General features: G+C 35.1%; 3 protein-coding genes, 1 long non-coding RNA gene and 1 pseudogene across 4 annotated transcripts; 4 read left to right on the forward strand and 1 right to left on the reverse strand.

Moving 5' to 3' along the window:
• LOC126699235 (putative receptor protein kinase ZmPK1) overlaps window positions 1–2,271 on the forward strand; it is a 2,506-nt pseudogene extending 235 nt beyond the window's left edge.
• Window positions 2,272–5,719: 3,448 nt separating this feature from the next.
• Window positions 5,720–44,503, forward strand: LOC126710026 (putative receptor protein kinase ZmPK1). The gene is made up of 2 exons (XM_050410412.1): window positions 5,720–8,037; window positions 44,283–44,503. Exons 1-2 carry the CDS (start codon window positions 5,814–5,816, stop codon window positions 44,462–44,464), a joined length of 2,406 nt encoding a protein of 801 aa, XP_050266369.1. The 5' UTR covers window positions 5,720–5,813; the 3' UTR covers window positions 44,465–44,503.
• Window positions 44,504–49,734: 5,231 nt separating this feature from the next.
• On the forward strand, window positions 49,735–50,393 carry LOC126710056 (uncharacterized). The gene is made up of 2 exons (XR_007649561.1): window positions 49,735–49,872; window positions 50,115–50,393. It is a non-coding gene; the product is annotated as an uncharacterized LOC126710056 (long non-coding RNA).
• Window positions 50,394–51,035: 642 nt separating this feature from the next.
• On the forward strand, window positions 51,036–53,851 carry LOC126710036 (putative receptor protein kinase ZmPK1). The gene has a single exon (XM_050410419.1). The coding sequence runs from the start codon at window positions 51,205–51,207 to the stop codon at window positions 53,605–53,607; it is 2,403 nt and encodes an 800-aa protein (XP_050266376.1). The 5' UTR covers window positions 51,036–51,204; the 3' UTR covers window positions 53,608–53,851.
• Window positions 53,852–56,468: 2,617 nt separating this feature from the next.
• On the reverse strand, window positions 56,469–57,728 carry LOC126710048 (transcription factor MYB73-like). The gene has a single exon (XM_050410428.1). The coding sequence runs from the start codon at window positions 57,622–57,624 to the stop codon at window positions 56,737–56,739; it is 888 nt and encodes a 295-aa protein (XP_050266385.1). The 5' UTR covers window positions 57,625–57,728; the 3' UTR covers window positions 56,469–56,736.
• Window positions 57,729–69,315: the final 11,587 nt, after the last annotated feature.

Genomic DNA, 69,315 nt, shown 5'->3' on the forward strand with positions numbered 1-69,315 from the left:
TATGGTTTAGCAACTCACGCACCGTAGTTTGGATGGCAAATCGTGACCAGCCAATTAATGGTAAGCACTCAAAGCTCTCTCTCCTCAAAAATGGCAATCTGATCTTAACTGATGCCAATAAATTAAATGTTTGGACCACAAACACTGTCTCACTCTCCTTTGTCCAATTATTTCTCCACAACACTGGTAACCTTGTTCTATGTAACAATGAAGGTCTTATTTTGTGGGAAAGCTTTCACTTCCCTACAGATACCCTTCTCCCTCAACAACTACTCACTAGAAACACAAAGCTTGTCTCTTCAAGAAGCCAGACCAACTTTTCCTCCGGTTTCTATGAGTTTTTATTCGGAAACGATTACCTTCTTCACATTGTTTATAATAGTCCTGATGTTTCCAGTATTTACTGGTCTTCTACATGGCCTGTGTATAACATTAGTAGAATTGGTGTCCTTAATTCCTTAGGGAACTTTAGTTCATCTGATGGTTTTACTTTTATGTCATTTGACTATGGAGCAGTGCTTCATAGAAGATTGACACTTGATTATGATGGTAATATTCGATTGTATAGTTGGGAAGAGGAGGGAAAGACTTGGGTTGTTTCATGGCAAGCCATTCAAACACCTTGTAACATTCCTGGTGCTTGCGGGGCCAACAGTTTGTGCAGTTATGTTATTGGTTCTGGCCGGAAATGTTCCTGCCTTCCAGGATACAAGATGAAAAATCATAGTGATTGGGCTTATGGTTGTGAACCCCAATTTCATCTCTCTTGCAACAAAAATGAGTCGAAAATTCAGCTATTGTCCCATGCAGACTTTTACGGGAATGATTTTGGGGTCTTCCTCAATTACACCCTCGACCATTGTAAGGATATATGCTTGAAATCATGTGATTGCAAAGCATTCCAATACACCCTTCGCCATGGTTATACAATTTGTTATCCTAAGATGCTATTGCTGAATGGATCTCGTTATCCAAATTTAAATGGAAACATCTATTTGAAATTGCCAAAAAACAAATTCTTGTCCAACAACAATCCTCTAGAAGAATTCAGTTTAAATTGCTCAAGTAAAAGTACACTACAAAGTAGTAAATACAATGAAAACGGGACAGTGAAATTCATGCTTTGGTTTGCCTGTGGAGTAGGAGGACTTGAAATCATCTGTATCTTTGTGGTGTGGTTTCTCTTGATCAAAACCCGAAAAAAATCAAGTGCAGACAAGGAAGGTTATGTTCTTGCTACCACTGGATTCAGATATTTTACCTATGCTGAGCTAAAAAAGGCCACAAAGGGTTTTACTGAAGAGATTGGAAGAGGTGCAGGGGGAATTGTATACAAAGGGGTGTTGCCTGACAATCGAGTTGCAGCAATCAAGCGTCTCAATGAAGCCAACCAAGGAGAAGGTGAATTTCTAGCAGAAGTAAGCATCATTGGGAGGATTAACCACATGAACTTAATAGAGATGTGGGGTTATTGCGCAGAGGGAAAGCACAGGCTTTTGGTGTACAAGTACATGGAGCACGGTTCTTTAGCAAAAAACCTCTCAACTAATTAAGACACTTAATTGGGAGAAAAGGTTCAAAATTGCTATGGGCACTGCGAAAGGCCTAGCCTATTTGCATGAGGATTGCTTGGAATGGATTTTACATTGCGATGTAAAACCTCATAATATACTTTTGGACTCTACTTATCAACCAAAGGTGGCAGATTTTGGCCTGTCAAAGCTACAAAATAGAGGTGTTCTTAAGAATTCAAGCTTCTCAAAAATAAGAGGAACCCGTGGTTATATGGCTCCAGAGTGGGTTTTCAATCTACCTATTACCTCCAAAGTGGATGTTTATAGCTATGGGATTGTTGTGCTAGAAATGGTGACCGGAAAGGGGCCATCAAGTAGTGTCCATGCTATAGATGATGGTGGGGAGGTAGAGCACAAAAGGCTGGTTACGTGGGTGAGAGAAAATATGAAGAAAGCGGCTGCAAATATTTCCTCACTTGAAAACATCATTGATCCAATGTTGGAAGGTAAATATGATATGGGGGAGATGGAAGCTTTGGTTCAAGTTGCTCTACAATGCGTAGAAGAAGATAAAGATGCAAGACCTACCATGAGCCAAGTAGTTGAGATGCTCTCATACCAAGAAAAAGATTCAGTCCCATGAACTACTAAATATGATATGTCTAGTGACTACCAAATTCCATTCATAAAGCAAGCATAGTTGTGAACCCGTTACCCAATAAATTGGAGTATCTCCTATAGTCCTATACGTTGGGTTGGCATTTTGGTTTAGCATCCACTTTGATGTGAAATAGGTGAGTGTGTGAGTTTTTAAATTTATTTAACCTTTTCATTAGCTTGCATCTTCCCTTTAAACTAGTTATGTACCTACAACAACATGAGTCAATAAAATCTGTGACTTAATTCTCAAAAAATAAAAATAGAATTCCTCGTTTGTTAGATAATTCTTCTCCATCCTTTTCCAAAGATTAAAAATTCAATAATTTGATAAAAATTTTGGCTAAAACATATTGTTGATCTCTAAAGTTTAGCAATTTTAGTTCCTGAAATTTAAAGTTATCACTTTTAATTCTTAACAAACTTAAAATAATTGCTTTTAGTCCCTAAATAATTTAAAGTGATCAATCTTAGTCCCTAACAAACTCTAAGTAATAGCTTGTGCAATCACTTTAAACTTTTTTAATTAAGAGAGAGAGAGAGAGGGAGAGAGAGAGAGAGAATAATTTATTAATATTTTTGTATCAAGAATTGTGTAGGGGACTACCTTTTTATATAAGCATATATGTGTGTAGCTCAAGTAAAAGGAGCGTGGGGCAAGTAATTTATAGCACAAGTAATAAAACATTAGGACTAAGTCCATTGGGCTAGACCATAATATATACTAACAAACTTTAGGGACTAAATTCGCTAGTATTTTAAATTTTGAAGACCAACAATTTTTTTAAGCCTAAATGTTATTAATTAATTATGTAAGTTTTTTTTTTTTTAAGGAAAATATTATTAAGGAGGATAGCTAACCCCTATCAAAAGGAACCAAACGTTCATACACTGTACCAACATGGTCCAAATTTAAAGTAACAAATACACATTAGAATGAGGGTCATAAAACAAAACAAAATCCTGAGCTCAGTGGACAATCCGCTAGGCAAGCGGATCAACACACTTGTTAGCCTTTGTATAGTAGTGGGATATACTAACTTGAGGAATTCTCCTTAGAATTTCCCTGCAATCAATCACAATAATAGCATTAGAATTGTTAGCAAGATTAGGGTCTTTAAGAAAATCAACAATAATCTTAACATCTAGCTCAATTTTTACTGAATGCAAATTAAGGGAAATGGAAAGACTAATTTCAATAGTAGCATTAGAATTATTAGCAAGATTATGGTCTTTAAGAAGATCAACAATAATCTTAGCATCTAGCTCAATTTCTACTGCCCGCAAATTAAGGGAAATGGAAGTCCGATTCCATTCCTCAGCCCACAACTCAGCAACCAAACTAGATTTTTTTTTTTTTTTTTCATCTTGCTTCATTAAGTTTGAGATTTTTTATATTGGTCCATCAAAATTTGAATCTGTTCTCAAAAAATGGCAAAATGCTCCTTTTGTCCATCAAGGTGCCGAAGGGGAGGTTTTATTTATCATCATCTGAACTCACTGGAGTGAATATGAATTTTCTAAGATTTTAAATTTTTCTCTCCTTTGCAAGCCCAGAGGAGGCAGGCTTTACCTTAGATTTTCTAACCATGTCTAGCCAGATGAATAATTTGTTCAAGCAGCCCAGTCCATTAAAAAGGTTATTCCAGTCTAGACTCTAGACACTATTCTCTGGACCTTCATTTGTTAAATTATAAAAGCTAAACATCGACAAGGTAAATTGCGAGTGCCATAAACAACGCCAAGGCCATACCCAACCAACAAAATAGAAGTACCTGTAAAGCGCAGACGGTTATGGCATCTCGAGAAATCTAGAGATGTTGTATAAAATTACGTAGAATCATGTTATTATTTTCTCAGGTTTTTTTTTTTTTTTTTTTTGGATGAAACAGAATAATATTACTTATAATTAAAAGCATAATACAGAACAAAGAGCCTAAGAAGACTCAAGACTCAAAAAAAAAAAAAAAAGTCTGCAAAGACACATGAAAACCCATTAAAAAAGAGCTAACACCAACTCTAGCTAAAGACAACGCTAGACAAGACAAACCAGCGTTAAAGTGTTAAACAGAGCTATATATTAGCCCATCATTGTGCAAGATATAGAATAATGTCCCAATTAACAATAAAAATTAAATAATCACCACTGCCCAACCTTAGTATGGTAATCACTTCACAAGTACAAAAATTTTATAAAATAAGAGATAAGGATTAGAATTCAAGTTTTTAAGAATGAGTTTCACATACATTTATACTTAAATTAGATTAGAATAAAATTTATATTTTGTATAAAAAAAAAATCCTCAACTTTTTATTTTTTATTTTCTGAAATGATAACAATCCTCAACTTTAATAATTATGAATAACTACTTTAGTAGTAGAATTTTTTTACATTAAAAAGAGGAAGGAGATGGGGAGAGAGACTAAGGATGCGTTTGGATACTACTTATTTTGCTGAAAACTGAAAACAATAAAAATAATAATAATTTTTTTATTACTATTCACACAAAAAATACTATTTGCCTGTTTGCAGTGCAAGAGGTGCTAGTCCTGGATGTGGACGCGCTGGACGTGATCCAAACGGGTACGCGTCCACGTCTAGCGTTTTTGGCTTCTTTTTTTTTTTTTACCAGCGCCTATTGCACTATTTATGGACATGAACAATGCAAATAGGCAAATGAACAGTTTTTTTGGTGTGAACAGTAATCCGAAAATAATTTTTTTAATATTTTTAGTTTTTAATTTTCAGCAAAATAAATAGTATTTAAACAGACCCTAAATGAAAGACCATCTGTCTAATTTATCTGTCAAAAAATCCTCATTAGGACTTTGAAACGTAAAATACGTTCAGTACTATTGGTTGAATAACAGTGCAAAGTCACAGCAGCAAAAAAATAGGAGTGCAAAGTCACAGCAGCAAAAAAATAGGAGTGCAAAGTCACATCAGCAATAACTTAGAACTTTCAACAGAAATGATTAAATTAAAAAAATTAAAAAAATTAAAAAATAAAGATCTTATCTTTGATCGTATTTTTTCCACACTACAATCAAGCAGATGTAATGAATCTTGGGAGGCATCTCTCAACTTATTTTGTTCCCCACTACCAGATCAAGACAAGTTGACTCTGGTCTATTTGAACTAATTAGTACGTAAGCCATTTTCCAGGTCCAAGTTTAATTCAATTAGGAGAATTTTTAATTTAGCAGCCCACCCTTGAAAAAAAAAAAAAAACACCCACACATCACATTTCTTACACGTCCCCTAAAATTTGTAATGTTTTTTTAGCATTTTTCATATTTAAATAAAATAGAGAATTATATTTTAGAGAGTGATTAGCTAACCTAATATAGACAAGACAATGTGAGTGCTCTTGCCTCTAAAACGCGTTCTAATTCTGCTGACTATGAATTTAGATTCAAAATTGAAACAGTACATCTCATCGACCCAAAAAAGCAATCATGGTTTAATGTCCAATAATGTCGTACCATTGTGCTTCAAGTCTACCCTCTACATCATAATTTTTGAAGAGAATTTTTCGGTAGGAATAGACTTTATTGGTTTTAAATAGAAATTAATTACGTTCCTGCTTAAACTAAAAAAAATAAAATTACGTTCTTGCTTTGCCTTGCCCAATACCTCTCATGGGTTCGCCACCCTTCTTCCTTCTACTCTCTTTCGTATTTTCTTTCCCACTTTCAGCTTCAACAATAGTCGTTATCAGCAGATTCAGTACAGGTACATCCCTGTTTGTAGAGAAACCAGATATTCTAATATCACCAAATCGCGACTTCTCTGCTGGCTTTTATTCCGTGGGTGATAATGCCTATTGCTTTGCCATTTGGTTTAGCAACTCACGCACCGTAGTTTGGATGGCAAACCGTGACAACCCAGTTAATGGAAAGCACTCAAAGCTCTCTCTCTTCGATACTGGCAATCTCATCTTAACTGATGCCACTAAGTTAAATGTCACCGTTTGGGCCACAAACACTGTCTCACTCTCCTCAGTCCAACTATTTCTCAACGACACCGGTAATCTTGTTCTATGGGACAAGGAAGGTATTGTTTTGTGGCAAAGCTTTGACTTCCCTACAGATACCCTTCTTCCTCAACAACTACTCACTAGAAAAACAAAGCTTGTCTCTTCAAGAAGCCAGACCAACTTTTCCTCTGGTTTCTATGAGCTTTCCTTCAACAACGATAACCTTCTTCGCTTTGTTTATAATGGCTTAGATGTTTCTGATATTTATTGGTTTTATTCAGGGCTTGAAGATTACAATAATAGCATACTTGTCTTTAATTCCTTAGGGAATTTAAGTCCATCCGATGATTTTACCATTATGTCTGCCGACTATGGAGCAATGCTTCATAGAAGATTGACACTTGATTATGATGGTAATATTCGATTGTACGGTTGGGAAGAGGAGAGGCAGAGTTGGGTTGTTTCATGGCAAGCCATTCAGAGACCTTGCATCATTGCTGGTGCTTGTGGGGCTAACAGTTTTTGCAGTTACGTTACTGGTTATGGCAGGAAATGTTCCTGCCCATCAGGATACAAGATGAAAAATCGTAGCGATTGGGCTGATGGCTGTGAACTCGAAGTTGAACTCTCTTGCAAGGAAAATGAGTCGGGGTTTCTGATGTTATCCCATGTTGACTTTTACTCGTATTATGGGAATGATTTTGGGAACTTCCTCAATTACACATTTGATCAATGTAGGGATCTATGTTTGGCAGCATGTGATTGCATAGCGTTCGAATACAACTTCAACAAGGAGGCTGGTTATTCAAAATGTTATCCTAAGACACGATTGCTAAATGGGTATCGTTCGCCAGAATTAAATGGAGACGTCTATCTGAAACTACCAAAAAGCTATCTCTTGTCCCACCACAATCCTCTAGAAGAATTCAATTTAAATTGCTCAGGTGATGGTACACTACAAAGCGGTAAAAACAGCACAGAGAAATTCATGCTCTGGTTTGCTTGCGGAGTGGGTGGACTTGAAATCATCTCTTTCTTTCTGGCGTGGTTTCTTCTCATTAAAACACAGAAAAGTTTGGGTGTTGCCAAGCAAGCCTATGATCGTGCTGCCATTGGATTCAGAAAATTTACATATACAGAACTAAAAAAGGCCACAAAGAGTTTTAGTGAGGAGATTGGAAGAGGTGCAGGAGGGATTGTCTACAAAGGGGTGTTGTCTGACAATCGAGTTGCCGCAATCAAACATCTCAATGAAGCCAGCCAAGGAGAAGGTGAATTTCTAGCTGAAGTAACCATCATTGGAAGGATTAACCACATGAACTTAATAGAGATGTGGGGGTATTGCGCAGAGGGAAAGCATAGGCTTTTGGTGTATGAGTACATGGAGCATGGTTCTTTAGCAGATAACCTCTCAATCAATGTACTTGATTGGGAAAAAAGGTTCAAAATTATCATGGGCACTGCGAAAGGCCTAGCCTATTTGCATGAGGATTGCTTGGACTGGATTTTACATTGCGATGTAAAACCTCAAAATATACTTTTGAACTCAACTTATCAACCAAAGGTGGCAGATTTTGGCTTGTCCAAACTACAAAATAGAGATGTCCTTAAGAATTCAAGCTTCTCAAAGATAAGAGGAACCCGAGGTTATATGGCTCCAGAGTGGGTTTTCAATCTACCTATCACCTCCAAAGTGGATGTTTATAGCTATGGGATTGTTGTTCTAGAAATGGTGACTAGAAAGGATCCATCAAGGAGTGTCCATGCTATAAATGATGGTGGGGTGGCAGAGCACAAAAGGCTATTTACATTGGTGAGGGAAAAAATGAATAAAGTAGCTGCAAATACTTCTTTACTTGAAGAGATCATTGATCCAATGTTGGAAGGTCAATATGACATATTTGAGATGCAAGCTTTGGTTAAGGTTGCTCTACAATGCGTGGAAGAAGACAAAGATGTAAGACCTACCATGAGCCAAGTAGTTGAGATGCTCTTACTCCAAGAAAAAGTTAGTGATGGTGTTACATATAACGAGTGCAATCTCATGGCCTACCAAATATAATATGTCAAGTGACTTCAAAATTTATTTCATAAATCAAGCATAGTTGTATTATAATAATAATGATAATAATAATAATAATAATAATAATAATAAAAAAGTAAGCATAGTTGTGAACCTTGTTCTCTCCTATAGTTCAACATATTGGGCTGTTAAGATACAACTGATGATGAGGAAATATTGCAGGCACGTGTGGGTAGGAATGTTGATGGCATCGATTTAAATCTCTATCATCAGTCTCTACAGCCGTTAAGACAGTTTCAAGCTGATCACTTGAGTACAACTTAACCCAGTTTTAGTTCTGTAAAGATACAACTGGAGATTTCACCAAGAAAGGTATCATAGCAAACTATCTAGAACCCAAAAAAAAAAAAAAATTAGCTCAACATATTGGGCTGGCATTTAGCGTGCACTTCCATGCGAAATAAGTGTGAGTGTGTGTTTGTGTGTTTTTTTTTTTTTATATGTATATAATTTATTTAACCTTTTCATCAGCTTGCATCTTCCCTTTGAACTAGTCATGTACCTGCAACAACATGATTCAGTAAAGTCTCTGCTGACTGAATTCGATCTGTTAGAAAAAAACTTCAATAATATGATAAAAATTTAGGTTAAAATATATGATTTGTCTCTAAAGTTTAAATATTGGCAGTTTTAGTCACTAAAATTTAAATTGATCACTTTTACTCCTTAACAAACTTAAAATAGTCGCTTTTAATCCCTAAAAAATTTACAAAGGTCAATCTTGGACCCTAACAAACTCTAAGTGATTGCTTGTTGTCTTGTGGAATGATAATGTTTCAACTTCTAATTTGACCATGTCATATAAGGGATTAAATATGATCACTTTAAACTTTATTAATAAATTAAATTAATGTATAGAGAGACAGAGAGACAGAGAGAGAAAATCATCTATTAATATTTTTGTGTTAAGAATTGTGCAGGGAAACTACCTTTTTATTTAAGTATTTATGATATATGTGTAGCACAAGTAATCAGAGTGTAGGACAAGTAATTTATACCACAAGTAATAAAATATTGAGCCAGTAATATATACTAACAAACTTTAGGGACTAAATTCACTAATATGTTAAATTTTGAAGGCCAACAATATATTGAAGTGTAAATAGTATTTACTTAATTATGTAATTTTTTTTTCCTTTTTTTGGATAAAAAGGATAATATTATTAAGGAGGGCAGCTAGCTCCCATCAATAAGGAAACCAACATTCATACAATGTACCAACATAGTCCAAATTAAGTAACAAAATACACGTCAGTCTTCAAAAGGAGGCTCATAAAACAAAACAAAATCCTGAGCGTAGTGGACATCTCGCCAGGCAAGTGCATCAATTCACTTGTTAGCCTTCCTATAGCAGTGAGAGATCCTAACTTGAGGAATTTTCCTTAAGACTTTCCCTGCAATCAGCCAAAATAGTAACATCAGAATTGTTAGCAAGATCTGGCCCATCAAGGTCTTTAAGAAAATCAACAACAATCTAAGCATCTAGCTCAATTTCCACTGCCTCCAAATTAAGGAAAATGCAAAGACTAATTCTATATATCCTTCACAGCCCACAACTCAACAGCCACACTTGAAGTAAATGTAAGTTTGTAACTTCTTCTTTTTTTTTTTTTTTGGTAACTTTTTTTTTTTTTTGGATAAGAAGTTTGTAACTTTAATATGAAAGAATGTTTTAAAGTTTGTACGCATGTGATAGAAAATAAATTATTTGGTACCAATACCACCAAACATAAATAAGAGAGTTTTTACGCGAATTTGCACTGAGCAACTGAATCAGCTGATGCAAATTTTTTTCCATTTTGCACATCTAAAACCTACTTTTTCTATTTTACACTCTCATCTTTTCAAAACACCCACATCAGTTAGTCTATTACGCACATTTATTCAAATAAAATATTCATTTCTTTAACACTGTCATATCTCTCTCACAAACCTAACACAACCCATACAAACACCATCATCAACCACCATCTCTCTTAAGATCAACGCCTTTGGCCTCCCACTGTGCAACAAGATCGACACCAGAATCAAAAAAAAAAAAAAAAAACACCACCGACCTACACCCACAATCCACACTGGAATCCACACAACCCATCAACCCACACCCATAATCACTATCACGGCATCCTCAAGCTCAACCAAAAAACCAGAAAAACAAACCCAGCAGAATAAAAAATGGATCAAAACCCACTTATCAAGATCGACGCCTCGCCCTAAGCAACAAGATTGACGCCTCCGACCGCCCACTGTGCAACAACAAGAAACAAAGGCAAGCGGTGGCGATGGCAAGAGACATTCAACCCGAAACCCACTAATCAACCCCATTTAACCCGAAAACAACGAGAAACAAAGGAAGAAAGAGAGAGCGGTGGCAGTGGCAATCGGCAGAAGCTAGAGGAAGAAAGATTGATGAGATGAGAGAAAGAGAGAGTTGTGCGCCTGAGAGAGTCTCTGATGAAATGCAAAAAAGAGAGTGAGATGAGAGTCAAGTACAGAGAGGAGAGAGAAAAAATTATTAAGATATTAATTGCACATGCTACAGTAACCGTGCATATTTGCACTGTTACTACAACAATTGTACATTTATGCACAAGTTTACACTTATTGATGTGGGTGTTTTTTTGCTCAAAATGTGTAAAATTAGTCTCTTTTTCATTTTGCACAACTTTGCATCAACTGATGCAGTTGCTCCAATATGAATTTTCTAAGCAACCCAGGCCTGTATAAGATTTTAAATTTCTCTCTTTCTATTGCAAGCCCAGAGGAGGTAGGCTTTAGCCTAGATTTTCAAATGAATGATTTGTTCAAGCAGCCCCGTTAATTAAAAAGGTTATTTTAGTCTAGTACCTTTTGTTAAGGACAAAACTTAAGTATAGTACTTAGATGATATTTCTTGCGTTCTTCTTTAAAAATTCAGCCATATTGTAGTATTTAATTAAAAATACACTTCCATCCCATGAAAAAATAGCCACATTGTTGAATCTTGGGGTGTGTTTGTTTAGAAGTGAAATAGGGTGGATGGAAAACTTTGGAGAGAAAATGGGAATGAAAACTTTTTTGAGTATGTTTGGTTGGATAGGGAGAAAGGAAAATAAATGGTGGGACCCACCAAAAAGTTTTCTCCCCAAAATGGAGAAAAAACTGAAGAGAGAAAATAAGGCTGCTTAATGGACAAAAATGCCCGTGTCCAATTCTTTTTTTTTTTTGTGATGGGCAAGTTGCCTCTTTCCCTTCTTTTTTTCATCTCTTTTTTTTTTTTTACTAGACGTTGCTTTTTTCTTTTCTTTTTTTTCATTTTTTGATTTCCTGGGCTGTGGCACGTTGCCTTTTTTTTTTCTTTTCTTTCTTGGATGTGGCCTTTTTCTTCTTCTTTTTTTTTGGTTATTTGTCACTTTTTTGTATTAATTGGCCATCATTTTTTAACAAGAGTGTATAAGTAATTTTATACAAACTCACTTTTTTCATCTCTCCACTTTTCCACTCCCAACCAAAAAAAAAATTAGAGATATTAAAATCTTTTCTATCCTCCAACTTTTTCATCCTCCCACTTTTCCACCCCTACAACCAAACGGACCCTTAAATTGGAAACTTAAGGAACAGCACCTAAGTATTGTACCTAAATTTTGCCCTTTTGTTAAATACTTAAATTATAAAAGCTAAAGCCATACCCATTTACAAGCTATGTGTTAAGTGTTAACCAACAAAATAGAAAGTACTTGTAAATCTACAGTTTCTAAAGTACACTACAGGTTTGATAGATTGTAATATGGATTTAAATAAAGAATTTTTAGTAATTAAAAGTTTCCCTCATTTCTATTTGATTGGGAATGGAAAAGTTGAGGGATGAAAAACTTATTTGTTTGGTTAAAAAGAAAAATAGGATGATTAAAAATGTGGTTTGTCTAAATTTATTATTATATCCTTATTTCATTATATAGAAGAAATACTTTTTATTTGTAATAAATTATTTATTTATAAATTAAAATTAAAAAAATAACATCTTATAAAATTAAAAAAATATTTTTTTCTTTGTTAATATATTTTTACATTTATAAAAAAAAATAATAGGGAAAAATAGCACAAAGATGGATACTGAACATGTAAAAAAAAAAAAAAAAAAAGGCCCCGAGGGGGGGGGGGGGGGGGGAAGGGTATATGGCATCAACAAAAACAACCAAAAAGAAAAACAATAAAACAGCATTAGAAAAAGAAAAGAAGAGAGAGAACTGGAAAAGAACAAGCAGAAAATGAGGAAAAGTATTGACTCGGCTGTAACAAAGTCAATTGAGTTTCTTTCCAATTAGAGAGAAAACATTTTAGTGGGTTTGAGGAGAAAATACATGAGCCCCACTAAAATCCCTCCAACTTTCCACCCCAATCAAACAACCCAAAAATCCCTTTTCTATCCCCCATTTCTATCCTCCCTTTTTAAAGGGCTCGATTGGATAGGGGATGGAAAAGTGGGAGGCAATGAAAAAGTGAGAATATAAAAGAGATTTTAGTTTCCCTTATTTGAGTTTGGTTGGGAGTAGAATATTGGAGGACAAAAAATGTGGTTTATCTAAATTTACTCTTATGTCCTTATTTCATATATATATATATATATATATATATATATACTTTTCTTTGTAATAAAATATTACTTATTTATCAATTAAAATTAAAAAAAATTATACATTTTTCTCTTTGTTTTTATATAGATTATATTTTTTTATAAAACAATGGGGGGGGGGGAGATGTATACTAAAAAAGGAAAAAGAAAAGAAGAGGGAGAACATGGAAAATAGCAAGCAAAAAAGGGGAGAAAATAACAAATAATGAGGAAAAAAAAAACAAGAGAGAGAGAGAGAGAGAGATGGCTTTTGTTGTCCGGTTCAACACTAGAAAAGAGGGGCAAAAATGTAACTGAACTAACTGTAACAAAATCGCCCTAGTTTTCCCTCCAAAACATTTTGGTGGGTCTAGGGAGAAAATATCTTGCCCCATCAAAATCCTTCCAACTTTCCACACCAACCAAACAACCCCAACACCCATTTTCCCTCCAATTTTCTCTCTTCCTTTTTCTATCTTTCTCTGTCGTGACCATATGAACTCTGACCATTGTGCTCCCATCTACACTCTATATCAGAATTTTTTAACATGATTTTTTGGTAAGTATAGTGTTGGTCAGCTTCCATTAATAAACAACAGTCTTGACCAATTTGAAAGATCATTGAATGCAATTGAAATAACTAAACCTTTTTGGGGGCTGCTGGATAAGGGAAACTGTTTATTACAAATAAGTTGCTTTCAAGAGAGTGTAAAACAATTTGTATACAACACAAGTTTAACCCAATAAATAATTATGGTCTTGCATGCCTTGCCCAAGAGCTCTCTAGTTTGAGCTTTCAACTCATGGGTTCGCCAGCTTTGTTCCTTCTAAATTTTCTAGTCCCTTTGGCATTTTCTTTCCCACTATCATCTTCAGCATTAAATGTTATTAGTAAAGGCACATCCATATCAGTAGAGAAACCAGATATTCTGATATCACCAAATGGTGACTTCTCTGCTGGCTTTTATTCCGTGGGTGATAATGCCTAATTGCCTATTGCTTTGCCATATGGTTTAGCAACTCACGCACCGTAGTTTGGATGGCAAACCGTGACCAGCCAGTTAATGGTAAGCATTCAAAGCTCTCTCTCCTCAAAAATGGAAATCTGATCTTAACTGATGCCAATAAATTAAATGTTTGGACCACAAACACTGTCTCACTCTCCTTTGTCCAATTATTTCTCTACAACACCGATAACCTTGTTCTATACAATGTGGACGGCGTTATTTTGTGGCAAAGTTTTGATTTCCCTACAGATACCCTTCTTCCTCAACAACTACTCACTAGAAACACCAAGCTTGTCTCCTCAAGAAGCCAGAGCAATTATTCCTCTTGTTTCTTTGAGTTTTTTTTCGACAACAAAAACATTCTCCGCCTTTTTTATAGTGATTCTGAGATTTCCAGTACTTATTGGCCTGACCCATGGTTTACAAACTCGGAGGCTGGAAGGATCTCACACAACAATAGCGAAACTACTATCCTTAATTCCTTGGGAACTTTAGTTCATCCTATGATTTAACTTTTGTGTCAGCTGACTATGGAGCAGTACTTCATAGAAGATTGACACTTGGTTACGATGGTAACATTCGATTGTACAGTTGAAAAGAGGAGGGGCAGAGTTGGGTTGTTTCATGGCAAGCCATTCAGAAAGTTTGTGAGATTCATGGTGCTTGTGGGCCCAATAGTTTGTGCAATTATGTCATTGGCTTTGGTAGGAAATGTTCCTGCCTTCCAGGAAACAAGATGAAAAATCGTAGCGATTGGGCTTATGGTTGTGAACCTGAAGTGATCTCTCTTGCAACAAAAATGAGTTGAGCTTTCAGCTATTATCCCATTTTGACTTTTACGAGAATGATTTTGGATTATTCTTCAATTACACCTTTGATCAATGTTGGGATCTATGCTTGAAATCATGTGATTGCAAAGCATTCCAATACAACTTTCGCAACAATGATGGTTATTCACTTCTTCTTTTTTTGAAAGGGAACAAAGATTTCATTGCTTCAAGAAATTGGAATACAACAGGAAAGACAAAAGGGAAACAGACCCATAGGATCTAACCTGCTGGCGCAGGATCAACAAACCTAAGCAACATAAAACACAACTTAAATACACCAGCCAGCAAAGAACTTGACAAGAAAACTATCTTGTTGAACTCCCTTTTCAAGAAGACAAGAACAAACAAAGAAAGAAAAGCCCAAGGTCCCAACAAGCACCAAAGTGCAGACAAGATCAAATATCATTAGCAGGACCCAAATTGACCGGTTCACATAGGCGCTTAGTAGCCCGGATGTTCTCTTCCTCTGAAGCTTCAGACACTCTCCAACGCTTTGCTCCAGACTTCAGCATTTGCGCAAGAGTTTGATCTTCACTGACTTTTCCTTTTGCACGGGCTACTTTTTTCAGATTGCCTTTGCCCAAAATTTGTTTTCCTTTTCCTTGAGCTTTGGCCTGAAAAATAACACCAACATGGACAGCCTTGGCCGCATTCATCAACTCAGATTTATCTTTCTCATTTGTTTCTGATGGAGCTTTTGAACTCGGGCTTCCTTGCAAGAAAGAGCCTTTTGGGCTTTGTGAAGCAAGGCGTTTTGGCCCATGGGAGAAAGAGTCATCGGTTGAGAACACCTGCCTTAGCAGATCACGTGATGTCTCAAGGGAACCCAAAGCACCCAAATCCTGTCCTGATTCCGCACGCGTCGTCTGTCCTGTCACAACAGTCTTTAGCAACTCAGTTGGTCCCCTGATGGCTTGTACATCTCCAACAAGATTTCCATCCGCACATGTGGAGTTATCTTTTCCCCAGGAATCACACCTCTCCAAATTACTTTTCCCGCCCACAAGACCAGAAGCATGAAGGTGTGTTGAGGCAGAACCAGTCACCTGTCCGGTCAACTGCTATGCAGCAACCTCACTGGAGATCACTCGGACCATCTCTTTGCTCAGATTCTTTTCCTTGGCTGCCGTTTTTGTATTCCACCCCGCCCTTAGCCAGTCCCCATATTGATGGCAAGCAGTTTGCCAGTCCCTTGCTGCTGGGCAATGTTTTTTATCATGCCCAAGCTTCCCACAGATGAAGCAAACAGTAGGAAGCCTTTCGTACTTGAACGTGAGCCATAGTCGTTCCTCTTCAGAGCTTACAATATAAGCTCCTCTTCTTAGTGGCTTATCAATCTCCAGCTCCACACGGACTCTCATGAACTTTGCCTAGTCAAATTGCCATGAACGCCTATCGACTTCCATAAAAGTACCTAACTTGCTACCGATTTCTTTCCCAACGTCTAGTGACATATGTTCAAAGGGGAGACCCCAAATTTGGACCCAAAAAGGAGAATGGGTGAAGGAAATGTTTGTGGAAGTCAATCCTTTTTTCCATCTGCAGAGCAATAGGAGGTTGTTGTCAAAGCACCAAGGCGCACACCTCTCAACCCACTCCATTTGAAATTTTGAGCTAAACTTGAATTGGAGTATATTGTTTCCAACTTCCACAATCCTCATGTCTGAACCCATTTTCCATGCTGATCTGAGGGTGTTCTTCAAAGCACGTTGGTTCTGTTGCCGATCAAAGAGGAGCCGCCTAAAGAGACTGAGGGAACATTCTTCCAAAAGGCCAGGGCAGTTTGAGACTGAGATAGGAATAGCCTCTTCTTCTTCTTTTGTGAGTTGCAGGTTCTGTAAGCTAGAGAGAATGCTTTGGTCCATGACTAAATATTATTTACTCTTGCCTAAAGAGAACACACTCAGATACAATACACTGATCTTCTATTTGATGGTTATTCACATTGTTATCCAAAGATACTATTGCTAAATGGATTTCGTTCACCAAATTCAAAAGGAAACATCTATTTGAAATTGCCAAAAAGCAAAATCTTGTCCCATGCCAATCCTCTAGAATTCCGTTTAAATTGCTCTAATGAACGTACGCTACAAACGGTAAAAACGTTGAAAATGGGAAAGTGAAATTCATGCTCTGGGTGGGTGGACTTGAAATCATCTGTATATTTGGGGTGTGGTATCTCTTGATCAGAACCCAAAAAAGTTCAAGATTTGACAAGCAAGACTATGATAGTGTTGCCATTGGATTCAAAAAATTTACCTATGCTGAACTTAAAAAGGCCACAAAGAGTTTTACTAAGGCGATCGGAAGAGGTGCATGGGGAATTGTATACAAGGGAGTGTTGTATAACAATCGAGTTGCCGCAATCAAACGCCTCAATGAAGCCAACCAAGTAGAAGGTGAATTTTTAACAGATGTAAGCATCATTGGAAGGATTAACCACATGAACTTAATTGAGATGTTGGGGTATTGTGCAGAGGGAAAGCACAGGCTTTTGGTGTATAAGTACATGGAGCATGGCTCTTTAGCAAATAACCTCTCAGCCAATGCACTATATTGGGAGAAAATGTTCAAAATTGCCATGGGCGCTGCAAAAGGACTAGCTTATTTGCATGAAAATTGCTTGGACTGGATATTACATTGTGATGTAAAGTCTCAAAATATACTTTTGGACTCAACTTATCAACCAAAGGTGGCAGATTTTGGCTTGTCAAAGCAACAAAACAGAAGCGTCCTTAAGAATTCAGGCTTCTCAAGGATGAGAGGGACCCAAGGTTACAAGACTCCAAAGTGGGTTTTCAATATGCCTATCACTTCCAAAGTAGATGTTTATAGTCATGGGATTATGGTGTTGGAAATGGTGATTGGAAAGGGTCCATCAATGAGTGTCCATGCTATAGATGATGGAGGGGACGTAGAGCACAAAAAGCTAGTTACGTTGGTGAGGGAGAAGATGAATCCAATGTTGGCTGCAAATACTTCCTCAATTGAAGAAATTGTTGATCCAATTTTGGAAGGCAAATATGACATTGGCAAGATGGAAACTTTGGTTGGGATTGCTCTACAATGTGTAGAAGAAGACAAAGATGCAAGACCTACCATGAGCCAAGTAGTTGAGATGCTATTAGGCCAGAAAAGAGATTCATAAAAGCTACAGCAAGCATAGCTGGGAATAGTTATCCAATAAATTGGGGTATATCCTATACGATGGGCTGCCATTTGGCATGCATTCTGAAGTGAAATAAGTGTGTTTGTGTGTGTGTGTGTGTTTTTTTTTTTAACTTTTTCATTAAACTAGTCGTATACCTGCATAATAATGCCTAAGTGTTGCCTATCAATGATTTACTAAATGTACCATGATAAATAGTAGCTAATTTGAAACTTCACTGGTCAAAATAAAGGAAGACAATTATTACTTTGCATTCGTTTAATACACGACGAGAGCAAATTCAATTCCTCAATAGTTAGATAATTCTACTTCACCCTTTCCAAATATTAAAACTTCAATAATATGATATAAAAAAATATATATATAAAAAATAAAAAAAAAAGTTAAAATATACTCTTTTTTTTGTTTAGAGAACCTTTAGCGTCCGTTCTTAATGATAAACTCTTTACCATCAAACTAAGCCAATCAGTTTTTGGTGTAGGTGGAAATTGAACTCCGGATCTCTTATATAACTATCAGAGACTATATCAGTTAAGCTAACTGGAACCCACAGTTAAATTATACTGTTGATTTCTAAAGTTTAGCATTTTGGCAATTTTAGTCCTTAAATTTTAAAATAATCACCTTTGATCCTTAAAGACTTTAAATAGGCACTTTCAATCCCCAAAAAATTTTAAGAGGTCAATCTTGGTCCCTAACTAGCTCTAAGTGATTGCTTGTTGTCCAGGAATGGCAATGGGTCGGGTTCGGGCCGGGTTTCTTTATGCCCGAACCCGACCCGCGGGCCTGAACCCATTACCCGAACCCACCCCAATTAATAAACGGGTTTTTTTTCCAACTCCAAACCCGCCCTACCGAGCCCCGCGGGCTCCATAGGCCCTGTCTGTCATGCCCAGCCCCAAATCACAACACAAACGCAGATATCAAAAACACAAGTTTCAAATTTATGGATTCCCCTTTCAAAATCACAAACACAGATTTCATAAACACAAAAATTTCAGATTTTCCCTTTCAAAATCACAAACACAAATACAAATCCTAACACAAACATAAATACAGATTTCAGAAACACAAAATTTTCAGATTTTCCCTTTCAAAATCACAATTACAAACACAAATCCTAACACAAACACAAACACAGATTTCACAAACACAAACACAAAAATTTCAAATTTATGATTTTCCTTTTCAAAATCAAAAACACAAACACAAACAAAAAAATTACAAACACAAACAAAGAAAAAACAATGAAAGACGAAATGAACAAAAAAGAAAAAAGAAAAATCATGGCCATGAGGTTGAGCGAGGTCGTGAGGCTGTGAGAGAATAGTTGAGCGAGGCTGTGAGGGGGGGCCGGTGGCAATGCATAAGAGCTTAAGAGAGAGAGGTGCTGTTGAGAGAGAGAGAGAGAGAGAGAGAGAGAGAGAGAGAGCGAGCGAGAGAGGGGTGAAAGTAGTGTATATGGGTAGGGTTTAATATAAGTGGCATATATATAGTCAAGTATTTTAGTAATTTTACTTAAAGTTTAAACGGGTCAGGTCGGGTCTAGGTTGGGTCCGGGTTTTGTTAAAAATTCGGCCCGAACCCGGCCATATTCTTTATCGGGCCAGGTAAAACCCTACCCTAAGGGTGTTCGCGGTGCAATTTTTGGTCATTTTTAGCACCATACTTTGCAGTGTAGTTTAGCTAAAACCATAATTGCACTGCACCTTATTTTTGCGATCACATGTGCAGTGCGGTGTGGTTTAAAGTTTAGCCAAAACTATAACCGCACCACACCTCATTTTGCAATCACATATGCGGTACGGTGTATAAGATGCAGTTTGAATGATTTGAAATTGGTATATATTTCAAATTTTGGACTTTTTCTACCCAGCCCAAAACTAATTTTTCCCTTTATTTTGGTCCAAGTTTTAAACTATTGAGCTAGTTTTTCTTTATTTTGGGTTGACTTTCTTAATCAACACTTGCTAGGGTTATCAAACTTTTTTTTTTTTTTTGAAAACTAGGGTTATTAAACTATTAATAATATATTTAATATTAAAAATAATTAAATATATTAATATATAGAGAGGGTGCGGTGCGGTGCGATGCAGTGCGGTTTGTGCGGTTTTCTTATTATAAAACTGCACTGCATCATGCGATGTGGTGCAATGCGGTGCACTATTACTTGCGATGCGGTGCGGTGCAGTTATGCTATTTTACGAGCGGATTTAGTACGGTTTTTGCGGTTTGTATGGTTTATGCGGTTTGGTGAACACCCTTACAATACCCATTAGGGTCGGGCTGGACCGGGTATCTACAGGTCGAGCAGAAATTGCCATCCCTATTGTTGTCTATGTGGAATGATAATGTGTCAGCTTCTAATTTGACAATATCACATAAGGGATTAATTGTGATTAGTACAAACTTTGTTGATAATTTTCCTATATTAAGAATTGTATAAGAATTGTCATTTTATACTGGCATATATGTGTGTAGTGCAAGTAAAAGAAGTGTAGAATAAGTAATTTATAGTACAAATAATAGGACATTAACTCATTAAACCTAAGTCCATTGGACTCGACTGTAATATATATTACAAACTTTACAGACTAAATTCACTAATATGCTATATTTATTATACCAACAATATATTTAAGCCTAAATAATATTACTTTTTTATAGAAAATAAATAATATTACTTAATTATATAAGTTTGTAACTTTTAGTAATATGAAAGTATGTTTTACAGTTTGTATGTGTGTGATAGAAAATAAATTATTTGGTACCACCAAATGTAAATAAGAGAGTTTTTACGCTAAATTGCAGCGTTAATCATTAAGGTTTAGGGTTTTTTTCATCTTAGTCCATTAAGTTTGAGATTTTTTAAATTTATCCATCAAATTTGTATCCGTTCTCCAAAATGTTCCTTTTGTACATCAAGGTGCGGAAAGGGGGTTTTCTCACCTCTGAACTCACTAGTGTGACCATATAAATAGTAAAGCTTGTTACAATATGAATTGTCTAAGCAGCCCAGGCCTGTATAAGATTTGTAAATTTATCTCTTTCCTTTGCAAGCCCAGAGGAGGCAGGCTTTACCTTAGATTTTCAAACCATGTCTAGCCCAATGAATCATTTGTTCTAGCAGCCCAGTCCATTAAAAAGGTTATTCTAGTCTAGAGTCTAGATTCTGGAGCTTTTGCTAAATTATAAAAGCTAAGGCCAAACCCATCAACAAGCTGTGTGTTTAGTGTTAACCAACAAAATAGAAGTACTTACAAATCTACATTTTTTTTAAAGTACACGACCTGTTCAATAGATTAAAATATGGATTTAAATTAAGAATTTTAGTAAAGAAAAGATCTATTAGCAAAGATTGTTTCATGGTGAGTGGTGACTAGTCGTAGTCTATATCCTGAAGTCCCAATGCTTCCCTTGCTTTCTCAACTATGTTGCCGTGTGGAACTACAATTCCCAAAGGATTTTGAAGCTCCTCTACCCATATTTATAGCCAAATAAACACAAGCTAATTTGAACCCAAGCCAAACACAAGTATCAATTATTGGGAGCATCATCCATATAAGTCTATAGTGTCGTTTATAAACGCTATTATATGTCCTTTTAAAAAAATAAAAATAAAAGGACCTATAGTAGTGTTTCATAAACCCCACTATAAGTCCTAGTCTTACAAGGCCTTATAGTATGTCACTATAGTTACTTTAAAACAAAAAACAAAACAAAACAAAACCAAAGAAAAAAGCCAACCCAAAAATAAATAAATAAATAAAATTTTAAAACGACCTATAGCAACATTTCATAAACGCCACTATAAGTCTTTACAAAAATAAATATAAATATTAAAAAAAAAAAAAAAAGCCAACCAAAAAAATAAACAAAAATTTTTCAAAAATGACCTATTGCAATGTTTCATAAGCGCCACTATAAGTCCTAGTTTTACAAGGGCTTATAGTAGTGTGGGGACCCGAGGACCGAGGAAGGATACAACAAGCAGTGACTATCATTATAAAAGCATTCCAAGCCTAAGGAGGGGATTCATCTGAGGATAGGAGGAGAAGAGACAAAATACTTCCTAGAAATCCGAATGGAGAGGGTGGTGTTCAGAGAGAGAGAGTCAAGGTAGCTGAAGGAAGTTTCCAATGAAAGCTCACCTACTGCCTCCACATTAAATGACTGGCACTAACTTTATCAGCTGCATTGATAAGAAAGTGATCTGAACAGTAAAATTCACAGCTAAGCAGCTCCTTCTACCACATTTAACAGAAGTTTAAAGGGACAAGTGTCCTAAGGAGAGTTGGGAGGATTGTAGATGGAGGGCTAGGATGCAATAAGCTTAGAAGTATATAAAGAAAGAGGACTTCCAAATGAAAGGGACCCAGAAAAAATCAGGGAAAAAATATTAGAACAAGAAAAGTGAGAGAGAGAGAGAGAGAGAGAGAGAGAGAGAACAGTGTACATCCTTGCATAAGAACATCGTCGTCGGGCGACATTGTAAATAACCATTTATATACTTAATCTTTAATTTTCATTCATTCCCTCTCTATCTGAATCCTCGAGCTAAGCCCAACTTGTTTTACCCCACTCTCTTTACAAATATCAATTGGTTTTGGGCCCAGCTGGATAGCACCAATTTCACTATTCTTAGTGAGTTTGGGAACTAGATTTTCGTGTCCTTACAAGTAGCGTTCAATGCCGCTACAGGTTCTTATAAAAAAAAAATTAACAATCCAACCAAAAAAATAAAATAAAAAAGGAGCTATAGGTCCTAATCATACAAGGCTTGGTCTACTGCACACTCCCACCTACACCATTACTTCTCCCACTTTCCCACACTTTCCACCTACCGCCATTCAATGTTTTGATTAATCTCTATATGTTAAGAGAATTTATAAAATTAGTTATTGTATTTTTGACTTACAAAAATACCCTAATTTAATTAACTTATCTTTATTCCTAAAAAATAAAAAATAGGGTTAAAACTGTAAATCAACAAAAATTAATAACAAAAAGTGAAAAAATAAAAACTCTCTACAATTCCCATCTTCTCCTTAAAAAAAACCATCCCATTCCCACCTCCTAAAAAAAGAAAAAACCACCGTACGATTTTCTATTAAAAAAAAATACCTATCCCAAGTTCTGTAAAATAAAAATAAAAATAAAAAACTACCCCACCTTCTAAAAAAAAAAACCTGCCCACAATTTCCTTTAAAATAAAATGCCCCATATCACATCCAAAAAATAATAATAAATAAACATATTTCAATGCTATTTTGGTCTTCATTTTTTAAAGTTAACCTTATGATACTTTTGACTATATTACTAGTTCTAAACACGCGATTTTTGTGAGAAAACAAGTGTAAATCCAAATTGAAATAAATGAAAAATTTAACACTAATCCAAAAAAAAAAAGCCCCATCGCACGCGCGGATATTTATTTCCTTCTTTACTTTCCTAATTACATTGCTTGTTTCTTCTGACTTCTAAGCCTTTTAGCCTTTCAGTTCAAGCTCTCAAGTAAGCTTCATCTTCTCCAGTTCATCTCTCAATTTGTTCCCTCACAGTGTAGATATTCTCTTCCTCTCTTCATCATTTTCTCATTTTCTTCATCATTTTTTTTTCTCACTTCAAATTCACAAATCCACACAGCTTCAGACCAAGTTGCTCTGTATGGGTGTGTTCCTATGAGATTTAGGTGGTGGTTGTCCGGATGTCGCTTGTAGCTGGTGGTGATGTTTCTATTTTTTTTTTTTTTTTTTAAGAAAAGGTAGGAGCTTTTTTGTGGCGATTTTGGTGTCTCAAGTGGTGGTTTCCGACAAAAGTGGTGGAGGGTTGTGGGGGTGATCGACGATGGTGGTGAGATATGAGGGTGATGGACGATGGTACTTGGAATGATTTGGATTTTGTTTTTATTAATTTTTTAATATAGTTCAGTGATTGATTTTTTTGGGTTGTTCATCATTTATGTTTGATGTTTTTGGGTTATTTATCGTGTTCATCGTGTTTGTATTTGATTTTTCTAGTTCTTCAAATTTTTGTCTATTTAGATCTGTTATTATTGTTTTATTTTTATTCTTTTTTGTTTATGGAATTTTTTAAATTTTAGAGCATTTAATTTTATGTTTCATAAATTTTAAAATCTATTTAATTTATATGAAAATTATGAAAAAGGGTAATCAAAATTTTATGTTTCATAATTTTATGCTTTCAAATTTTAAAAATTAATTTTTGGTAATCAAAAAAAAAATTTTGGGTAGTTTTTTTCTATAATGGCATTTTGAAACGCTGTTATAGCCAATTTTTTTTTTTTTTTTAAATAAGAGTATATAGTGGCATTTAAAAAAAAAAAAAAAAAACCACTATAAGGTATGGACCTATAGTGGCATTTTAAAATGCTGTTATAGCCTATTTAAAAAAAAAAAATTCGACAGTGGCGTCACTATAGGTTTATAATTTCGATACAATAGTGACATTCATAAACGTCACTATAGAAAACACCACTATAGCCCAAAGGACCTACAGTGGCGTTTTTAGGACTTCTATTGGCATTTCACGAACACCACCATAGACTCAATTTTTTGTAGTGGCCTAATGATAAAAAATAATCATTTTGAAACGTAACTCTTAGATTGAATTTCTATCATATCTATTAAAATATTCCTAAACTAGTCCTAATTGATACTCTATTTTGACTAGGAAAATCTTAAAAACACCTAAAATTAAGGAAATAAAATCCTAAAAGCTAAAAGAATGAAAATTATGTAAAAATTCAAAAATTAACAAATGATAAAATTTAACCTCACATCTTGTCCTATATCATACCCCTCCACTTGAATGAAACTTGATCTCAAGTTTTCCTAAAGAAATTAAAATATTCCACTCCAAATAAAAAGATACTTCAATAACTTGATCCAGTTCTAAAACTTGTACTCTTGAAATAATTTTCATTCGCTTTCATTTTGTTAATTTGCAACATCTATTAACAAAGGATTAAAGACAAAAACATAATTTTCTAATTCAAGAAAATCAATATATTGTGTAGTCATCTTTAGCAAAACAACCAGGTAACAATTTCCATCTCATGATTTCCACCATTCTCCTCTATCAACTCAATCTTCTTTTCTCTGGTCTCTTCATCAACTTCTTGAAGAGTATTATCTTCAAGTTTTAATTCAACTACTAATTGCAAGTCTTGATCTTTTTCAACCATTTCAAGATTTTCTTCAATTGATGGTTGAAGGTAGAGTTTGTTATTATAATTCCTTAGTCTAAACTTTTTTACTAATAATCTGACTTTATATATGACAAAATTACACCATAATGCAAGGAGAAATATTTGATCATAAGCATCATTTTCATCATTGGCCTTGAACAAATTTTTCATAAATTTATATTTGTTCCCACCAATATAAGGCATACTAACTAAGCTGTTAGGTTCTAAGAAATTAGGAACTAATGTATTAGAACTTCATTTTGTAATGTCGGCAAACCACGATCAAAACGTTTTAGTCTTGTTTAGACTTGATCAAAGTATATGTTTTTTATGTAAAGTTGGAATTGAGTTGCTACAGGATTTATTGTGTAAATCTACCTGGCTTGATCGATCGAGAATTAGACTCGATCAATCGAAAGTCATGCAGATTGTTTTTTCTACAAAATTTCCAACTCAGCCCAAGCCCGTTTGACGTGTAGGGTTTTATGTTTTGTCTTAAGTATAAAAAAGAAAACCCTAGCCATGTTTTTATGTTGCTCTTTGTTAGGTTCTAAGGAATTAGGAACTAATGTATGAGAACTTCATTTTGTAATGTTGGCAAACCATGATCAAAACATTTTAGTCTTGTTTAGACTTGCTCAAAGAATGTGTTTATGTGTAAAGTTGGAATCGAGTTACTGCAGGAATTTACTGTGTAAATTTGCCTAGCTCGATCGATTCAGAATTAGACTCGATCGATCAAAAGTAGTGCAGATTGTTTTTTCTGCAAAATTTCCAACTCAGCCCAAGCCTGTTTGATGTGTAGGGTTTTATGTTTTGTCTTAAGTATAAAAGGGAAAACCCTAGCCACGCTTTAAGGTTGCTCTTTATGCTGTGTATGTGAATCTTCTGTGAGATCTAGAGGTGGTTGCCTTCACACATACTTAGGATTTCCAAGATTCAAGATTATGTCAAGAACTTGATGATCAATTCAGTTGCAAATTCAAGAGCTTAAAGATACACAAACGGGAGGGCTTGTACTTGCTGGGAATCCAAGAAATAAGTAGTCTGTGGACTCGGAGCTATCATAGGGTCGTGATAGTAAGTTTACTACTTGAGATAGCAATAGGATGTTAGTGGTCTAAGTCGCTATTGTGTAAACTTCAATTCTTTCATAGTGGGTTCAATTTTACCTTGAAGATAGTTAGGTTAAATCCTCCCCAAGTTTTTTACCAGTTTAGTTTTCCTGAGTTATCATATCGTTGTATTCTTTATTTTCCGCACTTTACAATGATATGATATATTTGTATTAATCTAAATCTGTTTAATTTGACTAAGTAATCACTTTGCTAATTAACTAAGTTAATCCGGTTGCGTTTAAAAGGTCTAAAAACGTTCAAGTGGTATCAAAGCAGGTTGCTCTCTTGTTGTAGATCTTTTAATCTAAGAACTAATCCTTGACCCCTATTATCATGGAACACGAACACTCTCTTGTTATTCCATCTCGCTTTGATGGGAATAACTATGCTTATTGGAAAGTAAGGATGAAAGCATTCTTGAAATCTATTGATGAGAGAGTCTGGAACTCCGTTGAATACGGATGGGAGAAGCCCGCTACTCCTGTGAGTTGGTAAAGGCTTTAAACCTTTATTCCAATCCTATAGTTACTCATAATTCTAATTTAAAGAATAACTCCAATGCTCGAGTTGCATCTAAAAAGTTTTGGATGCAAAAGGCTCAATCAAATTGAGTCTTTCTTACATGGTCCCTATACTTCATCGCTCTACACTTTGTGACCATTCTTCTTTGTCGCTTTTTGTTTTCTTTTTTCTTTTTTTCTAGGATTTGCATTTCATTTTTGGATTGTTTTTGTTTTTTTTTTTTTCAAAATAAAAAAAATAATAAATAAAAAATAAAAAGGGAAAGGAAGAAAAATGTGTTTTGCATTATTTTCTTGGACTTGAAATCTAGGTTGGCCAATTTATTTTTACATAACATGTTTATGTACTTTATTTAGCTTGGATGAACTTATTTATTGCACTTTACTAGTTGAAGCATTGTAGTGCATGTTGTGTGGGAAAGATGTTTATAGTTTTTGATCACATTGTCTTGATCTTGAAGTCACATGCCTTTGATTGTCAAACTTCATCTTATTGAGAAAAGTATAAATAACCATCTCACCACTGTTTACTAACTAATCATAAACACCTTAGTGTATATCGTAAGATTTTGTACTCGAGAAAGTGTAGCACATGCACAAAAAGATCATAAGGTGTAACCTCAGTTTAAATGCTAAAATTGGTGTGTACATTATTGGGCTTTAATAAATTCACAATTTAATAAAATTGGTGTGTACATTATCCCGACTAATTTAATAAGTTTCTAATCAAATAAAATTGTTGTGTACAATATAAGGCAAATCAAGAAACTTACATGAATGCAAGCTTTTTCTCTAGGAGATATGGGAGTTATATGATGTAACTCTTTAGGTGATAGTCTCTTTCAAATTCTATGTGATGAATTTTGTAGACATTGTGCTTTATTTCTATTTGCATATCACCTCACATATATCTTAAGCTTTTGCTAGTTGCACACACTACACAAGTTACTCTTTACTAAACTTTGTACATGTTATTGTGTGTGATTTTGGTTTGGCCAACCAAGTTTGAAAATTCCTTAAGTTTTATGCAAAACATGTTTGATGCTTGAGAATATATGATGAATTGATTAAAAATCTTAATTTTGGGAAAACTAGGTTTAAAACAAGTGTTTTTGAAAAGCATTTCATTTCATACTCAAGCATTTTATTCATAATATTCAATGCTTTGAGGATTTTCTGCATAAATTTGCTTTGATTTTCAAAAATTTGTTTTTTCCAGAATTTCGATCGATCGAACCTGTTTTTCGACTGATCAAAATTGCGATTAAAATTTTGGTTTAAACCTGACCTACTCGATTGCTGTTGGATCAATCAAAAGTGATTTTCGATCGATCGAATCTCATTTTCAATCAATCGAAAATTGTATAGAGAGTTTTTTAAAACCTTGAGTTTTTCACGTGATCTGTCACTTTCAAACTTTTCCAAAAACTTTTTTCTCTCTCTCTTCGATCGGTCAAGGCTTCCAATCAATTTTTTGTCATTTTCCTTTGATTCTTTTGCAAGGTTTTTGTCTTCATACACCGGTAAGACCTTTATACCCCTCCTTTTTCATTTAATTTCATTTCTCATGCATTTTTTCATGCATTTAAGGGTGATTTTCGAACCTAAGAAAATTTGGGGTTTTTGATTCTTTCTTTCACAATTAATCACTGGGTTTTTGTTATTGGATGATATAAACATGATCCTTGTGGTTTAATTTGATCAATTTGGTGATTTGTGAAAAATAGAAATTTCTAGGCCTTGAAACTACCCAAATTGGGGATTTTGTTCAATTGTGCTAAATTTTGCGAAATTGGCTTATTAGATTGATTCATTTGATCATTATATTGTGTTATCTCTCTTGTGTAATGGTCAATTGATCAATTTGTTGGGTTTTGTGAAAATGGGTTTTTTGAAGTTTGGGGTTTTTGATGTAAACTCTATGCTCAAGCCAATTTTGTGATCTTGAAGTAAAATTGAACTTATTCTCACTGCATTAGAGCATGCACCATGTATTGATATTGTTCATGCATCATATAGAACTAATACTTCTATATTTTTTTTTTTTTTTTTTTTTTGTGCTAACTTGCAGTCTGCCCTTGGTTTTTCTTTTTGATCTTTTTCTCTCTCTTGTGTTTGTCCTTTGATCCTTAGCATCATGGTTAGGAAGACTAGAGCCCATAGGGCCTCCACCTCTACTTCTTCCCCCACCTTTGAGAGTGAGAGGTTCCTGAGTGAGAAAAACCAAGAAGCTTATGAGAAGCTTAACCATAAGAGGAACATTTGGGTTGAAAGAAAGGTTCTGTTAGATGAACTTGATCCTGAGATTAGGAGAAACTTTGACCGTAGGGGCTGGTTACCTCTGTTGGATGTTGATCATCCTCCTCCGGCTACCTTGATCAAAGAGTTCTACTCAAACCTCTCTGTCCATTCCTATGATTCCAACACTCTTGTGAGAAGTTGGATACAGGGTGATGAGTACATCATTACTCCTTCAATAGTGGTTGTTGCTCTTAGGGTGCTAATGGTCCAGCATCCTGTTTATCCATACAATGAGTCTCCGCCCCTTGATGACATTATGTCATTTATTACTGGTACTACTATCCAGTGGGGTTCTGACCCTCGGATGACCTCTCATGAGTTGATCGAGAATCACTATCTTTTCTTTTGGATTTTTTGTAATTCTATCTGGACTATCTCTCATCTGCACACCATTCCTTTGGAGCGATGTGCGTTTCTGTATGCCCTTGTTTCTAATGCTCTTATGAGTTTTTTTCATCTTTTTATTCGTTCCTTGATTGAGGTTCATAGGAGTAGTTCTATTGTTCATGCTCTTTTCTTTCTGGTTTTCATTCATCGAATTCTTTTGCATTTAGGATTAGAGCTGTTTCCCGCATCTGAGCCTGTTCATATTATTGCTCTTATAGGTGCCACCTTTCTTAAGCAAAGGGCTGCTTAAATGAGAGTGAGTTCTAATCGCCCTAGGGTAGAGACTTCTGGTGCCGCACCTCCTCCTCCCTCTTCTACAGGTGATACTACGATTGAGAAGTCTATGGATCTTGCTGCTACTGCTGTTCCTCCACCTTCTACCTCGGATGATTTAGACATGTGGCGTATGTTGGAGACTGTCATAACCGTTCAGGCGGTTCATGGTCAAATTTTGGTGGACATGCTTGATGAGCTTTGTACTTTGCTAGTAGATCTAAAGCATTTAAGACAGTCGCCTCCGCCACCTCCTTTTGATGATGGACTCTGATTGCCCTTTAGCATTCCGTCACAAAAAGGGAAGTACATTTGTAGAGGGTTTTTGTAGTTAAAGGGAGATTTTTGTATTTGTGGAGCTTGTGGAGCTATTCGATTGTATCTAGGTGCTTCATTATGTATTTACATTTTTGGCTCATGATGTATTTTTGTTTTTTGATTGGGTTGTCCATGATAAGGGGAGATACATTGATTTGTATATGTTCCTTGTTTCACATTGCTTATTGATTTATATTTATAAGGTTATTTATGATATATGTCTTTATTTTTGTGTTATGTGAAATCAAGAAATTACTTTGTTTTGCTTATATTTTCCACACATGCGTTTATGCGTTTGTTGAGTGTTTTAGGAAATATACGGGTTGATTCAGTCGTGCTACTATCTACACTTGCAATTGATAGATGATAGTTAGGTTGAATTTGTTGTGCTAGGCAATATTTTTGTAATGGGCTGTTTTTATGTAACTTTGAGCATTTTGTTTAGTTTGTATTTTGTCACGAATTGTCAAAGATGGAGTTTATTAGGTTCTAAGGAATTAGGAACTAATGTATTAAAACTTCATTTTGTAATGTTGACAAACCATGATCAAAACGTTTTAGTCTTGTTTAGACTTGCTCAAAGTATATGTTTTTTATGTAAAGTTGGAATCAAGTTGTTGCAGGATTTACTGTGTAAATCTGTCTAGCTCAATCAATCGAGAATTAGACTCGATCAATCGAAAGTCGTGCAGATTATTTTTTCTGCAGAATTTCCAACTCAGCCCAAGCCCGTTTGACGTGTAGGGTTTTATGTTTTGTCTTAAGTATAAAAAGGAAAACCCTAGCCACATTTTTATGTTGTTCATTATGCTGTGTGTGTGAATCTTCTGTGAGATCAAGAGGTTGTTGCCTTCACACATAATTAGGGTTTCCAAGATTCAAGATTATGTCAAGAACTTAATAATCAAATCAGTTGCAGATTCAAGAGGTTAAAGATACACAAATGGGAGTGCTTGTACTTGCTAGGAATCCAAGGAAGAAGTAGTCCATGGACTCAAAGTTATCATAGGGTCGTGGTAGTAAGTTTTCTACTCGAGGTAGTAATAAGATGTTAGTGATCTAAGTCGCTATTGTGTAAACTTTAATTCTTTCATAATGGATTCAGTTTTACCTTGAGGATAGCTAGGTTAAATCCTCCCTAGGTTTTTTACCGATTTGGATTTCTTGGGTTATTATATTGTTGTGTTCTTTATTTTCTGCACTTGTCAATGATATGATTTATATATGTTAACCTAGATCTGCATAATTTACCTAAGTTAATCTGATTGTGTTTAAGGGGTCTAAAAACGAACAAGGCTTTAACCTTTCTTTCCTCAAGAATATTCATATAGTCAAAGAAATCCTCAGGAATATTCTTATTAGTCCCCTCATTGCCTACATAACTAACGGAGGTATGATGTGGCAAATTTTGAATGACATAGTATCAAATTTAATATTAAAAAATTAAAACACAAAATCATACCCATTTTGCACTAAGCCATTAACAAATAACAAGGAACTATTTGACACACAAATAAAAGGTTGACTAAAATGAAATATTTGAACGGTTGTGGACCATTTTGAAATATAAGGTAAAGATTGAGGACCTAAAGAGTAATTAAACCTAAAAATAAAACACCACTAACTCATCTAACTAACATATATGTTTTTTTTTTTATATATAATCAAACAGAAACACGACACGCATGTAATAGAAACAAAGAGAAAATTAATTACAGGTATTTATATAAAATAAATAATTTTATACTCCTTTATAAGAACAAAAAATGGTTATGAAATTCAAATGTGGCAATCCAAGTGAGGCTTGTTTTTAACATATGATAAGATCCTCAGCTTTTTTTTTTTCTTTTTCTTTTTCTTTTTTTTGGCAATAATAACAATCCTCAACTTTAATGATTTAAAATATATATATATATACTTTAGTAGTAGAATTTTCTTCAGCACGTGCGGTACTCTTGGTTGAATGACAGTGCAAAGTCACAGCAGCAATAGCTTAGAACTTTCAGCAGAAATTATTAAATTTTAAATTTAAAAAAAAAAATAGAAAAGATATTATCTTTGATCGTATCTTTTCCACCCTTGAATCTTGGGAGGCATCTCTCAACTGCCAGATCAAGACAAGTTGACTGTGGTCTAAGTTTAATTGCATTAGGAGAATCGTTATCATATTCTTAATATTTTTTGCATTTTTTATATTTAAAATTTTAAATAAAATAGAATTTAAAATAGAGAATCGTTTTAACATTTTTAAAAACTTTACAAGCCCAGGCCTGTATAAGATTTTTAAATTTATCTCTTTCCTTTGCAAGCCCAAAGGAGGCAGGCTTTACCTTAGATTTTCAAATCATGTCTACCCCAATGAATGATTTGTTCAAGCAGCCCATAACAATCTAGAGTCTAGATTCTGGACCTTTTGTTAAATTATAGTAGAAGCTAAGCCCATACCCATCAACAAGCTGTGTATTAAGTGTTAACCAACAAAATAGAAGTACATGTAAATCTACATTTTTTTTAAGTACTAGTTAGGGCAGCACGTGCAATCCACGTGCTTGCCATGGAAAAAAAGTATTGTAGTAATTAAGATCAATTCTAGATTTTATTTGTATTACAAAACAAAGATATGAATCATTGTATTTTTAAAGTATATAGAGATTTACATTAATCAAAAGAGACATTAATTTTAAGAATTTTGAAAATTATGTCAAAAAAAGTTAATTTCATTCGTTTAAGAATTTTGATCAACCACAAATGTAGGATAGCTATTTAATATATAAATATTTATTTAACTATAATAGTTTTTAGTACCTACTAGCTAAAGACAATATATCTATTCTTTAAAAACTTCTAAGAATGATAACGAATATCATCATCTTCCAACAATAAACAACTAAGTTTTGCTATAAAAATAAATAAATAACAAGAGGCTTGTGTAATCGAATATCATCATTCTAATTTTCTACAAATTTTTATCATTTAAAACTCAAAATACGTAAAGAAAATTTTTAGGATGTTCAAATTTAGCAGGAGTAATTTAAACATTACACAATAAAATATTTTAAGAATCATAAACTTTTATTAGGGTTTAACTGAGAGTATAATAATATGACATGTGGGGGCTAGAAAATCCATATTCATATATACATGTTGGGCCAGGGGCCCAATCCGAGGACGCTAAGCACTTCTAAAGGGGTCTATGCCAATGGAGAAGAAATAGAATTCGATAAGAATCACCCAAGGGGAAAAACGAGGAAGAATCCCACTGAGGTTGGGTAAGGCTGAGGACAGAGGACATAGTCTGCGAACAAGAGCGACAATCTGGACCATTCCAGGGGAGAGGATAAGTATTAAGGAGGGACAAGACAAAGGAAAGATATAAAATATCTAAGATAAGGCTGCTGCCACGGCATTGAATGCTCTGCAGTTGACTGAACCATGTTTTTCAGCCTTACAGTTACCCCCAAAGACTTTAGGGAGGGGCTGATGGGATAAGTATCAGAGTTACCAATCTAAATCTACACGTGGAATGTGGAAAGAGGAGGAAGAGGATAGTATAAAATAGAGGAGAGACCCTGATAGTGGAGGACGGGAAAAATTATAAACAAATTTGTATTAGAGCTTTAAAGCAAAAAGTATTTAAGAATCAACGTCCTCGGCCCAATCCGAGAGCATTATTCCTTAACAAGTTTCTGTTATCTTTCCCATTTTTGCACTAAAATATGTTCTTCTGTTACCTGATTCTCGCTAGCCCAATTTCCAAACCCATTCTCTACAAATTTATTGTTTTGGGCTGTTTTGGGCTTAAGTCCATACATCCGTTGGGCTAACACCCAAAAGTTGGTCCTTACATGACATATTTGCTCTTTTCCAAAATATTAAGGGAAAAATTACATAATTTTAAAATTTAAGGAAGAATTGTAAACTACCCCAAACATAAAGGATGAAAAATGTTTTTTTCCTAAGTTTTTGTTTTTGTTTTTGTTTGCAAAACTATGTGTTTTTACTTAAAATAGTGTGTAAAGAAAAAAAATATATACAAAAAGTCAACCCAAAAAAATTGTACGTGGAATAGTGAATTTTGGCTCAACAAAGTTGATTAAACCAACAAAAATTTCTAAAAACATAATAGAATGACGCAACATTTTCATAATACCTTTATAATTTTGTTATATTTTATTTTAGGAAAAAATGCAAAACTAACCCTCTAACTTTCACTTTTTGTCATTTCAGTCCTCTAACTTTCAATTTTATCAATTCAGTCCTCTAACTTTCAATTTTTGTCAATGTAGGATTCTGTTAGAACTCAGTTAGGGGCTGTCGTTAATTGAGCCAAAACGACGTCATTTTAGCTCCTTTTTTATAATAAATTTCGGAATTAAAAATTTATTAAAAAAAAAAAAAAAAGACAGATGAAGATTTCTTTTAAACAAAAGCACTTATACCAGAAGTAATGTGGATTCCCCCATACCAAACGCCACATAAACGTTTTTAATTTTCCAACCCACAATATAAATCCTTAAATACTCCAACAGAAACCCATCTAAATTAAAGAAGATGTAGAAAACCAAAAACAATATTCAACAGAAGACTGAAAGACAAAGATAAATTACAAAAACAAATGTTATTTTTCAGAATCTACAATCATAAAGAAATGAATGTACGAAGCGTACTATTCATTTGAATCTTGCTCCGAAGCTCTCTTACACAGATAAGCCCTTCTCTCTTGCAAAGATTAGCCTCCCTCTATTGCATGGAGACAGTGGTGGGCGATGGTTTGGGTTTTTGACGTTGCTCTCTCTATCGTGCAAAGATCGGTGGATATGGCCACAGTTGCAAGATATCGTTCATTTGGGTTTGCCAACATTTGACCGAGTTCCTTCTCCTCCCACCATAAATTCATATGGGTTTGCCTTAGTTTCTTGGTTTTAATGTTTTTCGTATTTTGGTTTTGATTTCTTTCTGGGTTTTGTGCTAGATTTTTCTCTGATCTATTTTGATTTCAGGAGAAGTTTCTTTTTTCTTTTTTTTTTTCTTTTTCAGATTTTTTTTTTAATTTCGAATTAAAAAAAAATGCAAAACGGCGTTGTTTTAGGAGTTCTAACGGCAGCCACTAACTGAGTTGTAACGGAATCCTATATTGACAAAAATTGAAAGTTAGAGGACTAAATTGACAAAACTAAAAGTTAGAGGATCAGTTTTGCATTTTTGCCTTTATTTTAACTTATGAAGAATTGACTGCTCAGCAGTTTTGAAGATATTGTGACAACGTCAAGATGTCTTAACATTTTTCACACAAAAAAATGTTATGTCCATGACATTTTCACAACAAATCATAAGTAGTAGGTTACTACAAGTTGTTATTGGTTAGCAAAAAAGTGGTTTCATTGGTAAGTTTAAATTAGAACCAATAACAATTTACCATATTTGATTTGTTATGAAAGTGTTATGAAAATTATTGTGGACAAACAGAGCAAATATACTACAACTTTATTCATTCACCCAAAAAAAAAAAGGGACAGAAAGTTAAACAAACCATAACTACTGTAATGAAATTACTGTAATTTTTCCCATTCACTCTTTTTATAATATATATATATATATATACACATACATACATTGAACTTACAATGTAAATTTATATTGTAAACACATAAAAATTGGTAAATGTTGTACACATTTGCAAAATTTGTACAATTTTTTTTTTGCAAATGTATATAATATTTGCTACTTTTTGTGTGTATACAATGTAAACTTACATTACAAGTAGAAAGTAAACATATAAAGATCCTTTAAAAAAAAAAAAAACTCAAATCAAGTTGGTGAAGTTGAAGGAAAAAAAAAGGAAGAAAAAGGCAAGTCACTAAACCAAAAATACTGTTAATAACACTATTCATGAGCTTATTCGTTCTTTTTATATATATAAAAATAAATAAATAAAAAAAGAGCACAAATCGATGACTAGGAAAAAAAACAATGAACAGTACATATTGAACAAACCAAAAGTACTATAACTTTTACACATTCACCCAACAAGTGTCACGACATTTTCAAAAAACATTTATTTTCAGTTGTAGTCGGTCACAGTTTTATATTTTATTATTTTATTTTGACTTATAAGAAATTAACACCTCAATAATTGTGAAAATATTGTGAAATTTGTTATGTCAGTATAAAAATATATATGCAAGTTCTTATAAATATTTAAAAGAAAAAAAAGTACAAACAGAAGACTAAAAAAAAAAAAGTTGTAGCTATTGTAGCTACAGTGCCACTTGAACAAACCAAAGTGGCATTGTAGCAACTGTTCAAAACTTGGGGGAAAAAAATTGCTCACCACACCAAAAGGGGCACTGTAGAGGCATTGCCTCTTCTTATATAGTTAGTAGAAAAAAGAGTACAAATCGATGATTGAAAAAAAAAATACATATTGAACAAACCAAAAATACTTAGCTTTTACACATTCACCTAACAAATGTCACAACATTTTCACAAAACATTCATTTTCAGTTGTGGTTGATTACAGTTTCATATTTTATTATTTTATTTTGATTTATAAGAAATTGACACCTCAATAATTGTAAAATTATTATAAAATTTGTTTTGTCAGTATAACAATATATATAAAAGGAAAAAAAAAAAAAAAAAAAAAAAAAAAAGAGAAGAGGAAGGCTGCCTCACGAAACCAAAATGCACAGTGCAGAGCACTGTAGCAGCATAGCCGCTTTTTATATAGTTAATAGACACGACCTGTTCAATAGATTAAAATATGGATTTAAATAAAGAATTTTAGTAAAGAAAAGATTTATTAGCAAAGATTGTTTCATGGTGACTATTCTATATCCTGAAGTCCCAATCCTTCCCTTGCTTTCTCAACTAGGTTGCCATGTGGAACTACAATTCCCAAAGGATTTTTTTTTTTTTTAGAGAATTTTAACCTGCTTGCTTCTAATGATAGCCATTTATCATCAAATCAAGACATCAATCAATTTTTGGTGTAAGCGAGAATTAAACCTCAGATCTCTTATACAATCATAAAAAATTTTACCAATTGAGCTAAATGGAACTCACTAATTCCCAAACGATTTTGAAGCTCCTCTAGCCATATTTATAGCCAAAACACAAGCCAAGCACAAGTATCAATTATTTATGGGAGCGTCACCTACATAAATCTATTACACCTATTCTTCTTGAGAAGGGTTCAAGTTACACCTAGTGTAACTCTTAGAGTTACACATTTTCTAAACCATTGGATTTAAGTAGATCCAACGGTCAAAAATATATACTCATTAATACTGATATTCTGATAAAGATCTCATTTATTAACCTTATTTATAACATTCTATACTTATCTCTCTACTCTCTCTTTCTCATCAACTACACGTTTCTCTCTCCTCCATTGCTCTTCCACATCCACAATCACATAGAATCTGATGAATCAAAAACTTGAACTAATTAAACATAAGGCTGAAGTAAATAACTTAAAAATTGAAACTAACATTTTGCAAAGAACAAATGAAGCGCATGCGTGCACTGGAAAATTTATATTCCTTGTTGAAATTCTTTAGAAGCTTTAGGCAAAATCTGCTTGAATTGACCAATAATCACAAATATCAACGACGCCTGTGACTTTGTTGACCCAGGTGTACTAATCTTTAAAGCCCAAATTGTTTCACACGAATCTTCCATTCAATTCTATATAACTATAAGTCCATAATATTGGAATATTCAAACCCATCTTCACCCTCCACGTTATTTGAGTTTAATTTTTGTTAATTTGTTTCACGGAAATCAAAGATTTTGGTTTAATAGTTCTAATAAACTACAAAATCCAAACAAATTTTGCCCAAAGCTTCTGAAGAATTTCAACAGGGAATATACATTTTCTAGTGCATGCATGCGCTTCATTTGTTCTCTGCAAAAGGTTAGTTTCAATTTTTAAGTTATTTACTTTAGCCTTATGTTTAATTAGTTCGAGTTTTTGATTCATCAGATTCTATGAGATTCTATGTGGCTGGGGAGGTGGAACCTTATGAAAATGGAGGTGGAAGAGCAATGGAGGAGAGAGAAATGTGTAGTGGATGAGAAAAAGAGAGCAGAGAGAAAAATATACATATTTTTGGGATTAGAAATAGGTATGGAAGTTTATAAATAAGGATAATAAATGAGACCTTATAAGAATATTAGCATTAATTAGTGCATTTTTTTACCGTTGGATCTACTTAAATCCAATGGTTTAGAAAATGTGTAACTCTAAAAAATTACACCAGGTGTAACTTGAACCCATCTCATTCTTCTTATGAATTTTTCACTTTATATTTTCCTAAATGCTCGCTCTGCATAATCTTAAAAGTCTTAAAACCAATCAGATACCAAAACGATCAGTGGACCCAATAATCATGAAAGCAATTCTTGTTTTTTTTTTTTTTTGTAGACACACTTCATCATAGCCCACAGCCGTACCCTTGATAAACCAGATAGCTATCAAAATAATAGACCGGGATTTATGGAACACAAGTGGGATTTGAATATTCCAAATTTAAATTCCAAAGCAGTTGTGGATTTTTAGCTCCATTCTCTTAACCCAAAATTTTCACATGCCTCAAAAAAAAATTTTCCAAATGTATCATCAGTTCACTCAGAGGTAATGTATTTTAAACAATAATTTTTAGTGTTTAAATAATATTATATATATTTTTACACATTTTTTCGTCCATACATATTTTCAAAAAATACAAACAACATCAGGCTCTCAATATCACACAATCACATCCCCAAGTAACTACCAAACAAAATTATTTCGAACCTTTTGTCTCACTCCCAAACAAAACCTCATTGTTTGATTTTTGGTGAAACTACACTATTGGTCCCTGAAGTTTACCCTGTGTGCGCAATTAGTCTCTTAAGTTTGAAACGAGCACAATTAGTCCCTTAAGTTTTAAAACTGAGTTGTATTGGTCCTTTTACTAACTACTATTAAAGGTGTTACTTACGTGGTTAACGGAACAATGACTTGGCATTTTTTTTAATAATGTGGCATTTTTTTAATTAAAAATTAAAAAAAATCCAAGACAAATGAAATTGAAAAATCATATCAAGTGGAAATCTAATATTTGTTTAACAAAGGCATGACGGAGAGAGAGAGAAGGGGAAGCGAGAGATTGACAGTCACAAGAACTCAAATGGAATTTCCATCACAATCAGATAAGTTCCATACTTTTGGGTCCGCTATCCTGGTCATAATTTTCCTACCCCAAAGGTAAAAGCCCTTCCCTTTTTGGCCGGTTGTGGGCAAGGAGTGATTTGAACCCTCGTTTGGGGTGAAATCCCTAGAGGATTGGGTACTATTGTTATAACTTTCAAACCTTCTGGTGAAACTTGTCAAATAGGTGGTGAATGCATCAATCATCTTCATCACATCCCTCACTTCGGGATCACCTTCTTGACCTTTGATAGCTCAGCAATCCAATTCCCTTTGCCATGTCTTGGTCCTCTCAACCTTTGAGCACTTGAATTCTTCAATGCTTGAAGCTTACGACAATTGGGTCTGGTGTGTCCTTGAATTCCACAATGATGGTAAAAAAAAAAACCTTAACTTTAATGATAAAAAAATAAAAATTAAAAATTAAAAATTAAAAAAAACTACTTTAGAGCACCCACAACAAATGTGCCATATGTGCCAAATGCTAAATATTTGGCACATTTGGCACACCAAACACCATTTGACCCCATTTATCAGATGTGTCATATCTCATATTTTTTGCAACATGCTACAGTAGAATCACAAATTTGCCACGATATGGACGGGTGTGGCATATGGATTTATTTATTTTTATTCCTCTTTCTCTCTCATCTCTCCGTCAGTCTCACCCTCAAACCCCAATCCTCTCCTCTCTCTCACCCTAATCCTCTCCTCTCAAACCCCAATCCTCACTGCTCTTCCACACTGATGCCGACACCGACGCTGACGATTAAGTATGGGATCGAACTTGACAACAAGTTGGATGCTAAAGACATGTTCTTCAGCGAAATCAAGTCCCCAAACGAAGTGGGTATTTCACCATCAAGTGCATTCGATGAAAGATTTAAAGACTCAAGGGATGCATTTAGTGTAACCGAAGTGAGTATCTTTCCTTTGAGCTTATTAGTTGGGTTCGATTCCAACGGAGGTGGGGGTGGGTTCGGTTAGGAGTAATGTCAGTGTGGGTCGACGATGTTGGTGTGGGAGTAATGTCAGTGTGGGTCTATTGTGTGGGTCGGCAATGACGATGATGGCGATGAAGATGGTGGGTTTGGAGTCTGGGTTGACTTGGATTATGAAGGTTTTGGGTTTGGAAGTGGGTGTGGGTAAAGGTGTGGAGGCGGTGGGTTTGTCGAGGTTTGTGGTTGAGGAGGTGGTGGTGGTGGTGGTGGTGGGGCTTCCGATTTGGCGTTGGTGGGCTATGGATTTGTTTTGAATTGTGTTTTGGGTTGTGGAGGATGTGGTGGTTGTGTGGTGGTGGCTGTTGGTTGTTGGCAGCAGTGTGGTGTCTGTTGATTGTAATTGATTAGTTGTAAATATTATTTTAATGTGTAGTAAATATTATTTTAATGTATAGAATTGAACGATAAAATATCTGATAAATGGGATATTGTAAAATAATGTGGTAAAATAATAAAGTAAGCCTTTATTATGGCAAAATAGCATAAATTATGCCACAGCTGCTGTGGATACTCTTAGTAATAGAATTTTTTACATTAAAAGAGAAAAAAGATGGCGAGAGACTAAGTATCTGTTTGGATCCGGCATTTGTTGTGTTTGCGTTTTGTTTTGTTTTTTTTTTTTTTTTTTTTTTTTTGCTGCAGCACGCGTTTCAAGGGGACAAATTTCACCGTTCATGCTACTGTTCATGAATAGTAATCGTATATATTTGACTTTTCAGCCCCTTTTCATCACACTCGTGGGTCCCGTCACTGTTCACAGGACCCACAAACTTTACTTTTCAGCAACTTTTTCATTAAAAATGGGTCCCACGGCACTATTAACGCATTTAAAAATTATTTTGCTACAGTATTTTCAAGTTTTCAATTTTCAGCAAAAATAAGTTGTATTCAAACGGACCTTAAGTGAATGTCTGGATAACGTTTGCGCGTCCAGTGTTTTACGCGTGGATCTCATGCACTATTCATGGGTCCCACAAACCTCTTTTTTCAGCAAGACTTTCATTAAAAATAGGTCTCACGGTACTATTTATACATTTAAAATTTATTTTGCTAAAGTGTTTTTAGTTTTCAATTTTCAGAAATAAACAGTATCCAAACAGACCCTGAATGAGAGAGAGAGAGAGAGAGAGAGAGAGAGAGAGTTACATGGGGAGAGAGAGAACTCAAAATCTCACTCTTCAATATCCATAACCATCTTTATGTCTAATTAACCTGTCAAATAATTAATCCTCATTAGGACGTTGAAATGTAAAACACGTTCAGTACTCTTGGTTGAATAACAATGCAAAGTCACAGCAGCAATAGTTTAGAACTTTCAGCAGAAATGATTAAATTAGACGAAAAAAAAGATTTTATCTTTGATCGTATCTTTTCCACCCTTCAATCAAGCAGATATAATGAATCTTGGGAGGCATCCCTCAACTTATTTTGCTCCCCACTACCAGATCAAGACAAGTTGACTCTGGTATATTTAGAATTAGAAGAATTTTTAGTTGTACAGCCCACCCTTAGAAGAAAAAAAAAACACCCACATGTCATATTTCTTGCACATCTTCTAAAATTTGTAATACTTTTAACATTTTTCATATTTAAATAAAATAGAGATCCGTGTTTTAGAGAGTGATTAGCTAGCCTAACATAGACAAGACAATGTGAGTGCTCTTGCCCCTAAAACGCGTTCTAATTCTGCGGACTATGAATTTAGATTCAAAATTGAAACAGTACATCTCATTGACCCAAAAAAGCAATAATGGTTTGAAGTCCGATAATGTTGTACCATTGTGCTCCAAGTCTACCCTCTACATCATAATTTTTGAAAGAAATTTTGTCGGTAGGAATAGTCTTTGTCAGTTTTAAATATAAATTAATTACGTTCTTGCTTTGCCTTGCCCAATACCTCTCATGGGTTCGCCACCCTTCTTCCTTCTACTCTCTTTCGTATTTTCTTTCCCACTTTCAGCTTCACCAATAATCGTTATCAGCAGATTTAGTACAGGTACATCCCTATTTGTAGAGAAACCAGATATTCTAATATCACCAAATGGCGACTTCTCTGCTGGCTTTTATTCCGTGGGTGATAATGCCTATTGCTTTGCCATTTGGTTTAGCAACTCACGCACCGTAGTTTGGATGGCAAACCGTGACAACCCAGTTAATGGAAAGCACTCAAACCTCTCTCTCTTCGATACTGGCAATCTCATCTTATCTGATGCCACTAAGGTAAATGTCACCGTTTGGGCCACAAACACTGTCTCACTCTCCTCAGTCCAATTATTTCTCAACGACACCGGTAATCTTGTTCTATGTGACAAGGAAGGTATTGTTTTGTGGCAAAGCTTTGACTTCCCTACAGATACCCTTCTTCCTCAACAACTACTCACTAGAAAAACAAAGCTTGTCTCTTCAAGAAGCCAGACCAAGTTTTCCTCTGGTTTCTATGAGCTTTCCTTCAACAACGACAACCTTCTTCACTTTGTTTATAATGGCTTAGATGTTTCTGATAGTTATTGGTTTTATTCAGGGCATGAAGATTACAATATTAGCACACTTGTCTTTAATTCCTTAGGGAATTTAAGTCCATCCGATGATTTTACCATTTTGTCAGCCGACTATGGAGCAATGCTTCATAGAAGATTGACACTTGATTACGATGGTAATATTCGATTGTACAGTTGGGAAGAGGAGAGGCAGAGTTGGGTTGTTTCATGGCAAGCCATTCAGAGACCTTGCATCATTGCTGGTGCTTGTGGGGCCAACAGTTTTTGCAGTTACGTTATTGGTTATGGCAGGAAATGTTCCTGCCCATCAGGATACAAGATGAAAAATCGTAGCGATTGGGCTGATGGCTGTGAACTCGAAGTTGAACTCTCTTGCAAGGAAAATGAGTCGGGGTTTCTGATGTTATCCCATGTTGACTTTTACTCGTATTATGGGAATGATTTTGGGAACTTCCTCAATTACACATTTGATCAATGTAGGGATCTATGTTTGGCAGCATGTGATTGCATAGCGTTCGAATACAACTTCAACAAGGAGGCTGGTTATTCAAAATGTTATCCTAAGACACGATTGCTAAATGGGTATCGTTCGCCAGAATTAAATGGAGACGTCTATCTGAAACTACCAAAAAGCTATATCTTGTCCCACCACAATCCTCTAGAAGAATTCAATTTAAATTGCTCAGATGATGGTACACTACAAAGCGGTAAAAACAGCACAGAGAAATTCATGCTCTGGTTTGCTTGTGGAGTGGGTGGACTTGAAATCATCTCTTTCTTTCTGGTGTGGCGTCTTTTCATCAAAATCGAGAAAAGTTTAGGTGTTGACAAGCAAGCCTATGATCGTGCTGCCATCGGATTCAGAAAATTTACATATACAGAACTAAAAAAGGCCACAAAGAATTTTAGTGAAGAGATTGGAAGAGGTGCGGGAGGAATTGTCTACAAAGGGGTGTTGTCTGACAAACGAGTTGCCGCAATCAAACTTCTCAAAGAAGCCAGCCAAGGAGAAGGTGAATTTCTAGCTGAAGTAACCATCATTGGAAGGATTAACCACATGAACTTAATAGAGATGTGGGGTTATTGTGCAGAGGGAAAGTATCGGCTTTTAGTGTATGAGTATATGGAGCATGGTTCTTTAGCAGATAACCTTTCAGCCAATGTACTTGATTGGGAAAAAAGGTTCAAAATTGTTGTGGGCACTGCGAAAGGCCTAGCCTATTTGCATGCGGATTGCTTGGATTGGATTTTGCATTGTGATATAAAGCCTCAAAATATACTTTTGGACTCAACTTATCAACCAAAAGTGGCAGATTTTGGCCTGTCAAAGTTACAAAATAGAGATGTCCTTAAGAATTCAAGCTTCTCAAATATAAGAGGAACACGAGGTTATCTGGCTCCAGAGTGGATTTTCAATCTACCTATCACCTCCAAAGTGGATGTTTATAGCTATGGGATTGTTGTGCTGGAAATGGTAACCGGAAAAGGTCCATCAAGGAGTGTCCATGCAATAGATGATGGTGGGGAGGCAGAGCACAAAAGGCTGGTTACATGGGTGAGGGAAAAAATGAAGAAAGTGGCTACAAATACTTCCTTACTTGAAGAAATCATTGATCCAATGTTGGTAGGTAAATATGACATATTTGAGATGGAAGCTTTGGTTCAGGTTGCTCTACAATGCGTAGAAGAAGACAAAGATGAAAGACCTACCATGAGCCAAGTAGTAGAAATGCTCTTACGCCAAGAAAAAGTCAATGATGTTGTTATATTTGACGAGTGTAGTGATGAGTGTAGTCTCATGGCCTACTAAATATGATATGTCAAGTGACTACCAAATTTCATTCATAAAGCAATCATAGTTGTGAACTTGTTCTCTCCTATAGATTAGCATGCACTTTCATGTGAAACAAGTGTGTGTGTGTGTGTTTTTTTTTTTTTGAACTTATTTAACCTTTCCATTAGCTTGCATCTTCCCTTTAAACTAATCATGTACCTACAACAACGTGATTCAATAAAATCTATGACTTAATTCTCTTAGATTAAAATTTCAATAATAAGATAAAAATTTTGGTTAAAATATACTATTGATCTCTAAATTTTATTATATTGACAGTTTTAGTCCTTAAAAATTAAAATGATCACTTTTAATCCTTAACAAACTTAAAATAGTCGCTTTTAGTCCTTAAAAAGTTTAAAGAGGTCAATCTTGATCTCTAACAAATTCTAAGTAATTGCTTGTTGTATTGTGGAATAATAATGTGTCAACTTCTAATTTGACTACGTCATATTAGGGATTAAATGTGATCATTTTAAATTTTGTTAATAAAATAAAGTAGAGAGAGAATAATATTTTTGTGTCACGAATTGTGCAAGAAACTACCTTTTTATAGAAGCATATATGTGTAGCACAAGTAAAAGGAGTGGAGGCAAGTAACTTATAGTACAAATAATAAGACATTTAGCCTAAACCTGTTGGGCTAGACAGTAATATATGCTAACAAACTTTAGGGGCTAGATTCACTAATATGTTAAATTTTGAAGAACAACAATATATTTAATCCTAAATAGTATTACTTTGTTATGTAATTTTTTTTCTTTATTTTGCGTAAAAAGGATAATATTATTAAGGATGGCAACTAGCCCTCATTAAAAAGGAACCCAACATTCATACACTATACCAACATGGTTCAAATTAAGTAATAAATACACATCAATCATCAAAAGGAGGCTCATAAAGCAAAACAAAATCCTGAGCTTAGTGGACATCCTGCCAAGCAAGTGCATCAACACACTTGTTAGCCTTCCTATAGTAGTGGAAGATCCAAACTTGAGGAATTTTCCTTAAAACTTTCCCTGTAATCAGCCACAATAATAGCATTAGAATTGTTAGCAAGTTCAGGGTCTTTAAGAAGACCAACAATAATCTTAGCATCTAGCTCAATTTCCTCTACCAGCAAATTAAGTAATGCAAAGACTAATTCCATCCCTAACAGCTCACAACTCAGTAGCCACACTTGAAGTAAATGTAAGTTTGTAACTTCAATATGGAAGAATGTGATGCAGCGTAAGCGTGTAGAAGCAGAATCTATAACACACAAATACTACAACTCTTTCACTAAACCTAAGTTCTACAACAACACTAGGCTAATAGGCAAAGTAATAGAGAAAACCTCTTTAGCAAACTTTTATTCAAAAACACACATAACAATAACCTCTCTATAAAGAGTATTTATAAGAATAGAATTTCTCCTACTCCTTTTAGGAAAAGAAATAATAAACCTACTTCTACTTGAGAAAGGAAAAACAATTTAACTAGGAAAAGAAAAACCATTAAAATCCTAATTCAACTAGAAAAAAGAAAACAACATAAAATATTAAAATATTTTATTCTTCCTTAACCAATTTGCATCAGAATGTTTTAAAGTTTGTATGTATGTGATAGAAAATAAATTATTTGGTACCACCAAACATAAATAAGAGGGTTTTTGATGCTAAATTGTACCGTTAATCATTAGAGTTTAGGTTTTTTTTTTTTTTTTTCTCAAAAAAAAAATTTAAGATTTTTTTTATTTTGGACCATCAAATTTGAATCCGTTCTCCAAAATGTTCCTTTTGTCCATCAAGGTGCGGAAAGGGGGTTTTCTCACATCTGAACTCACTAGAGTGACCATGTAAGCAGTGAGCTATATAAATTTTCTAAGCAGCCCAGGCCTGTATAAGATTATTAAATTTATCTCTTTCCATTGCAAGCCCAGAGGAGGCAGGCTTTACCTTAGATTTTCAAACCATGTCTAGCCGAGTGAATAATTTGTTCAAGCAGCCCAGTCCATTAAAAAGATTATTCTAGTCTAGAGTCTAGATTCTGGACCTTTTGTTAAATTATAAAAGCTAAGGCCATACCCATCAACCAGCTCTGTGTTAAGTGTTAACCAACAAAATAGAAGTACATGCAAATCTACAGTTTTTTAAAGTACACGACCTGTTTAACAGATTAAAATATGGATTTAAATAAATAATTTTAGTAAAGAAAAGATTTATTAGCAAAGATTGTTTCATGGTGACTAGTCTATATCCTGAAGTCCCAATCCTTCCCTGCTTTCTCAACTATGTTGCCGTGTGGAACTACAATTCCCAAAGGCTTTTGAAGCTCCTCTAGCCATATTTATAGACAAATAAACACAAGCTAATTTGAACCCAAGCCAAGCACAAGTATCAATTATGGGGAGCATCACCTCTATGAGTATCCAGCAAGACTTCAATATAGTACTTAGAGCATCCACAACAGTGGAGCTAAAAATTTAGCTATTTGACACCACAAAAAATTACTTTATCTATTTTACCTACTCACTTTACAAAACATCCAATAGCAGTAGATCTATTTTAGCTTTCAACATAATAAAATAATATAAACATTACAATAAAATAATATATCCCCTACAATAAACAACAATCACAACCACTGCAACCACTACTGCTGTCACTATCGCCACCGCTAACTCTTCCACCGCCACTGCTGCTACTACGGGTGTCCATGGGTCGGGTTTCTCATATTATAATATTTAATTAATAAAATTGTATTTAACTTTTTTATGTCATTTTTTATTTAAATATATCTTTCCTACTTTTTAAGATACAAAGTTATTGAAAAAAAAATTGTATTCAAGTTTCCTTATATGTTTTCTTCAATATAACTAATCTTCTTATTTTTTTGTGGCATAATTGATTATTTATACATTTTTTTTATGCGCAGAATTAATTTTTTTAGTTAACAATTAGAATATTATAATAAGAAACCGAAAAAATATATATAAATATATACATAGAAACAAAGAAGAAATTGAACAAAAAATTTTATTTAAAAAATAAAAACAAATTTGTCTAAAATAATAATATAATATAATAACCTAAGAGATAAGTACGTAGTGTTGAGTTGTTGGAGATTACTATGCTACCACACGTCCCTAGGACCCTAGCCCAACCCAATTTGTAAATCGTGAAATTTGACACGCCTATGCTTTGTCAGAAGGTTAAAGCTTCACAGTGAAGCAAGTATCAAACAACCAAGTAAACACTCTGAGAAAGTAAAACAAAGTAGCAAGAACCAAACAATGAGATAAGTAAGCAAGAATAAGACATTTTAGAGTAGTGCAAAACCTGAAGGAGGGCAACGCTGAACAGAAAGGAGGGTCCAATACACTGCTAAGAAATGTATGAAAAAGTCACTTTTCAACAATTCATTAAAAATATTTGAGGTTTGAGGTTTGAGATTGATTGATTTTTTTTTTTTTTTTTTTTTTGAGAGAGAAAGGGAGAGAATGATTTTTCAGATTCTAGGCGTGGGAGAATAATGACTCACATAGAGAATCGAACACTTTAGTTGCACATTCAATGTTTTTTTTCTAATTTTTATAAAAAAAATTAATAATACTTTCGATATATTGGTTAATATTTGAGGCTTAATTAATACTCTCAATGGTAAAGAAATATCTCTATTACTTAAATTTGAGGACTTTTTTTTTTTTTTTTTGTTGCTTAAATTTGGGGGCCTTAGGAACTTGTCTCAATTGTATCATGCATTGAGCCAATCTTATAAAGAGAAAAATCTAAAAAATAACACCTAAATTACTGTACGTAAATTATTGTACCTGACTTTCGTAAACTCTATACCACCGATTCTTCTTATGAATTTGTCACTTTATATTTTCATAAACGCTCTCTCTGCATAATCTTAAAACCAAGCAGATAACAAAACGATCAGTGGACCCAACAATCATGAAAGCAATTCTTGTTTTTTTTTCTAATCACACTTCATCACAGCCCACAGCCGTACCGTCATAAACAAGATCTCTATCAAAATAATGGACCAGGATTTATGGAACACAAGTGGGATTTGAATATTCCAAATTTAAATTCCAAAGCAGCTGTGGATTTTTAGTTCCATTCTCTTAACCCAAAATTTTCACATGCCTCAAAATTTTTTTTTTCCCAATGGCTAATCACTCAATATCACACAATCACATCCCCAGGACCCCAAGTAACTACCAAACAAAATTAATTCGAATCTTTTGTCTCGCTCCCAAACGAAACCTCATTGTTTGATTTTTCATCTTACAATTTTCTTTCATTGAAGCAAACAAAAAACGGTTGTCCTCTCTGTCCAGCAGTATTAATCAACTTGCCCATGAATTAAGTCCATCTCATTAAATACATTATGACGTTACCTTTTCCTCATTTTTTTCTTTTTTAATTTGTTCCATAAAAAAAATAAACAAATAAAAAGCCCAAAAAAAAAAAAAAATAGTTACAATGCTAAAGGGATGGACTTATTTATGTGAAAGGTCTGAGATGGATAGTGAAGAATGGTGAATTAGTAAATCTGTGGATGGACTTTTGGCCACCTAAAGGGAGGTTAAGAGAGCTCATTGAAGGACCCCTTAACCGAGAGCAAGCTGAATTAACAATTAAACAATGCTTGGATCCCAACTAGCATCTCTTTTGTTCTTCTTGAAAGTGTTCTGAATTCTATTTTGGCTACTCCCTTCTCCTATGACCCCCACTCAGTTGATGAACTTATGTGAGCATTCTCAAAGAATGGTTTTTTCTCCCTCAAATCAGCTTATCTCATTGCTAGGGGATTAAACCCCCTGAACTTGAACACTATGTCTTTCAAATGGGTTTGGAAAACTGAAACTCCCACTAAGGTTCAGTTCTTTATGTGGCTTTGTCTACATGATAGCTTACCCATAGCTGAAGTGTTGGGTTCAAGGGGTTTAATACTTGATCCGGTGTGTAAAATATGCAGCAGGGAGATTGAGTCTATTGAACACCTATTCAAGGGCTGTGAATTTGCTCACAACTTCTGGCAGCAATTACAATTACCTATCTGCACTAGTAGCTCATTTGCCCTTCCATTTAAAGAATGGATGGAAACTAACTGCAAGGACCCAACAAATGTCACAGTGAAAGGAATACCTTGGAAGATCATTTTTCCTTTGGGGCTTTGGCGGTTGTGGCTGCATGGGAATAATTATGTTTTTAGGACAGAAACTGTTGACAATCAGAGCTGGAAAAAGTGTATGAGGTACAGCACTGAACTCTACGCTATTGGGCTTGAAGCAAAGATCAAGCCGTCCAAAACTATCGTTCCTGTGGGCTAGGAGAAGCCACCAAGGGGCTGGTTGAAGCTTAATTCAGATGGTTCAACCCTGAAGAACCCAGGTAAGGCAAGTGGGGGAGGTTTATTTCGTGATCACGAAGGTAAATGGGTGAAGGGATATGCTAGAGGGATCGGCCACACCAATAGTTTCAAGGCTGAACTGTGGGCTTTGAGAGAGTTTAATCCTAGCTAGGGAGATGGGATTGAACAACCTAATCATTGAGCTTGATGCATTGAGTATTGTTATGCTTATGAATAATGAGACTGAAAATATCATGATGGAACCATTACTATCTGATTGTAGGAATCTCATGAAGCAAATCCCAAACAAGCGCGTGATTCATTCCTACCGTAAAGCCAATCAATGTGTAGATACTTTAGCCAAGCTAGGAGCACAATCCTTCATTCATTTTGTTGTTTTTTGTAACCTACCGCCTGTGGTGGAGACTTTGTTAATTTTTGATAAGGCTAGTATGTATTATAATAGACATGTAAATTCCTAGTTTAATGTTAAATCTTGGTTTACCCCCAAAAAAAAATAATAATAAAAATAAAGAGACAACTTTTTTTTTTCAGATTTTAACCCCGATTTTGTCCCACTGTGCACTACCAAATTGTTTTCATTGGTATTCTAATGCAACCGAACTTAAAAAATTTATAAAAATAAAAACCAAAAAAAAAAACTAGGATTGGCAATCCAAGTGAGGCTTGTTTTTAACAGATGATAAGATCCTCAGCTTTTTTTTTTTTTTTTGAAATAATAACAATCCTCAACTTTAATGATTTAAAAAAAAAAAATAGATATTATCTTTTTTCCGCCCTTGAATCTTGGGAGGCATCTCTCAACTACCAGATCAAGACAAGTTGACTCTGGTCTACGTTTAATTGCATTAGGAGAATTTTTAATTCTGCTGCCCACCCTTTTAGGAAAAAAAAAAAACACCCACATATTATATTCTTAATATATTAAGCATTTTTTATATTTAAAATTTTAAATAAAATAGAATTTAAAATAGAGAATCGTGTTTTAGAGAGTGATTAGCTAGCCTAATATAGACAAGACAATGTGAGAGAGTGATTAGATACCACCTGCATCATAAATTTTGAAGAAATGTTGTCGGTAGGAATAGTCTTTGTCAGTTTTAATTAAATAGAAATAAATTATGGTATTGCCTAGCCTTGCCCAATAGCTCTCATTATATAGACAAGACAACGTGAGAGAGTGCTCTTGCCTGTAAAACGCGTTCTAATCTAGACAAGACAATGTGAGAGAGTGAATAGATACCACCTGCATCATAAATTTTGAAGAAATGTTGTCGGTAGGAATAGTCTTTGTCAGTTTTAATTAAATAGAAATAAATTATGGTATTGCCTAGCCTTGCCCAATAGCTCTCATGGGTTCGCCAATCTTCTTCCTTCTACTCTCTTTGGCATTTTCATTCCCACTATCATCTTCAGCATTGATTGCTATTAGCAACGGCACATCCATATCAGTAGAGAAACCAGATAGTCTGATATCACCAAATGGCGACTTCTCTGCTGGCTTTTATTCTGTGGGTGATAATGCCTATTGCTTTGCCATTTGGTTTTGCAACTCACGCACCGTAGTTTGTATGGCAAACCGTGACCGGCCAGTTAATGGTAAGCACTCAAAGCTCTCTCTCCTCAAAAATGGCAATCTGATCTTAACTGATGCCAATAAATTAAATGTTTGGACCACAAACACTGTCTCACTCTCCTTTGTCCAATTATCTCTCTACAACACCGGTAACCTTGTTCTATGCAATGTGGACGGTGTTATTTTGTGGCAAAGCTTTGATTTCCCTACAGATACCCTTCTTCCTCAACAACTACTCACTAGAACCATCAAGCTTGTCTCCTCAAGAAGCCAGAGCAATTATTCCACTGGTTTCTATGAGTTTTTCTTCAACAACAAAAACATTCTCCGCCTTTTTTATAATGATTCTGGGATTTCCAGTACTGATTATTGGCCTAACCCATGGCTTACACTCTGGGATACTGGAAGGATCTCCTACAACAATAGCAAAACAGCTGTCCTTAATTCCTTGGGGAACTTTAGTTCATCCGATAATTTAACTTTTGTGTCAGCTGACTATGGAGCAGTACTTCATAGAAGATTGACACTTGATTACGATGGTAACATTCGATTGTACAGTTGGGAAGAGGAGGGGCAGAGTTGGGTTGTTTCATGGCAAGCCATTCAGAAACCTTGCGAGATGATTCCTGGTGCTTGTGGGGCAAACGGTTTGTGCAGTTATGTTATTGGTTCCGGCAGAAAATGTTCCTGCCCACCAGGATACAAGATGAAAAATCGTATTGATTGGGCTGATGGCTGTGAACTCGAAGTTGATCTCTCTTGCGAGCAAAATGAGTCGGGGTTTCTGCAGTTATCCCAGGTTGACTTTTACTCGTATTACGGGAATGATTTTGGGATGTTCAACAATTACAGCTTTGATCAATGTAGGGATCTATGTTTGGCCTCTTGTGATTGCAAAGCGTTCGAATACAGCTTTAACAAGTATTACGGTTCTTCAAAATGTTCTCCTAAGACACGATTGCTAAATGGGTATCGTACACCGAATTCAAATGGAGACCTCTTTTTGAAACTTCCGAAAAGCAAAATCTTGTCCCTCCTCAATCCTCTAGAAGAATTCAATTTAACTTGCCCAGGCGATGGTACAATACAAAGTGGTAGAAACAGGACACAAAAATTCATGCTCTGGTTTGCTTGTGGAATGGGTGGACTTGAAATCATCTCTTTCTTTCTGGTGTGGTGTCTTTTCATCAAAATCGAGAAAAGTTTAGGTGTTGACAAGCAAGCCTATGATCGTGCTGCCATCGGATTCAGAAAATTTACATATACAGAACTAAAAAAGGCCACAAAGAATTTTAGTGAAGAGATTGGAAGAGGTGCAGGAGGAATTGTTTACAAAGGGGTGTTGTCTGACAAACGAGTTGCCGCAATCAAACTTCTCAAAGAAGCCAGCCAAGGAGAAGGTGAATTTCTAGCTGAAGTAACCATCATTGGAAGGATTAACCACATGAACTTAATAGAGATGTGGGGTTATTGTGCAGAGGGAAAGTATCGGCTTTTAGTGTATGAGTATATGGAGCATGGTTCTTTAGCAGATAACCTTTCAGCCAATGTACTTGATTGGGAAAAAAGGTTCAAAATTGTTGTGGGCACTGCGAAAGGCCTAGCCTATTTGCATGAGGATTGCTTGGATTGGATTTTGCATTGTGATATAAAGCCTCAAAATATACTTTTGGACTCAACTTATCAACCAAAAGTGGCAGATTTTGGCCTGTCAAAGCTACAAAATAGAGATGTCCTTAAGAATTCAAGCTTCTCAAATATAAGAGGAACACGAGGTTATATGGCTCCAGAGTGGATTTTCAATCTACCTATCACCTCCAAAGTGGATGTTTATAGCTATGGGATTGTTGTGCTGGAAATGGTAACCGGAAAAGGTCCATCAAGGAGTGTCCATGCAATAGATGATGGTGGGGAGGCAGAGCACAAAAGGCTGGTTACATGGGTGAGGGAAAAAATGAAGAAAGTGGCTACAGATACTTCCTTACTTGAAGAAATCATTGATCCAATGTTGGTAGGTAAATATGACATATTTGAGATGGAAGCTTTGGTTCAGGTTGCTCTACAATGCGTAGAAGAAGACAAAGATGAAAGACCTACCATGAGCCAAGTAGTAGAGATGCTCTCACGCCAAGAAAAAGTCAGTGATGTTGTTATATTTGACGAGTGTAGTGATGAGTGAAGTCTCAAGGCCTACTAAATATGAAATCTCAAGTGACTACCAAATTTCATTCATAAAGCAATCATAGTTGTGAACCTGTTCTCTCCTATAGTTTAGCATGCACTTTCATGTAAAACAAGTGTGTGTGTGTGTTTTTTTAACTTATTTATCCTTTTCATTAGCTTGCATCTGATCTTTAAACTAATCATGTACCTGCAACAACGTGATTCAATAAAATCTATGACTTAATTCTCTTAGATTAAAATTTCAATAATAAGATAGAAATTTTGATTAAAATATACTATTGATCTCTAAATTTTATTATATTGGCAGTTTTAGTCCTTAAAAATTAAAGTGATCACTTTTAATCCTTAACAAACTTAAAATAGTCGCTTTTAGTCCTTAAAAATTTAAAGAGGTCAATCTTGGTCTCTAACAAATTCTAAGTAATTGCTTGTTGTATTGTGGAATGCTAATGTGTCAACTTCTAATTTGACTACGTCATATTAGGGATTAAATGTGATCATTTTAAAATTTGTTAATAAAATAAAGTAGAGAGAGAATAATATTTTTGTGTCAAGAATTGTGCAAGAAACTACCTTTTTATAGAAGCATATATGTGTAGCACAAGTAAAAGAGTGTAGGCAAGTAATTTATATTACAAGTAATAAGACATTTAGCCTAAGCCCATTGGGCTAGACAGTAATATATGCTAGGCTAGATTCACTAATTTTTTAAATTTTGAAGACCAACGATATATTTAATCCTAAATAGTATTACTTAAGTATGTAATTTTTTTTTCTTTATTTTGGGTAATAAGGATAATATTATTATGGAGGGCAGCTAGCCCTCATTAAAAAGGAACCCAACATTCATACACTATACCAACATGGTTCAAATTAAGTAACAAATACACATCAGTCATCAAAAGGAGGCTCATAAAGCAAAACAAAATTCTGTGCTTAGTGGACATCCTGCCAAGGAAGTGCATCAACACACTTGTTAGCCTTCCTATAGTAGTGGAAGATCCAAACTTGAGGAATTTTCCTTAAGACTTTCCCTGTAATCAGCCACAATAATTGCATTAGAATTGTTAGCAAGATCAGGGTTTTCAAGAAGACCAACAATAATCTTAGCATCTAGATCAATTACCCCTGCCAGCAAATTAAGTAATGCAAAGACTAATTCAATCCCTAACAGCCCACAACTCAGCAGCCACACTTGAAGTAAATGTAAGTTTGCAACTTCAATATGGAAGAATGTTTTAAAGTTTGTATGTATGTGATAGAAAATAAATTATTTGGTACCACCAAACATAAATAAGAGGGTTTTTACGCTAAATTGTACTGTTAATCATTAAGGTTTAGCTTTTTTTTTTCTTTTTTCTTTTTTTCTCAAAAAAAAAAATTTAAGATTTTTTTTATTTTGGACCATCAAATTTGAATCCGTTCTCCAAAATGCTCCTTTTGTCCATCAAGGTGCGGAAAGGGGGTTTTCTCACATCTGAACTCACTAGAGTGACCATATAGGCAGTGAGCTTGTTACAATATAAATTGTCTAAGCAGCTCAGGCCTGTATAAGATTATTAATTTATCTCTTTCCACTGCAAGCCCAGAGGAGGCAGGCTTTACCCCTTAGATTTTCAAATCAAGCTTAGCCCAATGAATGATTTGTTCAAGCAGCCCAGGCCTGTATAAGATTTTTAAATTTATCTCTTTCCTTTGCAAGCCCAGAGGAGGCAGGCTTTACCTTAGATTTTCAAACCATGCCTATCCCAATGAATGATTTGTTCAAGCGGCCTAGTCCATTAAAAAGGTTATTCTAGTCTAGAGTCTAGATTCTGGACCTTTTGTTAAATTATAAAAGCTAAGGCCATACCCATCAACAAGCTGTGTGTTAAAGTGTTAACCAACAAAATAGAAGTACCTGTAAATCTACATTTTTTTAAAGTACAAGACCTGTTCAATAGATTAAAATATGGATTTAAATAAAGAATTTTAGTAAAGAAAAGATTTATTAGCAAAGATTATTTCATTGTGAGTGGTGACTAGTCTACATCCTGAAGTCCCAATCCTTCCCTTGCTTTCTCAACTATGTTGCCGTGTGGAACTACAATTCGCAAAGGATTTTGAAGCTCCTGCTCTAGACATATTTATAGCCAAATAAACACGAGCTAATTTGAACCCAAGCCAAGCACAAGTATCAATTATGGGGAGCATCACCACCTCCTACATAAGTCTATAACACCTATTCTTCTTATGAATTTGTCACTTTATATTTTCCTAAACGCTCTCTGCATAATCTTTAAAACCAAGCAGATACCAAAACGATCAGTGGACCCAACAATCATGAAAGCAATTCTTGTTTTTTTTTTTTTTTTTTTCTGATCACACTTCATCATAGCCCACAGCCGTACCCGTCATAAACAAGATATCTATCAAAATAATGGACCAGGATTTATGGAACACAAGTGGGATTTGAATATTCCAAATTTAAATTCCAAAACAGCTGTGGATTTTTTGGTTCCACTCTCTAAACCCAAATTTTTCACATGCCTCAAAAATATTTTTCTTTTTTCCCAATATCTCATCACTCAATATCACACAATCACATCCCCAAGTAACTACCAAACAAAATTATTTCGAACCTTTTGTCTCGCTCCCAAACAAAAACCACATTGTTTGATTTTTCATCTTTGAATTTTCTTTCATCGAAACAAACAAAAAACGGTTGTCCTCTCTGTCCAACAGTATTAATCAACTTGCCCATGAATTAAGTCTCTCTCATTAAATTCATTATGACATTATCTTTTCCTCTCTCTTTTTTTTCTTTAATTTGTTCCATAAAAGAAAAGGCCAAAAAGAAAAAAGAAATAGTCACAGTTGAAGATAAAACGACAACGTTTTTTTTTTTTCTTCAGATTTTAACCCCCATTTTGTCCCACTGTACACTACCAAAATTATTTTCATTGGTATTCTAATGCAACCGAACTTAAAAATTAAAAAAAAAAAAAAAAAAAAAAAAAAAAAAAAAGATAAACCCAAAAAAAAAAAAAAAAAAAACTAGGCTTGCTTTGCCTTTGCTTCGCTCAGTCATTTTTTTCTCTCTCTTAGGACTAAAAGACTAGTCTCTCTCTCTCTCTCTGTTTGGCTACTCGATTTTGCTAATCCCAATCCGCTTAATAACAGCGTTCCTAATAGCATCAGTCTGCAAATTACAAAACCCGTTTTGCTCAATCCCCGACATGTAATTCCTCACTTCCTTTCTTATCATCTCTTGCATCACCGACAAGAACTCGTTGCTGAAGAACTGCTTCTCGTAACCTGCAACCGGTTGCTCCGGTGGTGGTGGTGGTTGCTGCTGAGGTGGCAGTGGTGGTACCATCTGAGGCGGGCTGATTAACTCAAACGGGTCGGATCCGGGTAAAGACAGACTCAGTGAAGTCGGTGGATCCGTTGTGTTTGAACACGAAGTCTCAACCGGATGAGCCGGTACCAGAGGGACAGCTCGCGCCACGGGTCTGAACACGTGAGAAGGTGACGTGGCGGGCAAGCTCGAGTCACTCAAATCGGATCCTGACGGACTGCTCGGATTCAAGTACAGACCCGTACCCGTAACGGTACCCGCCCCGACGCTAGCCGATCTCTTTAGCGGCTGCGGGTTCGAAACGTCGTCGTTAAAGTCGTCCCCCATGGACGAGCATTTCCGCTTGAGCGTCGAGTTCCAGTGGTTTTTAATGGCGTTATCGGTTCGACCGTTGAGGAGGCGAGCTATGGTGGCCCACTTGTTACCGAACCGAGCGTGAGCTCGAATAATCGTGTCGTCCTCGTCGGGAGTGAAAGGTCGGTGCTCAACCTCGGGCGAGAGCTGGTTACACCAGCGTAAACGACACGATTTCCCGGATCGACCCGGGATCGATTTGCTAATCAACGACCAGTTTCTCGGGCCGTAGCTTTGGACCAGTCTCTGTAACGCTTCGTCTTCTTCGGGGCTCCATGGACCTTTTATCCGATCCATATCTTTCTTTGTAGAAGCCATGGAAATATTTAAATTAAAAATAAATAAAAATAAAAATGTTTTTTTTTTTTTTTTGTTGGGGGGAGGGGGGGGGGTTGTTGATATTTATATTTGTGTTGAGAGGCAGAAGCCTCTTTGGTGAAAGAAGAGAGAATTGAGAGGAACGAGAGTGAGAGGGGAATATATAAGAGAGGATAAGGATGACTGGTTGAACCGGTGGGAGTGACCGGTCATAGGCGTTGAGAGTTGGGGGATTCTTCCAGGCAAGGCAGTTACTAGTATACAGCTGTCAAACTGACACGCGTCTCGTCGTTGCCTTTCCAACTTACACGTATGTATATATATAATCACTCCCCTTCAGTCCCTTCTAATGGAGTGGAGCTACGTTACTACGTACTGTTCCGACTACACACGTCGTCAAATTCCTCGCCAAATCTATTTCCTCCGTTATTAAAATATATATATATATTACAAAAACAGCCAAATTTTATAACTTGTTTAATATTACAACCAACGGTGTAATTAAAATCTTAAATTTATGAAATTGTTTCAATTTAAAGACTTTGTTCTTAAATAAAAATAAATAAAGTAGATAAAAGTGAAAAATCATTGATTAAACTTTGCGTTCACTTAAGTATTGTTCATTCCTCAATTTGACAACTATTGAATAAAGAGAAAAAATAATTATTTTGTGTGATAAAGTGATTGTCAAAAAAGTGAAATTGATTCACATGGTACAATATAAAGTTTTCTAACAGTTTTTTTTTTTTTTTTCTATTTATTGTGAAAAATAAGGTAAAGAAATAATGGAAATTGATCATTTTCAATATTAAAGCAATTTTATGGCTTTTTGTCACTTTAATTTACAAAATTAGTCAAGAATATTGTAGTTTAATGATAATGACAAATCTCTTTCATGAGACAAAGCAAAACTCAAATTGTCTTACTCATTATTGTAAATATGGAATTATTTTTATAAAAAAAAAATACAAAATTAAAAAGTCAGTACCTAATTTGAAGAATGAATTTTGGGCTTTTTTTGTAAATTTTCCTAAACTAAAAGAAAAACACAAAAACAAAGAATACAATCTTAGATCCATCATCCATGATCTAGTGGCCCCCAATGCCCAATCAAAGGTACCAAAAGATTTTTACTTTTTTAAGTGAGTAATAATAATTCACAAAAAATATCAATTCGATCCAATCTAGAAAACAGAAAAATTTTAATAGGATCACATAAATTCGATAGTGCTCTATTTAAGATGGGACCTTTTTCCCAAAAAGAAAGTAAAGGCATCTATCTATCTAGTGGTCTTGAAATTAGAATTAATTGCCTTTTAGTAATCGTTGACAGAACATACATGAACAGTAAGTACAAATATAACTGTTAAAAAGTAAAAGAGAGCCCAAAAAAAGAGTTGAAAGTGGCAACCTGATATCTCTATGATTTCGGGATTTATTAGATTTTAGATATTTAACCGACCGTTTTGGAAGTTAAAACGGAGGTTAAAAAAAAAAGAGTTTTAAAAAAGAGAGAAAAAAACAAACGTGTGTTTAAGGAAAAGGTTAATCTAATGACGAACAGACGAAATTGTAAAAGATACAGTTTTGGGGATGACTTTGACCAAGCCAGGCTGGAGAGCAATTTCGCGGAAGGGGATTTTTTTTTTTTTTTTTGGTTATATAAACATACAATATAATTTATTAATTTGTTGTATAGTAGAGGGGGAGAAAAGGACGCACGGAAGTGGTGAGCTGGAGCATAAAACGACAAAATAGAGTAGCAGAATCGGGGGACGAACGGAACTGCAATCCTGTCAGTCCAGCCTGTCATTACTTACTCTTAACCCAGTACTCGACTCACTCGGACTACTGCCCTTAACGGCCTACTACTCCCACTAACGGACACGTGTCCGTCACGCACTTGTTCTTCTTGAACCGCCAAAACCGACTCCACCGTCTTTACCTGCTTACATTAATAAACTCCCTCACTCTCTCTCTCTCGGAATATTTTTTTTTTTACTGTCTAGATATGGTATATTGTTGAAAAATTGAAAATTGAAAACTAAAAATATTATAATAAAATAATTTTTAAATGCGTAAATAGTACAGTGAGACTCAATTTTTAAAGTTATATTTGTGTTTTTTCATATTTACGGATCTCATAAACAGTATACAGAATCCATAGAAAAAACGTCAAATGCAAGTTTTTTTTCCTTTTCAGTCAAATCCAAACATACACCTTATCTTATTTGTTCAAATCAATTTTTTTTAAAGAAATTTTTAGCTTATGAAGTCCACTTCTTATTATAGTTCTTTATTATCAGACCATGACACCAATTGATTTTTTATGTAAATAGAGATTGAATTTCATATCTCTTATTCAACTATTAGAAATTTTACTAATTGAGCTAATTAGAACTCACTTGTTCAAGTCAATTGGCCATTCTTTTTTTTTCTTTTTTCTTTTTTTGTATTTACTATATGTGTGATGAGAGATAAATTCGTGTAAAAATAATGTTAATATCAATCAAAACTTTTATTTATATTTTTATTTATTTAGTAGAAAAATTAGTAGACTTTATTTATACAAAATAAAAAATGAAAAATGATCTCTTATTCAACTATCAGAAATTTTACCAGTTGAATTAACTAGAACCCACTTGTTCAAGTCAATTGACCATTCATGTTTCTTTTCTTTTCTTTTCTTTTTCTTTTTTTTTTTTTTTAATTTACCATATGTGCGGTGAGAGATAAATTTGTATGAAAATAATGTTAATATCAATCAAAACTTTTATTTTTGTTTTTTTAGTAGAAAAATTAGTAGACTTTATTTATACAAAATCACAAACGATAAATGATAGACATTCTTCTAACTAAACAATGGACTTCTTATTCTCTTTTGCAACACAATTTCACCTTAAGTTGTGAAGTAGATTTTGATGATTTTTATCTCTAGAATTGTTGTAATGTTGTTTATGTTATATATGCTTTCAATTTTTCAATATGTAACTAGCTTCTCATTCATTGCATGAGCTTAGAAATCAACACAATTCGCAATATATTACTAAATGTTAATACCAAAAGTTTAACAATTATAATCTCAGCATTTATACACAAAAATATTAGAGGTGCTATAAAGTACACATTAAATCATCATGTAATAGATTTTAAGAAATTCTTCCAAACTGATCTGGAAATAAATTTATTTATTAGTTATATGCCTCTATGCACCTTCCTAATTACTTCATCCTCGAAATTTATTTACATTTTAACAAGTGTAATGCCCATAATTATTCTAGTGATTTAAATAAATTATGTTATAGAATTGTATTTTTGTCCAATATGTCAGTGACAAATCTTAATTCCTAAGGTCTCGAAGTCAAACAATAATGTTTTCTACTTTGAAAATGAAATGTTTGATAACTATTTAGTAACTATTTAGTAAGAACGTAACCCATTGGTGATTAATTTAGACACAATTTGATTTCTTCTCTGCTTTGAATGACATTGAAGTTTATATATTTAAAATATATATATATATATATATATATATGATTTCTGACAGTTTTGTACAGCACATTCTACCATGTATGGTTCTCTTGATTAGTTCCCAACGACTGAATCTTGATTTTATTTTTTAGCTTGAGGAGGCCCACATAACAATATAGATGAGTGTACACATTTGGGTCCTCATTTTTCAACAACCATAGCCCCTTTTTCTTCTTACTCCAAAAAAAAAAAAAAAAAAAAAAAAAAAAAAAAAAAGCCCCTTTTTCTTCATAGGCCCTCATATAAATAAATGCATATATTGAAAATGAAAATGCAGTAAAAGTGGATAACAGTCTAATGGCCAAATTTCACTTTATAAACTTACTTTTATAGACACAAAAAATTTGACAAAAATGTATATAATTATTAATGTCATAAATTGTTAGTAATAAGTAAAAAAAATTAATATTAATTCTGGACTAAAAAAATTGATAAAAGTTTACTAACTCAATGGTTGTCAAAAATTTTTATGCGCAAGACATTTCTTGCAATAATTTGATGATACACTAGAAAAAGCATAAATGATAAACAAGAGAATTGCCAATACCATATACACCTATTTCTAGTAATATTAGGTGAAAACAACTAAACAAGTACTGAACAATCCTATCAATAAAAAAAAATTTAAAAAAAAAAAAGTGTAAACAAGTGGTGAGTGGCAATGCAATTGGGAAGAGAAAACAGAAAAAACGGAAAAGGGGGAGAGAAAAAGCAACAAAAACAGAAAGCAGTCTCTATCTTTCAACAACATGCAGTGGTTACGGGGAAACAGCTGTATGGAACTCTTTCCTGCCATACATACCCACTCTCACGTGCCACGCGCACCTATCCCTTACCTAACACTGTCCTTTACCCGTACTATCATTTTTTTTGGAAGACTCGTCACGTGACCTAGCCCGACTCACGAGTGCATCTCACGTGAGCTCCAACATGCCATGGATTTGTAAAAAAAATTTAATGTACTAAAATGCCCTTTTGTGGTTTTGTTGAAATTCTTTTTAGGATTAAGAGGTGATCACTGATCACATCTCAATTGGGCCTTTTTGTGGCTTTGATTGAATTTGCTTGAGAATTAAGAGGTGTTCACATGTTACCATAAGAGTAATAATTTTTTACAAGACCCGCGAATATGATATAGTCTTCTTTGACACAATTAATAAGTAAGTTGATTCCTTGTTAATCTATTTAACTCAAAATCAACAAAAAGACCATCTTCATATAAATAAATAAATTTTTTCTCCTACATGAATTTGAATTTAGAATATATAATTGAGTAATTAATAATTTTAATAGTTATGTTGATAAATTTTTCATCTTAGGCCACTTTTTAAATGAATTGAAATGGATCGTGTCCATGTTAACATAATACATGTTTATTAAACGATTTGAAATAGACCAACACAACTTGTATATTAAGCGAGTTACTTGGGTCATGTTGTATCAACTCGCTTAATAAATATGTTGTGTTAGGGTTGTGGGGTTTTGACTTGATCATTACATATATCAGGTTAGGATTGTCTCATGCCTTGACACAACACAAACACAACTCGCTAACACAGCAGGTTACTTATAAACCTATTGTCTAAGCTAAAGACGTTGGGCGAGAAAACCCCTAGACTCATTATCAATCGATGCAATAATCAAAATCAATTGTGCTTTAGTTTCAATTAATCTTTTGAATCTCAGTCAAAATCAACCATAGTATCATATTATTCACCCCTTTCAAATTCTCACCTTTAACTCACGTATTCATCCACACCAATCACTTGACAAGCCCAAAATAAAACAAATAAAATCAAGTAAGAAGAAATTGTTAATGATGCTAGAATGATAAAACTTCATAGGTGGTGCTTGTCATGGATGTTGACATCAATGGGAGTTCAATGGGGATGGGACAAAATGGGCTTCTGTAAGGTTGAATTTATTCAACCATCTAATTGGCTTTATTCCATGCCAAATTTGCTTGTAATTCAGCATTTAGTAACCTTGTATTTAGGTGGGTTTGTTGTAAGGGTAGTGAGTGAGATAGAGTGAAGTTTGCTCAAGAGTGTGCAAGAAAACAGAGACTCGCGGCTGGGACTCGCGGGTGACACACGGCTTCAAGCCGTCAGAAGCAGCACACGTGCCAAGCATGCTAGAAGATGAACAGTCATGCTAGCTGGAAGATGAACAGTCATGCTAGCTGGAGCACTACAGGACAAAACAGGACAACTGGCCATACGGTTAACTCGCGACTGGATCTCGCAACTTAGTCAAGCCGCGAGGTCAAGCCGCGAGCCACCCCTGTTTTGTAAAACCTAACGTTTCACATTCCTCTCCCACTCCAGTATAAATACCCCTTTTACCCACGATTGAAAGAGAGCTTCCAGAGAGAATTTTGAGAGAGAAACCCTAAAGAAAAACCAGATTGTTTCACCCACAATCTCTACCTTGGAGTCTCTTCAAATTCCTCAACTCTCTTCCTCTCCATTGTCAAATCCTTGAGAGGCATTATACCAAACCTGGTTCTCACCATCATCATCACTGTGAGACAGTTGTTTGGATTTCTGGGAAGCAGTTAGGAAGGAACCAATCTTCATTGGTTGATGCTACGGTCTAGTAGCGGAATCCAGGAAGCTAGAAAAGAAAAAGGTTCGGCGCAACCTCGTTGGAGCAAGAAGCTTGGAGGGCTTAGGTGCACTGGGTAGATTAGGCTTGGAGGGTCTATTGCTGTCCTTGTATCCCAACTGTATTTTCTAGTGGATTGTTTACCGCTTGGAGGGCGGCGGAGAGGTTTTTCGCCGAGGACTTCGGTTTCCTCTTCGATAACACATCGCGTGTTGTCTTTGTGTTTGCATCTTCCCTCCTCTCTATCTTTGCCTTTTTATTATCTGCTGTGGTTTTATTTTGTTATGGCTTAGATAGTCTTTAACCAATTTCGTATTATAGCATGTGTTAAGTTTCCGCACACTAGTTGTTTGACATATTGCTTGTATTGGTTAAGTTGTAATTTGGGGGTCTAAACGTTCAAAGGTGTTTTGTACACGTTTTTGAACTTTCAATTGGTATCAGAGCGGGTACACTGCTATTGGTTTCATTACCATTATGTGATCCTTGACTCCCTTTTGAGATGGATAGGTCTCAATCCCTAAATGCACCTCCATATTTTGATGGTAGTAATTATGCTTTTTGGAAGGTTCGCATGAGAGCTTTTCTGTGATCTATTGATGAATCCGTTTGGGATGCTGTTGAGATTGGTTGGACCAAACCTGAGGCAGCCAAATCCTCATGGGATAAGGTAGCACTTGCTGCATCTAATGCTAATAGTAAAGCACTCAATGCTATTTTCTGTGGTGTGTCTCCAGATGAATTTCACAGGATTTCTCACATTACCATTGCCAAAGAAGCATGGGAGATTCTGGAAACCACTTATGAAGGCACGAAGAAAGTGAAAGACACCAAGTTACAAATGCTGACCACTCGGTTTGAGGAGCTCAAAATGAGTGAGGATGAGTCTTTTGACTCTTTCTATGGAAAGCTAAATGAGGTGGTTGTCAGTAAGTTCAACTTGGGGCAGAAAATGGAGGACTCAAAGATTGTAAGGAAGATCCTTTGATCATTGCCGGAAAGTTTTCGTGCTAAAGTGACAACAATTGAAGAGAGCAAGGATCTTGATGACATCAAAGTACAGGAGCTGGTTGGTTCTCTGCAGACTTATGAGATGTCGCTGCCCAATCAACAGAAGAGTAAATCCATTGCTCTAAAGACCATTAATGAGAAGGTGGAAGATCAAGACTCATCGGGAAAAGATGTGGTTGACAAAGATGTAGCTTACCTTGTCAAAAATTTCAGAAAGTTCTTGAAATTCAAAAATAATGGCAAATTTGATGATAAAAGAAAATTCCAAAGTTCTAGAAGGGAGAAGAAGGATTTCAAAAAGAAAGATGGAAAAGAATCCCAACCCACACAAGGTGTCACTTGTTTCGAATGTAACGGGCATGGACACTTTAAGAAGGAATGTCCGAATTATTTGAAATCGAAAGGTAAAGTGTATGCCACGACCTTGAATGACTCGGATTCGTCTGACTCAGAATCTGAAGAGAGCTGTGATGGAGAGGGGAACTATTCAGCTTTTATGACTATTGCTCATGTTGAGTCTTAGGATGAGTTGAATCTGCTTGTACAAGACCTTGGAGAACATAGTGATGATGAATCACTAGGAATTGTTGAAGAATCAGATGCTGAAGAAGATGAAAGCACAGCAAATCTTCAAGAGAATTATAACTCACTCTTGGAGAAGTCGGGTGAGTACACAAGGGTGGCCAAGGCTGCTGTGAGAAAAATGAAGAAGGCTGAGGAGGACTACAAAAGTCTCCTAATTCGATATAGGGAGGCCAAATGTGAGATAGAAACACTGAATGGTAAGTTGTCCGAAACTTACACAAAAGTGAGATTTCTTGAGAATGAGGTTGTGCAAGCGAATGCTAAAATAGAGAGGGTCACCACCAAGAAGCTAAATGATGTTATATCATCTCAAAAGAGCTTTTCAGACAAATCCGGATTGGGATATACCGGAGGAAGTAGTTCATCTGGAAATGTCACTAAAGAAGTGAAGTTTGTAAAGGCCAAAGATCCAGTTGTAGCTGACCTTACTGGTGAGAAGCTCGAGGTGGAGGAGAAGAAGAATGTGGTGAACCAACGGATGCTGAATCCCCGTAATCAGTCTGTGGGCAGGTCTGAATCTCATGCCAAGTCACGTCCACGACCACAAAGAGGTCCTAGAGGAACTTATGTGTGCCATTATTGCGGACTTCAAGGGCATACTCGATCAAATTGCCAAAAGCTGAGAGCAAAGAACAGTGCAACTCCTCAAAGGTCAGGAGGACCCAGAAATGATAGGAGAATTTGGGCAGGTGATCAATCTAGAGATCAAAATGGAGATCCCGGAATGATGAACGTGATGAAGATGATTGGTGCATTCACCAACTGCTTGGAAAGCTTCTCACGAAGGTTTGAAAGCCCTAACTCCCGTACCCAATTCTATAAGGAAATCACCCCAAACGCAAGTGACGTGTGGGTGAAAAAGGGTACTCATGCATAAGCATTACAACATGTCCATGCTTTAATACTTCCTATACTTTGTGACAATGGTTGTTCGGTTTGCTTGCTGTTTTTGATGTTGGTTGTTTGCTTGTCTACTTGTGAATTTTTTTAAAAATTTGTTTTATCAATCTTTTTGTTTCTTGTGTCAAAAATCCAAAAATCACATAAAAAAATTAGAAAATCAAAAAGCTTGATTGACTTTGTTGAGTTTTGTCTCAAAACTTGTTTTGTCTTGTACCTTTGTGCTAATGGCTTTGTGCATTTTCGAGCATTGCTTGTCTTCATGCACTTATATCACTGTGGGAAAAATCTTGAAATCTATGTGATTGTTATAAATAGATCTTCAAACTTGTCATGAATGATTAGTGAATGGTTATGTTGATCTTGAGACATGCATAGACTTGTGTCTATATATCTTCCCACTCTTTTTTTTTGTTTTGCTAAAAAGAGCTCACCAAATGTAAATCTCCAAATGAAAAGAGATATTGAGCTGCAAAAGCCTGTCGCACATTCTAGTATTCGACTAGGAAAAAGGGTAAGCGACCTTATATGAAAGTGAATGTTTATTCAAAAAGCCAAAGGCTTGTTCATTAAAGTGAAATGTCAAATATCACTCTCACAATGAGAGGTGATTGCCTCAAAAGATCGAAAAGATCAAATGCTATGACTAAAAGTGGAGTAAAATGTAAAGCTCCAAGTCTTGTTATCAAGTGTTGTGGGAGGTCATATATACATATTTCTATAATTGAGATAGGTCACATGATCTACTGCTAATGGTGTATGCCTTGGTTGAATCGATTATTGAAGCTTCACATTAAACGAAGGACTATCTCATTGTTGATATCCCCACACAACACACAAGTTTATGTTCAATAAATGCCATATTCATTTGTGTGATTGTACTTGATGAAATGTGTTTTCACATGCTCAATCTTTGTTAATTCAAGCACAAAAAGATTTTTGAATGTTTTAGGTGTTTTTGGAAAGTATTTTGTTTAAAAAATCTGAAAATTTCAAAAATCCAGTTTTGCCCTGTTTTGGCGGCTCAGTCGCGGGTATGTCAAGTCGCGAGCCTCAGTCGCATCTTCGTTGGTCATTTTTGGCGACTTGTTCGCAAGTGGAAGGTCCAGTCGCGAGGTTCACTCAGAGATTTTCGCGGCTCAGCTCGCGACTCACTCGCGGGTAGACCTTCCAGTCGCGAAAAACACTTAGAAAAATTTTTCAAATTTTTGTTCTTGAGTGCTTTGGCGGCTTAAGCTGGCGACTGTGTGGCGATTTAATCAAGTCGCGAAAAGCGTGTTTTGCAGAAACAGGAGCAGTTTTTAAACCTCTTTTCAGTTTTCCCTCGAACTTTTGTGACTGTTCATCTTCTCTCTAAACTATCTCCCTCCCAAACACTCCGTGCTCCCATTTCCAATCTCCATTGTTGCATTCTTGTAGCTCAAAATCTTCAAGTCATAGGTATGGGTTTTCAGTTTTACACTCTTTTCTACTTGATTTTGTGCTTTTCCCTTTGATTTTTCGCATATGTTTGTGATTTAGAAATGAGTTTGTGCTTCGGATTTTGCTCCTTGTTCATGCTTAGCTTGCGAATGCTGCTGCTAGAATTTGATTTGATCTTAGTTGTTTCCTTATTGCTCTTCATCCTGTGCTTAGCTAAGTGATTCTTCTATCTTATCTGATCTTTGAGTTGTTGAGTTGTTTCAAATTGTTCCTTTTGAGGCTGTGAGTTTTACTGTGCTAAATATGCATGCTCTATTGTGTAAATCTTTTGGGAGCATATGTGAGTTTCACAATGCTGTTTATAAGCCATATCATTTTTCATTATCTGTCTCATTGACATATATCTGCCTTTAGGATAGTTTCTATATCTGTTGCTTTTATATGTGTTTACTATCTTAGGCTTGGTTTATCCATGTGATTGATCTAAGTAGCTTATTGTTTAAGTGTTCAAAGTTCATTTGTATGGATGATATCTCTTTGTTAATTACATGGTACTGACTAGTTCTGCACATATATTGTTCTATGCTGTTGTGGCCTTTTCTGATTGTTCACAGATGGCTCCCTCACCTCCGAAGAAGAAATCTACTGCAAAGAAGGCTGACAAAAGATTGAAAATGGATTCTAAACTGTTTAGGTCAGTTCATCACTTTGAGAGATACAAGGATAACTTCTTGAATGCAGGAATTATTCAAGAAAGATTTGTAGATTTGGAGGACTTAAGACAAACCTTTATCCCCAGCTGTTTTGAAGGAAGAGGATGGGAAAAGCTTCTGAGTGATTTCCTTGTTGTGTGTGAACCCTTGATTAGGGAATTTTACTCAAATGTTGTGATAAAGGAGAATGAGTTAAGTTGCTGGGTTAGAGGTAAAGAATTCATTTTGGATGCACATGTCATAGATGATGTACTAGGACTTGAAGGATTAGAAGATGAAGAATTTATCAATTACAAGGATAGGAGTGTTTCTATTAAAACAGTTCAACAAAGGATAGGTGGGCAGAGAGAAGGGAAATGTTTGAATACCACTGCCTTTCCAGTGGACATGAGGTGTCTAACAATAATCATGATGTTTAACCTCTATCCCATTAAGAAATTGACTACAATCAATTGTGCTAGAGCAGTTTTTCTGATGGATCTCAAAGAAAAGAATTTCATAGACATAAGTTCCCACATATATGACACCATTGTGGATGAGACAAGAACAACCTCTAGGCCTAAATTGATCTTTCCCAGTTTGCTAATGAGGATTTTTAGAAGGAAGGGTGTTCCAATCCCTCAAGACATCAGTCCCATGTCCACACCCTCTGCAATTAACAAGCTTACCTGCAAAAGGATAAGTGTTAGGCTTCCAGGAGAAGAAGAAGAAGGTGATGAAGGAGAGGGTGTCCCAATGGAGACTGAAGCAGAGGCAGCAGGGCATGCATCAACCTCAACACCCAGGAGGAGTGGCAAAAGGTCTAGAGCTTCAACTTCTTCAGATACACCTCCAGATGCTTTCCAAATCATTCTGGAAAGACTTGATGGGATCAGGGAAGTCTAGACTGAGCACTCTGAGCGGATGAGAGCCATGCAGGACC

This window comes from Quercus robur, chromosome 2 (assembly GCF_932294415.1).
Source record: "Quercus robur chromosome 2, dhQueRobu3.1, whole genome shotgun sequence".
Lineage (NCBI taxonomy): Eukaryota > Viridiplantae > Streptophyta > Magnoliopsida > Fagales > Fagaceae > Quercus > Quercus robur.

What these genes read in the sequence shown, in the direction of transcription:
- LOC126710026 (XM_050410412.1), top strand. Translation starts at nt 5,814, where the DNA reads ATGGGTTCGCCACCCTTCTTCCTTCTACTCTCTTTCGTATTTTCTTTC. An exon ending in CATTGATCCAATGTTGGAAG is followed by an intron (nt 8,038 to 44,282) that starts GTCAATATGACA and finishes CAATGTTGGTAG; the next exon opens with GTAAATATGACATATTTGAG.
- LOC126710036 (XM_050410419.1), top strand. Translation starts at nt 51,205, where the DNA reads ATGGGTTCGCCAATCTTCTTCCTTCTACTCTCTTTGGCATTTTCATTC.
- LOC126710048 (XM_050410428.1), bottom strand. Translation starts at nt 57,624, where the DNA reads ATGGCTTCTACAAAGAAAGATATGGATCGGATAAAAGGTCCATGGAGC.